The 59,657-nt window shown below is 31.1% G+C and overlaps 2 protein-coding genes across 2 annotated transcripts; both read left to right on the top strand.

Annotated features, from left to right (window-relative positions):
* The first annotated feature begins 5,796 nt into the window (after positions 1–5,796).
* LOC130827573 (FCS-Like Zinc finger 17-like) lies at positions 5,797–14,406 on the top strand. Its single transcript, XM_057693330.1, has 2 exons — positions 5,797–6,148; positions 9,139–14,406. Exons 1-2 carry the CDS (start codon positions 5,892–5,894, stop codon positions 9,374–9,376), a joined length of 495 nt encoding a protein of 164 aa, XP_057549313.1. The 5' UTR covers positions 5,797–5,891; the 3' UTR covers positions 9,377–14,406.
* Positions 14,407–14,532: 126 nt separating this feature from the next.
* LOC130827572 (AT-rich interactive domain-containing protein 4-like) lies at positions 14,533–28,685 on the top strand. The gene is made up of 15 exons (XM_057693329.1): positions 14,533–15,395; positions 15,496–15,687; positions 17,710–17,763; positions 17,892–17,980; positions 18,408–18,699; positions 18,772–18,828; positions 19,495–19,526; positions 19,724–19,859; positions 19,945–20,118; positions 20,606–21,241; positions 21,784–21,921; positions 22,058–22,156; positions 27,192–27,292; positions 27,403–27,493; positions 27,591–28,685. The coding sequence occupies exons 1-15, from the start codon at positions 15,237–15,239 to the stop codon at positions 27,714–27,716; spliced, it is 2,376 nt and encodes a 791-aa protein (XP_057549312.1). The 5' UTR covers positions 14,533–15,236; the 3' UTR covers positions 27,717–28,685.
* Positions 28,686–59,657: the final 30,972 nt, after the last annotated feature.

Here is a 59,657-nt window from a genome sequence, read left to right as displayed (position 1 = left end):
AGGTTATTGAATGATGTCAGCAACTTTTTTTTTTTGTTTATTATTGCACTTTCTTACAAAATTGAATAAGCTGACATTGTTTTAACTAATTTTGTGTCTACCAAGAATAGTTGTCATGGTCCTTATGGACCTAAAGAATTATGAATTTTTGTCAAAAGATTTGTTTTCACAACAATATAAGAATATGTCACTGTCTGCAAATAAAAATCATTAATACATAGGGGCCCAAGTTAATAATATAAGGCATATTATAAAGAATAAAAAAAATATTATATTTAAGTTGATAGATTGAAAAAAAAAGAAAAAATTTCACGTGGTAATTTTAAATTTTTGACTTTTTCACGTGACAGACAAACAGTTTTATTAATCCATATGGTAATATTGAGTTTTCAACTTTTCTTAACATGGTAGACAAAAGAAGAATTTTTTTGTTAACTTTACTCTACTTTTATCCAACGCAATGACATCTTTTTCAAAAAATAAACATTATGATCATTTTAATTGGCCACATATTTTAAAATCTATTCGAAATAACTATTTAATTTAACAAAAAATTTAACATTTTTTCTAGCACATGAAAAAGTTGAAAACTCAAGGTTAACTCATAGATTTTAAAAACCATTTATGAAAAAGCTAAAAATTCATGGTCACCATGTGGAATTTTCAAAAAAATAATATAAGGACCCAACTGCCCAAGTTAATAGGAAAGTTTGAAATAGCAAATCAATTAAATGAATCAATTAAAATGCCCTTTAAAAAAATCAATTAAATGAAGGTGATTATAGCATTACTAATAAGTGGTGCAATGCACAAAATTGTTAATATAAAACTATATATAAATATAAGTTTAAATTGAGATTCAACTACATATTATTAGTATACAATTATAATATTCTCATTGTTTAGATAGAGAATTTTAGAATACATAATGCTTTTAATGAATAAAAATCTGATTGTTAATATAAGTATTAATTAAAGTTTTCATACTTTTAAGAAAAAATGTGGGTAACTTTCCAACAACGTTATCATAAAGATTATTTGTCATTCACAAATTAATTTTTGATTACCATGTATCTTTTGTTTTTTGATGAAACATTTTAGAAATTAAAATTTTATTGAAAAAACTTTAGTGATTAGCGACTATTTCATAAAAAACAAATATATGTTCTAAGAAATTTTAATTAAAAATTTTATTTAGCTTTTTAATTTAAAAATATAATATTTCAAGAAAATTTAACAAAACATATCTAATTGTGATGTACTACTCATATATTAAAGAAATAAGTTAATGTTAACTTTAATAAGAAATATCACATATGGCAAATCACTAAAAGAATATCATGTAAACTTTTATGGTATTTTATTAGATTGTATGATTTTCCCCAAAGCAATAACTCTTTCATCAATTATTCCCAAAAACAATATATAACTCCCAAAATGCCCATGGTTGTGGCATTATTTACTCTTTCCCGTCGGTCTATGTTCTTCAATCTCCCCTTGAGTTCATCAATTTCCAAGTTTAACAATGGCATTGTAACGATAGGTTTTTCTTTAATTTAAGCTGATTTAATTTTTAAAAACAACAATCAATTTTTTCTAGATCTAAAAATTTGAAGTAATCAATTCCTTCTCCCCAAATGAAGTTCCTCATTTCCCGTTCGTCTCCTTGTTGGATGGCGATTGGTGGTTGTTTCTTGGCGGTGCAAATGAAATTTATGTGTATTACTTTTCACTTCATCTTAAAATTCAGTTTTAATTAGGTTGATTTCGATAATTAGAATTCTTGATTCTGATTTCTTAATTTCGAAATCTGAATCATTTTCAGACTGATTTTGATGAAATTTATTTGGTGGATAAACAAAATCAATCACCAGAAAAATTGTTTGGAGTTGAGTACTTTTAGTTCTTGTAGTTGTGGATATGACAATTACTTCATTGAAATGTAGGTTTAAGCAAAATATTTTGGAAGTATTTTTGGATTTTTATATGATTCAAACAAGTTTTAAGAGATTAGATGAAAAGGAACTAAGAAAATATTGTGTTACTTTTGAGTCTACTTTTCTCTTACGAAGATTCATCAAATATTAATTTAAATAATTTTTACTTGAAATTTAGAAAGTTTTACAATTTATTTTGTCAAATGTTTCAATTGCATATAGAATATTATTAAATGTTCAGGTGGCTATGGGATCAATGTGAAGAAGTTTTTTAATGTTGAAGTTGATCAAAACCTACTTGATGTCATCAATGTTCGAAGAGCGACTCAATGATCTTGCAACATTATCAATTGTAAAAGAATTTCCCGATCCCTAAATTTCGCCACTCTTTTCATTTTATCGCCACCCCCTCAAATGAAATTACGAATTTGCCCCTAATTTTTAAAAAATTACAATTTTGCCACTCATTTCAAATTTCTTATTTATAATAATAATAATTAACTTTTTTATATTCTTCAAAAAGAATATAAATAAAATTAATATTATTATTATTATTATTATTTTCGAAAAAGAAAAAAAATAAAAAAATTGAGTCGCCCAAAATTGGGCGATTGAACCGGGGTCCAGTCGCCCAGAACTGGGCGATTGAACCATGGTTCAGTCGCCCAGAACCGGGCGACTGGACCCCGGTTAAGTCGCCCAATTTTGGGCGACTCAATTTTTTTTTTTTTTTGCTTTTTGGAAAATAATAATAATAATACTAATACTAATAATAATAACTTATAGATTAATGTGGCCTATTAGCTTAGTTGGTTAGAGAGTTGTATTAATAACATAAAGGTCACAAGTTCGAGACCTGCACAAGTCATTATTTTATAATTATTAATTTTTTATAAAATTAATAATTATTAAATAATGATTTGTGCAGGTCTCGAACTTGTGATCTTTACGTTATTAGTACAACGCTCTAACCAACTGAGCTAATAGGCCACATTAATCTATAAGTTATTATTATTAGTATTAGTATTATTATTATTATTTTCCAAAAAGCAAAAAAAAAAAAAAAAAAATTGAGTCGCCCAAAATTGGGCGACTGAACCATGGTTCAATCGCCCAGTTCTGGGCGACTCAATTTTTTATTTTTTTTTAATTATTAATTTTAATTTTATTATTGTTATTATTATTATTATTATTATTATTATTATTATTATTATTAATTTTATTTATATTATTTTTTAAGAATATAAAAAGTTAATTATTATTATTATAAATAAGAAATTTGTAAGGAGTGGCAATTTTGTAATTTTTTAAACTTCAGGGGCAAATACGTAATTTCGTGGGAAGGGGGTGGCGATAAAATGAAAAAGGGTGGCGATATTTAGTAACTTACAAAACATTAATATGATAATATCATAAATGATTTTGTTTGCAAAAATCTCGTAGATTACATTTTTCAGTTTAGAAATTTCATAAGAGTGGGGCTTTTTTTTTCATTTGGCCAAGGATCCATAGAACGTTAGGATCAATCCTGAACACACATACTTCATAAATTAAGGAGATAATATTTCAAAACCATAAGACAATAAAAAAAAACTCAAACTTATAAAATTTGCATACTATTTTTAATTTATCAATACGCCTTGCATCTATCAAAAACTTAAACTTCTTAACAAATTTACAAATCCCTTCAAGATATTTTCTCAAATGACTTACTATGTCTATACCTAAAACCTAGAAATAATAGACAAATACTCTTATATAGTTATTAATACCTCAAGTCTTCAACTTTAAAAGAAAGAAAAAGACTATTTTAAAACTCGATAACTTTAAAATAATGTAGTGTGGCGAGTTACAATGACTTTTCGTTTTCTTTTGCATTAGTATTTCTATCTTATTTTCCACCATTTTGCAATTAAATTTAATTTACTGTTTTGTTTTGGCTATGGTCTCATCCTTATTTTTTGAATATCATCTATATATATATATATATATATATATATATATATTCTCTCTATTTTCATCTTAACTACTCATTTTTACTTTTTACTTATTTTTTGTCTTAAATCTAACTTACTTTCTTTTTTTTGCTAAATTTCAGGTGCAAAATCAAAATTAATAAGTACTACTCCTCAAAGATTACTATATTTCTATTTTGATTTACTCTACATTTCTTTATAATGATTGACCCTTTATTTCTATATATTTAATTTATCTTTTTATTTATTTATAATTTTTTATATTTTTACTTAAATTACATTTTTTTTACCCACTCCTCTCAAATGCTACTAAGAGATGAAATATCAATAGTGCTGGTTAACTTTTTGCCAGTCCACTTTAGGAGCAGGCAAAACGCGATAACTTCGAAAATTGCGCACATATTTCGATAAAACATTCGTCTTGTTCGATGAATCAGGTTTTTGCTTATGGGGTTCGTACTTGTTTTTCGTGGTTTTTAACTTATTTGGTTGATTCTGTTCAAATTTATTTTATATTTTGTGATTAATATATAAAAAAAATTATATTTTTTAAAAATTGTAATTTTTATAATATTAAATTTATTGATTTTTATCTATTTAAAATTCAAAACGGTATAAATTATTAAAATAACACATTACATTACATAATAAATTATAAGTTTTGATTTGAATTTTATTAAGATATAAAATCAACCTAAAGTTTTATAATATAAATTATCAAAACTCAAGATATAAAATCAATCTAAAGTTTTATACCGACTATATACTTCCTAAGTTTCATTATAATTGCTATATTTGATCTTTTACTAATTTAATTTGTTGTTTTGATCATTTATATATTAAACTATGTACATTTAAAAGTAATAAAAAGTTAATATTATAAAAATATGTGATTAGATGATTTAAATAAAAACTCACTTGATTATATTTTTTCTTACACATTAGTCGTAATATAAAAATATAAAATAAACTTTAAAAGATAAATAGTGCAAATAACTATAATATAGCAAGTATTTTGAAACGAAGGAAGTACATATAGTAGTATAAGTCCCGATTAAAATTTTATTAAGACACAATTGAGGAAAATTAAAATTTGAAAATCTCACCTCTATTATAAAATTTACGCCTTTTTATTAATGTATTAACTTTCTTTCTTTAAGTGATTTACTTATTCGGTCACTTTTCATTGTATCTTTAAGCTTCTATAGATGCCCTTAAACTTTTTCTTTGTCATAACATAATGAAGGGTAACAAGAAACCATATTATTATGTAAAGCAACTGCAAATTACTTGAAACAACAAAAATATTATTTCATTCGTTTAAAATTATTTGTAATATTTATGGTTGTTGCAAAAATTAATAAATTTTTAAAGGCCCCGTGCAATTTTAAAAATTATGATATTTTTCTAATAATTTTTTGGGGTTCTGTGTGATCGAACATGTTGAACATGTTCAGAACCTTCTATGGCAATATTAGAAATATTGCACTATTCATTTATCTCCTTTAATTTGTGATTTAATCTATAAGTTAAAATATAGTCAAGTGAAATAAAAACTTGTTTGGATCATCTCAATGCAAAAATTATTACTATCAAACTTTTATAATTTTTATTATATATAGATATTGAAATATCAAGGATCAAATTAGTACATTAAATTATATGAAAGAGCAAATATTACAAATATTTTAAAGCAAATAATGCTCTAAGTGAAATGATAACACGTGGGTCGGTTCAAAATACCAACAATTACTACCATTGAAATAAAAACAAAAATGGACATACTAATTAACAGTAAGCACATTCCTTTCCAAAAAGAATCTAATATCTTTTATTTTTTATATTATAAATATTCATCATTCATTTATTTCATTTATCCCACATTTCTAAATTCTAACCTCATCCTTTTGGCTTCCATTTTTCTCCCTTTCCACTTAAGAAAATACTTAAAAAAAAAAAAAGAAAAAAAAAGCAATAAATGGCTATAGGAAGAGAACATCTTACAGGGCTTCGAATTGTAATACTTCAAATTTCAGAAAATGATGAGTATTTAAGCAATAAAGTTGTGCTTAAATCTGGTTTAAAATCATTAACCAGAACCCCCATTACTTTAATTTCATCAATTAACATTGCTAATTATTGTAATGTTATTAATGAAGAGGTTAATTGCTTTTTAAGATCATGCCATTTATGCAATACTCCTCTTTCCCATCATAAAGATGTTTATATGTACAGGTAAATTGTCTCTCTTCTTCTAAATTTGTTGCTTTATACTCCTTCTGTATACTTGCTATGTATATTTCACTTTTTTCGCAATCTAACGTGTTACTTTAATTATTTATATTTTAAACTATATTTAATTAAAAATTATAAAAATTTAGTATTATGAAAATATTCGATTAGACGATTCAAACAAAATTTCACTTGAGTATATTTTTCTAACACATTAACCGCAATACATAGAATGTGAACTAAGAAAGTATCTTATAAAAACACTAAGAATGTGAACTAAATAGCCTTGGAATATTATGTTACATAAAATTGTATTATGCGTTCTCATATAAGAGTTTTTTGGACATATCGTTGAATATTTCAATTAAAATAAAAAAATGAGATATATAATATAAATTCGTAAAACCAACTTATAAAAATAATTTTGGATGTCTATTTTTTAGATATTTTATTTGTCGAAATTTATTGAATTTTTTAAGTGTAGTAGTGGTAGTTGATGATTTCGTTAGCTGGATGAGATGACTAATAAGAATCCAAATTAAAAAGCAACTTTTTTGAGTGGTTAAGCCCATAATACGTTAACTATCACCATTTAATAAAAAAATTTCCATAGGCCTGAGCCCACAGATTCGCTTAATTAATTTAATGAAAATGCCACAACTAAAATGCGTTTCCCATTACAAAACAAAAGCCACACATAAATCACAAAATGTTGTATAATACGGTATTGAATAACATAATTAATACAGTTAGTAGTATATAAATTTATTGTTTTGAGGTCGTCTCATCGGGAGATGGTTTATTATAAGAGTAGGTCAATAAGTCTTTGATTGGTATTGTTTCACACTATCTTATCATGAGACGAATTCATATAATTAGTCTGTTTCTCTAATTGACCACTTAAAAATTATAAGTTATAATCACTTTACGGTTACAACTTATAAATAATCACTTTACGACTATAAAATTTTTTATTTAATAAAATTATTAATAATTATTTTATAACAGTAAGTAAGTCTCACCGTGAAACCCTTGATTTGAGTATTTGTGAATGAATTAATGCAACAATTAAACTTTTCTAAAAGGAATATTTTGTACCCAAGTGAAGTTCATAAAACCTTATTCTCTCACATCATGCGCCAGTTAATTTGTAATGAAAGATAGAGAAAAAAAAGTTGAGTTGAAACATAATATAAAAAAATAGAGGATAAAATTAGGTAGTTAAAATGTTAAAAAAATATAAATGTACAGATTAAAATTAAAAAAAAAAGAATGAGACCATATTCAAAAGAAATAATTAAAGAATGTAAAATGTATATGACTGACAAAAAAAAGTGACTCTAATCAAGAGGGATAAATGGGCATTTTCCATCTCTTATAGGAATAGAATATTAGTCAAAGGGAATATACAAAGTTTGAATACATTTTGCATTACAAATTTCACAATGAAAAATAAAATAGACAATTATTACAGATTTTTTCCTTTAAATTTTTTGTGGAAGGAAAAAGAGTACGTTAACATACAACAATGAATACTTATGTCATGCGTGGTTTATTTTAAAACTATAATCTATCTATAAATATTACTAAAATAAAACACATTTGATAATATCACTTTTAAAAAGTGCTTACGTGTCACTTTCTCAATAAAAATTTTCCCTCTAAAACTCAATAATAATGTCATTATTTGACTTTCTAGTTTTTAATTATGACTATAATATTATTCATATTAATTGATTTTTTTACTTTTTAGGTCACATCATTTAATGTATTAAAAAATCATATAGAAGTATTTTTTTTAATCATTTATATAATCTTTATAATGTTATTTATTAAATGAATATAGGATATTGTTTTCAAAAAAATGAATATAGGATATTTTTAAATGGTTAAAACATAAAACCGTAAATTTTTAATTCTTTTATTTATATAGATAAGTCAAAAAAATTAATAAAGTCCTGTATCATATAGGTATTATTTAATATTTAGTAATTTAATAAATATGAAAAAAGTTCCAAAATAGGAATTAATATTCTTCAAATAAATCATTAAAATTTTAAATATACTTTAAAGTAAAGTATATGTTGTTATGCTTGTTTATCTTTAATACCTAGTCTGATCTACATCTATTAGTATTAACTTTTAAATTAATTGGTTATTTCAATATTGTTATGTATACGTTTGTTTTTATCACTATTCATCAATCACTTTTAGTTTCTATTTTATTCGTAAGTTATAAGTTAAAATATTATTAAGAGAGATTATGTTTGATTCGTCTCAATTAATATTGAAATGATGTATCGACAAGTGTGCATACACTACAACATACTCCCTCCTTTTTTTTTGCACTTCTCGTTTATCTTATGCACAGTTTTCAAAGCAAATTTTAAACCTTAATATCTCTAAATACACATAATAAAAAATTTAAAAAAATACATTATAAAAAGTATACATTAAGACGAATCTAACATAATCTCACATGGACATATTTAATTTTCTAAATATGTGTTAAAAATATTAATCAAATTTCTCTCTCCTCCTTAAGGTGAAATATTTCAAACGGGAAGAACATTAGAAAATGGAGGGAGCAATTTGCTTTTAGTGGGAAAATTTTTAGCGATATATAATTTGAATATCACTATTTAAAATATATAATGGATTTAGTGACATTTATTAGACTCTAGTAACATTATAAAAAATCATACTAAGATTTTCGCAACATAGGATCTAGTTACATTTCTCATAAATGCCGCAATAAACTACAGTAACAATTTCATATGCCACTAAAGGCTAACAAAATGTCACTAACTCACTTTATAATATAACTTAAAAATAAAAACTAACAATTATTACACTAAAATATAAATTAGTGGCATTTTTTTAATGTCAATAAAAACAATGTCGCGAAAAGTTAAATTTATTGTAGTGATAACCGATATGACCTTTCAGAACGCGGTTTAATTAAATTATTTTACATTATTTAATTTAAACAGAGGTGACCAGGGATATTGCAGCATAGAATGTAGGAGCAGGCAAATAGTGATGGATGAAACAAAAGAGTTGGAAGCAAAGATGAAGAATAAGAGGAATGAAGCAAAGAGTAAGAGCATTGATTGTGGAGGTTGTGAGACTTGTAGATTATTACATGATCTTAGACGACGTCGTAATGATAAGTTTAAGCCATTAATCTCTTCTATTAAACATCAACAACCTTTACTATCTATCTCATAAGATCATTTTTAATTATTTTTATTGATTATATGTGATGCAAAACTAAGGCTAAACAGATTCTCTAGATTGCATAAAAGTGAATTTGCACAATCACTAATCTTGAAACACAACGTGTTTTTCTTTAGACCGATCAATACAGTCACTGTTTGGCATAATCAGAACCAAGAAACTGAATCTTGGCAGATTGTATGTTTGAGGGTCGGACAAATTTGGTTTCACTCAACACGTCCCTCTTTCCCTCCTAGACAACCCAAGGTTCACTCCCTTGTCTTGTGTAGGTTCTTGGCGTCCTTGAGATTGCTTCACTCACAACCTGTAGAACCCCAATGAGATGCTTCACTCACACCCCTAAAGAAAGTTGCACACACAATACTTTCTAAAACAAGAACACTTTGTTATGAATGATCTCTGAATTTTTATTAACAAACTTAACTAACTTTTACAATGGAAGACTTAGGTATATATAGAACAAGGATCATCCTAAGCCATACACAATATCATAAGGCAAGCCCAAAACACGTGGCCTAAAACAAGAAATAAAATGGGCCTCAACAGCCTTAACAGATTTCAGTTTTGAACAACTGAATCTGTTTGACAGTGGCTCTCTTACACACGTTTTCTGGCACGTGAATTCATTCATTCTCCTTGCTTATTCTTCTTCCTTGTAGTGTGCCATGTAGTCTGATTCATTCTCCTCTTGGCTGATCAGTAGAGTTCTTGCTCCCTTTGTAGTTAGTCCATGCATTGTTGTGTAAGAAGAGTTATGCTGATCTTGTTCTGTTTTCGATATGGGATTAGTTTCCTCTTCTTCATGATAGGAGCTGGAGTCTTCACTTGGGCCTACACTTGGGCTTGCCCTTGTGTTCTTGTTTGAAACATCTGTATTTGTTTTAATATGTCAAGAGATTTTTGGTGTAAATTTTTTGTAGCTTGGATTGAGATGAATGTAGTAATTTATTCATCCTCTCTTTATTTTTTTAATGAAAATTAATTAAAATAAGTGTATAATTTGTTGGATTTTAATACGAAACTAATGTATAATTTGTTGGATTTTAATACGAAATCTAATGATAATTTTAATTAATTAAGAAGATTTTATGACTATCATTTGGGAAAATTGGAGTTTTTAATAATGGTTGAGGTTGTTCGAGTAACCTCTATTCTCTTGCCCATTGACTTTCTTCGGTTGGAATTCGTATATTATCATCTATAATAATTTGTATCCTAATTCTTTCATAATTAGGAAATCGAATGTTTATAATTCATGTTGTTTCAAGTATTTAGGAAACATTGAGTTCAAAAATCTTAATTTTTACCTATTTGCTGTTAATAATCCAACTGTTATAAGTTTGCCCAAATATACATGGTTACTTAGAACCTTATTAGTACAGGTTAACTTGGTTGAAAAAAGGGGGAAAAAACATAAAATCTAACCCCGTTTTAGTGGAATCTAAAGTTGTAAGTTAAACGGGGCCAAAATTAGTATCTAAACAAAAAAACTAGGAGATCATGATGCAAACTCTCAACCTTTTATTTAAATATTTATATCATTATGACACTGCCCAAACACAATGGATCGGTCCGTGTCGTCAATATCAAATTTTTCTTGAAAATTTCTAGCAAAAGAGGCATCTAGAAGATTCTAGAATGCTCTAGAGGCTTCTAGACTATTCTAGGGTGTTCTAGAAGATCTAGAACACTCATGAAGGTTCTAGAATGTGCTAGAGACATCTAGTACATTTAAAAAGGTATTAGAGCGTGCTAGAAAATACTAGCATCCTCAAGAAGGATCTAGAAGGTGCTAGAAGGTTCTAGCACCATCTTGTAAATACTAGAGTATACTAGAGTATTATGGAATAATGTAGTGTGTTTTAGAATGTTTTGGGCATGTCTAAAACCTTATAGGTCTTTCTACACATGTACATAATCTAGAAGAGTAGTGTAAAGCATTCTGGAGAACTCTAGGTTTGGAGCATTGTAGAATTGCCCAAAGTAATGGGGCTTGCTTATAAATAGGCAATTAGGTTCATTTTTATATTCAAGTTCTGACAAGTTTTAAAAACTCTTTTAAAGCATTTAACTCTCTTGTTAGAGTCTTTACTTAGTATTTATGGCTAAGCCCATTGGCTTGCACACATAAAGGATCGAGATTGAGACTGAGCTAGTGCAATCGTTAATTATTGACACTAATGCCACACAATTTTTACTAGGCAAATAAGGGAGCCCGTGACAATTATACTACGTATTTTAATTTGTGTTGCACAAGTTAGACAATATTTTGCTTTTATAAAATGACTCACCATTGCTCCTCTCCCTACCCCTTATTCCACCATAGCCAAGCTCTACTTTCCTTGCACCACCAGTAAATCCCTACCCACCTTCCCTCATCCTTGCACCAACAGTGTCCCCCACCTCTCATTCACGCTTAGTCTTGTTGTATCCACTAGAGACCGCCGTTGTCGCCATCTATTTCAAAAGCTCCATTTCCACCACTTATTTTTATCTCTCCTAATAACTAATTCAAATGTGAAATGGGGATGTTGGAGAAATAAAACAAGTCCACCTTCCATTCTCAAAAGAAATAATTAACAAGATTTTATCCAACAACTATTTAAATTATAGTCAAGGATGGTCATACGTGTAATACCCTAATGGACCCACTACATACATATCCCAATTTAAGGGATGAGTTTAAAAATAATAAATAGATCTGATTTGAATCTAGGGTCTCTAGATTTAGACCCGACCATATCCAATCTTTAAGTCCATTTTAGACTAAAACATGCCATATCTGTCCTAGACCTAATTCATTACACAACTCAAAATAAATTTCAAGCTCATTCTAAATAAATTTTATATTTATTTTAACTCATTTTAGACTTATATAAAACCTATAAATTCATTTTGAACCCAATTAAACTTTCAAAGTGCAAAAAGGTAAAACATCCAAGCTTATATGAACAAATTAATTGAGACTCATTTAAAACTCATTATGAACCTTAAACTTTAAAAATGTAAAAAAAATAAAGTATAAACCATTAAATGAAAGTAATGATCGATTTTTATTCAATAAATTAGGACAAAAAACTTTTACCACAAAAAATTGTGGCACCGCATGGACTACACTGCCTCAAATGATTGAAAAGAAATTGCGGCCCACATGGAGTAATTTAGAAATAAATATTTTTCTATTTACCATACTTACTTGAACTTAGCTGTTAATAATCCTCACTAATTATGCACCAAAAATATAAATCTAAAACATCTTCAACTAAGAAAGAAATCCAATAAAAAAAAAAAACCATGTATGTAGTATTTTATGAAACAAATTAATAGCAATAATCAAATAAATCTAAGAAAAACAGAAAAAAAATGAGATTATTTAAACTTACAATCGGATCATTTATAATGGATATAAACTAGTGAAGAAAAAAAAAAGAGAGGTGGAGAGTAATCAAATCACAAACCCACTTGAAGTTATGTTGTCATGAAATTTTTAGAGTTAGATGTAGTTGTGTCATCGAAAGCAAACAACTAAAGGAATAAAAGTAAGTTAAAAAGTTATGAGGTGTTAATCAATTATTGTGTAAGTTTTATTTACTGCAAGCGAAAATTGTACGTTTTGTTGGGGGTCGAACAGAAGGAAACTAGTTTAATAATTTTCCGCGCTACTGTAGATGTTAAATAGTAAAAGAAAAAAAATATGTTATTGGTTTTTATCAACTAAACTAGTAAAAATTATAATCTAACTAGATGTAAACTGTATAGTGAGAAGGTTTAGGATATTGGGAATCATCAAATTCTCATATGAACAACAATTACCATCCAACATATAAATCAAAAACATAAATAATAGTGATCTATATTAATTTCAAGCTGACCCTATATGAATCAAATGAGATTAAGTATCTATTAATTTTTACCTTAAAATCTTGTTATATGGATTAAATTAGGAAGAATTTAACTAAACTTTGTCTTGTATCTAAATTATGATGGTCTCAACTCTCATTATATTGGTAAAGTTAACAAAAAATATTTAATTCAAGACTATTATGCCCAATTTTAATTACTAATTCACATTTTATAAATACTTTATAGCAATTTTAGTCCATAAAAATGGGATCAATCCCTCTATTGTAGAAACTAATCGACATTCTAATAGACATGAAAAGTTCAAATAAAGCCCAAAGCATGCTTATAGAAATGAGAAATGAAAATAAATAACTAGTGACAATAATTTAATCAATAACAATAATTGGACATAAAAACACAATTTTATTGTAATCAAATCTAATATTATAAAGTACTTGAAATAAAAATGACTAAGAATTAAAGTTAGGAATTGAAGACTAATAGGAAGTTTAGAGTATTAAAATATAAATTTTCTAACGCTTTATGCGAAAGACTAACTTAGAAAAACAAAAAAATAATTCTAACCTAGAAAACTTATAGGTTAAATTAGAAAAACTATTTTTCCAAATCAAATTATGAAAAATCGGCCAAAATGCCATTTATAAAGACCCACGCCGAGTTGACAGTCATAAACGTGGTCGAAAAACTGACTTGACTTAAAGTGTGTGCCACAACCTCTTTTCCAGATAATAATGTCAAATTGACATTTTCTTCTTTTGCCAGAAAGTCGAATCAAACTTCAACTCGACGTTTTTGATGCTTCTTCTAGGCGATTTCTTAAAAAAAAGGTTATTCTAAGATTAAGTTTGGTCAATCAATTAATAGCTCAAACACGAAGAAGCATGGAAGCACAAGTCGAAGCTTAAACATGGTGTGAAAGAAACAAACTAAATAATTATAAATATTTTTTATAATTTTAAATTTAAAAAAGTTCTTCAATTTTTAAATCTAATTAATATAATTAATATTTTTTTTTCAAACTAAATTGTACGAATCACTTTTATAGTTGGGATAAATTTTTGTAAAAAATTTTGGTGGAAATTTAGGAGAGTGAAACAATACAATTAGTCCTATGTTCAAAAAAAACCCAAGTCAACTTCTTTTTTTTAGAAAAAAAACTACTATATGAAGTCAACTTTTTTATAGATAAAGAAATGAGAAAATAAATATTCATAAGGGTATTTGAGTCATTTAAAAAAAGTATTTTAATGGACAATTTTGTTCATTTCCAAAAAAAACATGAGCAAGAAGAAATTAACCTACAAGCTTATTGAGTTCTTATTTCTTAACATAAAAATTGAAAATGAATTTAAGGAAGCAAAACAAAGGAATGCTATTATCCAAGTCAAATCATAAGACCCAAAAAGTTGGCATTAATAACAACATTAGATTATTACTCCTATTTTTGTTGATTAATTTTTCAACTTTTTTGTATTCATCAATCAATTCTAATTCATTTTCAAGTGGGTTCTTTTTAATCGGGTTCGGGTAGTAACTATACACAAATCCCCAATTCTTTAATTTTCTCTACTTCTGAATTTCAATCCCACAATCCCTAATCTCAAATCTTTTCTCTCTCTACTCTCAATTCCCTAAAGTTTTTCCCTTCTGAAATTTTCTTCCGCCGACAACATTGAAATCTTCCGTCTTTTTCTCAAATTTTGATTTTGTTGAACTCTAATTTTACATCTCTGTGAAATTATTGATCAATTTTTATTATTAACATTAAGTTTTAGTTTCATAGTTGGGTTTTTAGTTAAATCCTTAATTTTTAGAAGGTGGGTTTAGATCAAATTGGGAGTTTTTCAAATTTTTATTGCTTGAAGGAATTGGTAGGTATAGCAGTAGAAGAGTTGAAAGGAATTAATGTAAAATAAGGGTTTTGATAAGCTTTTGTAATTGCTGGGAAATAGTTATTTTTGGTAGAGATTGTGTGCCGAAGAAGAATATGATGCAGAGTAGTAGTAGTAACGGTAATATTATAGGGAGTTTGAAACAAAATTGCAGTGTTCTTGCTGTTGTTTGTGATAGTAAGGTTAGAGGACGTCAAACCGAAGATCGATTAAGGTACCCTTTTCCTGGATTAGGATCTTCGAGCCGGTTAGAGGTATACACTGAATTTTTACTTATTGTTTTGTTGAATTTTCTTTGTTCATGTTTTTGCTTTCTTTTTGTTGAATTTTTCTGGGCAATAAAATTATTTGCAGGTTAGGACATTGAAAAATCCTAGCTTGGATGAGTTATGGAGAACCCTTGAATCATGGAAGCCCAATGTGGTGTATTTACAAGGGCTAGTATTGCCAAATGATGAAATTGGGTCTTTAGTATGGGATGGTGGTGATTTATCTAATAATGCTGAAGTGATAGCTGAAGTTTTTAGTCATGTATTGCCTGCAATGGTATGTGGATTTTCTATACTTGTCAATTGATTTGTTGAATTTTCTAGTAAATAAAATTATTGTTTTGTTGAATTTTTGTTGTTTATGTTTCTGGTAGAGTGAATAAGTGTATGCGGAAACGTAGGTAAATCGAGAAATTTATTTAAGGGTATATATGCAATATAAGGGATAGAAGAAACGAAACACACAATGTAAATAATGTAATTTTACTGAGAAAAATTACTAGAACCCAAGTAATGGGGTAATGAACAAAATATGAACTCTCACAATAACTAAATTACACAGAGATATAAAATAGTGTAAGAATAAATGTGTGAATTATACTAAGTGGGAGGTTTGTAAGAGGATATATTTTGTAAGTGATAAAGCTATGTATGGCTTCTATTGGTTTTATACATGCAAATGAAATAGCAAAGATTTCTATTTATAGAATGTCGGTGTAAATTGGGTTTGCTGACATTGAGTTGTTTATAGAGTGTTAAAGAGTTTTGATGATGTCAACTTCATGAATTCCCTAGAATATCCACTATTTGTTGGCCATAAGGACTGCATCCAACAATTTCATACTTTCATTGTTTTTTAGGGCGTGTAATGCGATCGCATTGCGATTCAGTGATGGCAATTGTATGATGGCAACTGTATATTATGATGAGGATTAAGAGAGATGTATCAATTAGTTTTGGCGTGCTTCTTGTTGACCAGAGGTTGTTTATGTTCATCTTTCCTTGAATCTTAGTTGATTAGAGAGTGTTTTTGATTGAATTTATTACTTTTGTGGTAAATAGAGGGAAGCTAGGTGTTTTTCAGTGTAAATTTGCTTATTATCTGAGAAGTAGAATGTTATTTGAAATTTACCAAATATGCTCAGGTGGACCTTTGGGTTTGGGTGTATTGCAGGAACTAGCATATAGTACTTTTAAGCCTTAATTTTTTTGAAGAGAACTTGTAAATACTTTTCATTTAGAAATTTTAATGATAAAAGATCTTGGATGATCATTGTCATCGTCATCATCTTTGATGAGATGGATGTTGTAAAGTTCTAATTGTCAAGGCTAAGATGATAGTATAATACAAGTCTTGTGCTCGTATGTCTATTTTTCCTGGTTTCCTGTATCTAGAAAATGGCATTAGGGCGACATTGTTTTGACGATATTATATGGTTTTTCTAACATCTTACCCCTATTGTAATTTGGTTTGGTTTTAGTGTTAATATTAGTATTTAGTAAGTTTAGAATGTTTGGCTGAAGGAATTCATCAACGTTACTTGGACTCTTTAATCTGCTCTAGTACTTGGATCCTTTGGCAGTTAGACAGGAGTAGGACACCTTGACACTTCGCTTTAGATAAAAGATAGGAAAGTTTCTTCGTAAATAAACGAATTATTAATTAATTACATACTTTTCGGAAATGAGTTCTCAAGTCCTATTACCTCGAGATCTATTATGAAAACTCAAATGCCATAAACTATGAGCATAACTACCACTTTAACCATATAAAATGTATGCATATTTTTGTTGCTTTGCTTTGCCAAAAATGTGCAAGAGCATTTGATATGTAGAATTAGTTGTAAAAGACTTTGAGTCATTTGCTACAAAGTTGACGAATGTGCTAATATATTAACTTATTTTCGTCGACATTCACCAATAGCGACTCCATTATTTTAACTCAACGCCATTAAAATTGTTCCTTGGGCAGCCTTACACTTGTGATTGTGAAGAGGGTGTTTTTGGTTCACTCTTGGTTCCATTTAGAACTATTACTGCAAATTTTTCATGCATTTAGTGTTCACATCCATTTTTTTGAGTGGAAAAGAGCAAGCAAGATATACTTCACTGGTGATAAAAGTGATACTGGCTTCATGCATTTAGAATTCCCCTGTCCTAGCTCACGTATGATGGTTCTGTTTGCTTTTATTTTTGTGGACTCTGTAGCATAGGAAAACATGCTTACAATTAAAGAGATAACAATCTCATAGCTAGTTTTGTCGCTTTACATCGAGATCTAATTGATTGTTTTTTGCAGGTTTATCTGGAGATTCCAAATGGTGAAATATTGGCTGATGCTATTCATTCTAAGGTGAGGGAACAAACTTAAGCTGCATACTTAATTTCCTCTTTTATGTCAATTTTCGACCACTGGGTAGGGAGCTTTTTTGTCAATAGTATTACTTTGTTGACCAACACTTGCTATTATTTTTTTGGCAGGGTGTTCCATATGTCATATTTTGGTGGAACACATTTTCGTGCTTTGCAGCTGCTCATTTTCGAAATGCTTTATTTTCAGTTGTACAAAGGTATTATATTTGTACAGTGTTATTGGTACTATATTCTTTGTTGAATATGTGGAGATATATGTTTGTATCTTTTCTTGTTAAATACACCATTTGTCCCATTGAATTTTCTGCAATCGACTTTTAGTACGAGAGCTTTTAGGGTCAAATGTAGCAATCTCAATGGGACGGATAAGTATGATGTTAGCATATCTGTGTAATCTCAATTTATGTTGTTCAATATGCCTTGTGACTGGAGTAGGCAACAGTTCTATTTGTGAACAAGTCATTTGGCTACATAGCCTTTTGTTGTTATTTCTGTACTGTTTAAAGACAAAACCAATGTGAAAAGTATTCCGTTGTTTTGTGTTTTAGCTGTTTAAATATATAATTTCTGCTTATGCATGTTCAATTACTGATGTAAGTCTGGGGAATTTTCCTTCTTTTGTAGCTCCCCATGCCATACCTGGGATGCTTTTCAACTGGCAGATGCATCTTTTAGACTTTATTGCATCAGGAACAATGCAGTGGTTCCAAGAAACAGCCAAAAGATTGTTGGTAAACTTGGTCCATCTCTTCTTGGGGAAGCTCCTATTATTGAAGTTGCTTTGCCCGAGGTTGATGTTGGCGAAGATGAAGATGGCGAAGAAGAAGATGGCTCTGGAAGTAATTTATCTGCTATCAAAATCCACGACGATGATGTGAGCACGAGATTTCTGATATGTGGGGTGGCATGCTCATTGGTGAGCTTTTGAAGCCTACTTGATGGGTTATGAAAAATGGCATTTCTCCTAATTGGATATTTCTTTTTTCAGGATGCATATTTGTTGGGATGTTTGGAGGATGGACTGAATGCTATTTTGGGAATAGAAGTAAGTCAAATTGCTCATCTTTTCAAATTCCAGATAATGTCTTGGCCCCTTGATTATGTTCTTAACTAAATCTTTTTTTTTTCTCTGGTTGTCTCATATCTTCCCTTGTATAAGCGTGAAATTCATTTTTTGTGCTAATGTAATTAAGATCAGGTCTTCTGGTACCCTACATTTTAAGATTATGTTGCATTGAGGCTTGCTTTAGCAATAAGTTGCTGCATACTTTCATGGTACTTTGCATATCATTATTTTATTGTCCCAAATAGAGGTCTTCATTCGGGTCATCGGGTTAATTTCGAGTATTGTGTTTCGGATCGGTTCGGGTCTTGTGTTCACAATGATTCTTACATTATTTTAAATTCATTTTGAAGTCCCCTTCGGTTACAAGGTCGGGTAAATATTGGATTATCAGGTCTGTTTTGAACACCTCTAGTCCCAAATTTGATTATATGTACATTAGACAATTGTCCAAAATTTTATTGTTGCTTCAGCAACACCTCAAAAAGTGGATATGCTCTGGATGCTGCAGAATGCCTAGGGTCTACTGGTGGCCTAAGGGATGGAAAACTAAATTTGCATGCGTGATTGTTAGTAATGGTGTATTGAGTTCATTATGGTGTTTAATGGGTATTAAATTTGTTGCCGTTTATCCTTGTATTCCTTCAGATGCGTGGGAGCAAGCTTCAAAGCCGCTTCAGGTACGGTTTTTCTTATTGGTGATGTTGTTTGAGAATAATTAAGTGTGATAGCTTTTTTCTGCATTTTATTTCAGAGACAGGGAATAAGGCTGATTGAAATCTTCTCTGCCTTGTGTTTTCCCCCTGAAAACAGAGTGATAATGCAGATTTTATTTATTTTTTTATGAAATATTAAGTTCTTCTATTTCAATTTCCAGTGCCCCACCACCACCACAGCAGGCAGGTGCATTCTCGCGTGGTGTTGTGACCATGAAATGTGATATTTCTACCTGTAGTGCTGCTCATATTTCTCTTCTGGTGTCTGGAAGTGCACAAACTTGTTTTGATGATCAGGTTACATTTATTCCTTGCTTGCATTGTTTTCTTGTTGATTCTTTAGGAGAAAATATATTTATATATTGTTCAAATGAATTCTCAGCAATTGGAAAATCATATAAAGAAGGAGGCCATTGAAAGAAGTCAGCTCATACAGGCAGTACCATCTTCGGAAGAAACTAAATTACCTTCATCTGAGCCTCGAACATCTGTCTCAATTGCTTGTGGAGCAGAAGTTTTTGAAGTATACTTGAAAGCACCGTCATGGGCCCAGCAGGTTCTTGATTTAGACCCTTGTATATTCATATTTGCCTGCTTTCTTCTATGTTACTTGGAGTCTTCATTTTGCTTTACGTACCCGTGTTATGACACTTAGACGCTTCATTTTAGGCGTAAAATTGAATATTAGACGTATTTGACACTTGGACACGTACCAGTATCCAACATCAGTACCTGAGTCCAAGTAACATAGGTTTTCTGTAAGGAATGATATAGCTCATTAAATAAATAAGGAGATCAGGTATCATTGGGTTCATGGCTCTTATCATGTCATTAAATTAAAGCGTTTTCTCTGATTGATGATGTTTAAATGGGTTTCAAGTGGGACATTTCTGTCTGATTCAGTAGGCTGTATGGACAGGGCATACAACCTTACTGGAGTAATATTTGGTGTCCTGGAATGTAACATTTAACATTTTTATCTGCTGGAGCATGCTTTCTTGGTTGCCTCAGTCCTTTTGTTTAATCTGTTCTGTTTTACGTAGGTATTGCGGCAGTTGGCACCAGAAAGTTCTTATAGAAGTCTAGTAGCCCTTGGAATTGCTAGCATTCAGGGATTGGCTGTTGCTTCATTTCAGAAAGATGATGCTGAACGTCTTCTGTTCTTCTGTAAAAAACAAGAGAAAGTTCAACACCCACTCAACAGTGATCTAGTTGCCCCACCAAGTTGGCTGAGACCACCTCCTCCAAGCAGAAATTTTTCGGAAAGAGGTCAAGGATCAAGCCCGTGTTCACATTACAGTTCATATTCTAAAAATCAACTTGGCATGACGAGATCTGAGCTAGAAGATAAAGAAACTAGATTCTCTAATGGGACTTACAGTCCTGTTGTTCCCATCCGGAAAAAATTAAAAGTAGCAGCAATGAGACCCATACCTTTCACCAATGTTCGGCAAATGATGCCTTTTTCGGGCATAGTGCAAACAGATAGTTATGATACTGGTCAAGGGAAGCCCAGCTTGCCTTCTGTTCCACCAACCAAGCATAGTATCTTGGCTTCACATCCTGCTCCAAACAGAAGGGCATCAAACGCATATCAGGCTAAGCAGATCATATCTTTAAATCCAATGCCTCTGAAAAAACATGGATGTGGTAGACCACCTATCCAGTTGTGCTCTGAGGTAAAAGTACCCGTCAATCTGCAATTAATTTTGGTTTATTCATTACTTTTTTGAAATATAGATGGCTGAATACCTTTTATTGGTTGCGAGTCTAAATATTTTTGGTGTGAATGTAACAGTTTTTGATGTCAGCTTAAACACTTCCAATCTGAAGATGTCTATATCTGCATTGATTTTTAAATTTGACAAGATCTCATTTGACTATGTTTTAATTATAAAAACTAGATATTAATAAACCTTATGTTAAAACGAATCAAACAAGATCTCATTTGACTTTGTTTTAATGCATGAATTAAGAATTAAATACAAATTAAGAGTGATTAATGAATAGTAATCCAAAAGCAAATGGGACATTTAAAAAGAGACGGAGGGAGTAGTTTACTCTAGGAGCGCAAAGTGTTTGTGATAACATTATAGTGGATTCATCAAAGATTGTTCGAAATTACATTTTTAAGCTATATGATAAAACTGATTCCCCTAGACCCTAGTCTTACTAATTGCGGAAAATTTTGGTCCGATTAAGCTAATGGTTTTCTTTTCAGGAGGATTTTTTGAAGGACGTTATGCAGTTTCTTATTCTCCGTGGACACACTCGACTTGTTCCGCACGGTGGGTTTGAAGAGTTCCCTGATGCCATCCTCAACTCTAAGAGGCTTGATCTATACAACTTGTATAGAGAGGTATTCGTGGTTTCTTTTTTCACCGTGTAATTTGATCCTATATTGTAGTATTTAATGTGGATTAAAGACTTTTAAAAAGGAATTATTTTTTAAATAATGTTTCTAATAAATAAGAATTTTAACTTTCTTCTTATAGGTTGTTTCAAGAGGAGGCTTTCATGTTGGTAATGGCATCAATTGGAAAGGGCAAGTTTTCTCTAAGATGCGGAATTACACTGCTACCAATAAAATGACTGTACGTACTCTTAATATACTAAGCTGCTAATTGTAGTATCCTAGATTATTTTTTGGAGCATATAAACATTTCAGGTTCGATTACGCTCCTATGAAAAGTAGTTGAACACCAAAAATATAATAAGAGAATAAAAAATTGTTACAAGCTGTGCATGCAGCATAGGGTACGGACTGAGTTTTTTTTGTCCCTTGTGTGCATCCCTCCCGTAACGTAACCTTCAGTGGAGTGTTCTTTTTCGGTCTTTTTAAAAAAAAATGTGGGTGGTGGAAATTTTTGCCGCTCTTTTGGTCTATGGAATAAAAACTCTCCCGTTATGTCATATAAGGCCGTAATGCAAATTGTTTGAGAGTTGTTGCGGCGTTAAAGCCCATTATGCAATTGTGTATAAAAAGTCACAATAAAAACGTTTCGTTGACTATTACAACGATATTTCACGGTTACGTTGTTTGTTGCGAAGAGGTTATAGAACGCTTGGCCTTTACTACGAAAAGCCATGGCATTAGAAAGGAAACTACACACGTATCTAATTATTTATCAATAAGTAACGACAGTTGCTATTGATTGTAGCTTAAACTATTAAGTCCCTGACTAAACCTATCCATGTCATCAATTGACCCCGAGGAACTGTGTTTGCTCATAGGCTCACCAAGGTGAGTATGTCCTGTTCTAAGGTACTAGCCTTTGGGACTTACTCGGTCTAATTGTTGGACAGACACGATAACATCCCTCCCATGTGTGTCGCCTATGTTAACTATGCTATCCACCTTCACTTTCAATCTCAAATCTAAGCTCAACCCATCCTTAGGAATTAAGCGTGAACAACAGCCTAGAACTACTCCTAGACAATAAACCTCTAAAGAATCCTTTCATTCTATCATGATTACCAACCATATTAATTACAAAATATAAAATAAAAATTATTTAATTAAACTTATAGTATTTATTAAACAAGTCAAACATATAATGATAACAAATAATTAGCAATAAATATTTATAAATTAAGCTAATGATTAAACAAATAATTAATTAAGAAATAAATAACACTAAAATAATAATCAAACAAATAACTTAATAAAAAATAACTAACAATAATGAAAAATAGTAAACTAATAATTGTTAATTAATAATTAACAATTATAAAAATTTTAAAAAAGTTAGGAAAGTAAGCCAAGTCACACATGTTTCTTTCTCCTATTTTTTTTATAAAATCGAAAAACTGATAGATTAGGTTAGATAATACCTTTAGATGTAATTTGCATAGTCAATAGATGTATTAATTTTAAATAAGTGATTTTAAGAGAGAGAGAGAAGAGAGTTGAGGGGGTTTTATGGAGGGAGGGATAAAGTTGAGACATTTATTTTAAAAAGGTGGTGACACAATGAAAGGGTGGCGACAAATAAGAAGTGGGAAACTTTTTAAAAAAATCAAGGAAAATTTAAAATAATTAGTTACCTCGAGATATGCGGGGTTGTATTCACCTTTTATATTGCTTTGATATTTAGATTGAGTTGAGAGTTTGTTTCAGAGATGAAGAGATTATAACCAAGGGCAAAAAAGTAAAAGGGTGGCGACGTAATAAAAAGATTAGCGATATTTATGCTCTATTTTTATGATAAAGTTTTGGAAATTTTTTGCTGTTTCTATTATTTGTTTATTTATGGATTAAAATTTTAATTTTAATAATAAGTTTCAAATTTTTGTATTATAATCAAGTTTTTATATCTTATATGAAGTTACAGTTTTTATAATTTATTTCTTTTTATTTCTTGTTTAAATTTTGATTTTTTTGAAATAAATTAGCCTATAAATCTAAACAACCTAAAATTAGTCAATGTTATTAATCTAATCGGCTTCCCAAATATAGCCTCGTATTCATCAACCCTGCCTCCCTTTAGAACACCAGCTAACCTCTGTCACAAAACCATCTAGCTTTAATTGTCTTCACTACCGAGCAGTCGAGCACATTCTTTCATGTCTTCCTTCTACATCCTTTGTCTATTTTTTCTTCCCTTTTTGGAAATGATTATCTTTTTTTATGTTTTGTGCGCATTCAATAGTATAAAATAAAAACTGATTATTAGCCTGCTTTTGAATTGGAAGCTGTTCTAATTTTAGCATGAAGCCATTTGTGAATTCAGTTGTCACTCAATTATGTTGATCAGCGAGGGACATATATCATGCTCATAATTGTTGAAGATGTTTCAAAAAATAAAATAATAAGAAAAAAGAAATTTTCAATAATTATTGTTTGTTCCAGTTCATCTTTGTAGAAATCAGTTTGGTGATGGATTTAATGGGTAGTGAGATACTAGTCATGGTTAGGGGTGTTCAATGGGCTGGATATGGGTTGTGCAATCTTAAGCAAAAATGGGCTGGGTTGGATAAGGGCCTTTTAAACTCAATATGGGCTTTAAGTTCGGCTCGACCCGTTTTTATTTAAAAAATTGTATTTGCAATGAACATTATGTAGTTACAAAAATAACGTGCTAATATAATTAACATTATGTCCGATAACAAAGGAAAGTCACTTTTTCTATTCATAAAGCGCAATCAAACATTTAACTAAAATGATATAATAATTCACGAATGTGTGTTATGATCATCTCACTATAGAAAATAACTAATTAGTGTGCCATTTTCCATTGGTAGTTTTGCTTGAGACAAGTAATAAATCAGAAAGATAAATGTCACTAATTGAGTTGAAAATTGTAATGTGCATCTAATAACCATGAACGGCAGGACCCTTTTATATTCACAAAGGCCCGTTTCCATCCTTATTAAGACTTTTTATAGCCCGCTCCATTTTAACTATAGTAGAGTTTGTTTCAGCCCGACCCATTTTCAACCTGGCCCGTATAAAACCCTTATAAAAACTGGCCGAATAAGGGCTCAAAATGGGAGTCTGGCCCATTGAACACCCCCTAGTCATGGGTTTAGTTTCTCTATTTTGGATAGTGTTGGTTATATCTTACTAATAATTTATATAAACTCAATTTTTGTATCTTTTCAAGTATCAGTAAATGAAACATATATTTCTGCAATTTTCCCAGTTCCCTTCATTTTATTATCAATTTTCCCATCAATCTATCTATTAAGAAATAAAGAAGAAAAAAAGACTTGAGTTTTTAAGCTGCGTTTGCTTTGTCAAAAAAAAATTTCAAAAATTATGGTAGCATGTGTTTGTTTAACCATGGCAAGTAATGATTATCTATGAGGTGTTCATGTGCTCTCAAAATTAACATTTTCAAGTCTTGTGAAAAAAGAATGAGAAATTAGTTTTGGTGAGAAGACATAATTAGCATGAAAATGGAATCTATAGTCGTAAGCGTGAACATAATTAACTATGTAGTTCTTTATTCTCTTTTTCTCTCTTCTCTCATAATCTTAACAATAATTGACTCACCATTAAACTTTCATTAACGGGCTTCATTCTTGATTTTGCTGATCATCTTTAAAAATTACAGTTAAATGACTTTATTATTGATTCCACAAATTGATCATCCATGTTTTTGATGGCCGCTGTCTCTCTACAAACTTAATTCGTCGCATTATTCGCAATCCAAGATTAGTCTCAAATCTGAATTGCAGTCTAACCCACAAACTATTCCTTGAATCTTGACGAAATTAGTTGCAGAACATGAAATCTATCATAAATCAGTCCTTAAGATTTCCCACCTTCATTAACTCATTGGTGATGGCAATTGGTGCTTTAATTACAATAGTCGCCCTTTCAAGTAAGATCTAAAACATCAAAGACTTTTAGGGTGGTGCTTGAGGTGGTGGGAGTTGAATATGGACTTTTATCTTGAACAATAGATGTATTGATGTAAATATTGACAGAATTTGAGTGGTGTCGGTGATGACTTGGAGGTGCTGGGGGTAGTTGTTTTTGACTTTTCATTAATTTTTAAAATTTTAATTACTAGTTACAGATTAAACCTAGAATGTATGATGGTCAAAAATTTGAAAAATAAAAAAAATGGAGATTTTTTACAATTGGACTTGGATCGTCCAATATCTTTGCTGTCTCATGAGAATTGAGAAAAGATCAATGAAAATTTGAACTAAAACTATAGTCATCTCAGATCTTCGGTAGAAGAGTTTAAGAATTTGAATCGAGGATGGGATTCTTTATGTAGTCATGGCCTTGTGTGTACCTGCTAACCTGATAGCCTACACAGTTAAATTAAAATTGTCAACGACTTGCGCATAGTGAAGTCTTTTTAGAGGAGTTCTCCTTTCATTTTTGAAGGGGAATTGTCCTTGGGTTAGTAGGAATCCGTAAAGCACATTGGCGGGCTTTGCAATTTCCCATGGTCAGCCACATTGTTCTCATAAAAACACTTGATCTTTGATCTATATAATTTGCCTTTTGTGGTGACCATAAGTGTTCCATTGGGTTTTTTTATTCAGTTATCAACTTTCGGTCTATAATTTGTCATATTATCCTATTCCTTCCTATCGGTCTATAATTTGTCATATTATCCTATTCCTTCCTATCTTTTTGTTACACCTCATGTTACTCGACTCTTAATTTTACTGCATGTACCCGTGTCCGATCCTTGATGCTCGGACATTGGTATGTCACTTAGACACTTCATTTTAGGCGTAAAATTGAATATTTGGATGTATTCTTCATTTTAGGCGTAAAATTGAATATTTTAGATGTATTCAACACTTGAACACGTACCAGTATTCGACATCAGTACCCGAGTCCAAGTAACGTAGGTTACACCATAGAATGAAATCATTTCTGCTTTGGGTTATGCACCTCTTTTTCTATTGGGCTATCAATATCATAATGTTTTTGTGCGGTTGTACTTTTTATGAATCATTTGTGGTATAATTCTTCTTCATCATGCATACTTTCTAATTTGATCATCATCCCGACTTCCATTTCAACTTAGCTTCTAGGCAATTGGTAGTTGGTAGTTGGTAGTTGGTAGTTCGTACAGCTTCTGCAGTATGCATAATCTATTGCTTATAACAGTTAAGAGTATATTAATGGTTGGTTGTGAATTGTGATTTTGACAGGGTGTTGGAAACACGCTCAAACGACATTACGAAACTTACCTGCTGGAATATGAATTGGCTCATGACGATGTGGATGGAGAATGTTGCTTATTATGTCGCAGGTATGTGCTATATCATAACCGCCTCTTTATGGCTATTACCTTTGTCATTTCCAAATTTAACATAAGCTTCTGCTGCTGGACATGTTCTACTTTGCTTGAACATTTAACAGTAGTGCAGCCGGTGACTGGGTGAACTGTGGTATATGCGGGGAGTGGGCCCACTTTGGTTGTGATACACGGCAAGGTCTAGGCGCGTTCAAGGTAAATAAATTTGTGCCAAATTATGTTTTACACCGTGGTGAAGATGTAATCAATGTTCAACTCAAAATCTACATGTTTCACGGTATTGTTATCGCAGGATTATGCGAAGACAGACGGATTAGAGTACATTTGTCCGCATTGCAGTGTCGCAAATTTCAGGAAGAAGGTGCAAAAGACTACAAACGGGTATTCAGACGGTTCAACATATTCACGACATGTATGATTGTGTATTATTTTGCAATTTCTATTCTTCGTTTCATTTACTGAGGCTATTTTTGCTGCCATCGTCGAGAATTTATTATTAGTAGTATTTTAAGGTGGGATTAAATTGTATTTTTGGGGTGGTGGCTGCTGGTATTTTCTGAAATGGATATACCATCTAGAGGACACAATCAATACACACAGCGGATGGAGAATCACAGTCGGGGAAGAGATGAAGAACGATAACTTAATTTCGACATAACTTTTAAGGGAGATGGCAGAGTTTATAGGAAATGGATCCAAGAGAAAAGGTCTAGGAGCAAATGATTATATTTAGGTAGATTATTTAGCATTTTGGATCCTTCAATCCTTAATAGGAGTTGATATTGTACCTAACAACAGTGTAAAGTAGTCCTTTATTGTTATATTTACCATTTTTGCTACATATTCTGCCATGGTTTAAAGCAATGCATATTATTCGCATCCGATCCATTGAGGGGCTTTGCTTGAGGGATTTTTTTCTTCCCTTCAAGTAGAAGTATATTACAACTTTGTATTGTTCGAGAATTTTCATTCTTCCTAATTCTGTCTCGGTGTTTCGATCATGGAGGGTAAGTTTTATTTATTTATTTTTTTTTTTTGTGAATACCGTCTCTAGCAATATCCATGGAGGACGACAAAGGATCACATTTACGACTGGCATTCTGGTCGAGAAAAGATCTATTTAAGGCCTAGGAAAGGTTACTTGTGGGGTTTATTTGCATTGTGATTTTGAGCGTTTAAAGGTAGAAAATTGATGACTGCTAGAGCCGTTATGAACCTACTGGTTTTATGGTTGTATTGAGGGTAAATATAAGAAAAAATGAAATTCGAATTATGTAAATGAAGGTAAGTAAAGTGACTTTAAAAGGGGAGATGAAGAACAAAGAATATAATGGTATGATGAAGAAAAAGAAAGATTATCAATCTTATTTATTTAGCGTAATAGATGAGAAATATTTTTTTCTCCATCCTACCAGGGTAAATATTTCCCTCAAAATGAGGGGATTAATTCTTTTATTTTTTGCATTTACAAAAATTAATATTATCTTAATTTTCTACTTGAATAATCTTATTTTTTAAATTTGACTTTTATTTTCCTCATAACATTTACTTTTAATACGAGCATTTCTTTTCTTTTCTGTTCCTAAATTCTCAAGATTTTTTCATATAATAATAATAATAATAATAATAATAATAATAATAATAATGATGATAAATTATACTTCATATTATTCAAAATCCTTTACCTCTTATGTCAACCCGAATAGACAAGACTTGCCTGAAACAAATCATGGCTTTTGATACTAATTTAAGGAACCAACTCAATCAATAGCTTAAGGTGATAGGGCTTCAAGATATGCTATATATTCTAATAGAGAATAATTCAATTTCAAAGAAGAAGTGATTGAGATTCTAATTTATAATCAAAATTTACCGTGTCAAAAAATTTAATTCAACTATAAATTTAAATTTATGGTTGAGGTTAACTTTTGAAGCTATAGCCCTAAATATCTACAACGGCTTAAATTAATTTGATAAATTGACATTAGGCAAATATTAGGTATGGATGTTGAAATGTACGATTTATCAAGTTGCAATGTTTCCATTAACCTTCTAAATTATTAAGATGCCTCTTGATGCTCATGTTCAATGATTTGGCTTATGTAGCTTCAAGTATTATACTTTGTTTTATCATAACTCGTTGATTAACTTTCTATAAAAATTTTGTTTCTTAGTCTATGACGTTTTTTTTAGGCGAGATGTATTTCACTTATTAGTTTTGTTATAGGATTCATGGGATTAAATATTTAAGTGCGCATTTTTATTTATCCTTTTCATAAAGAGGGTACATATATGATATGTTTGCTATCCTTTTTTTTCCAAATTTCAACTTGTACGGAATATTGAGTTGGATATAATTATAACTATAATCTTGAAGATTAATGTAAATTATGTTAATAGACAACAAGCAACGTAATGATTTTGTGATGTGATGAATGTTAAGAATCAGACAATAATTACTTACCCTTTTTAATGGACCCCACACCATCCTTAATAACCGTGCCCAAGTAAATGAGACATCTAAATTGGTTCGGAGGGAGTAATAAATAAATAGATAAAATCAATTAGTGAAATAAAATTCTCATATTCCTTAAAATAGAGTAGCTAATTATATTTTATAGGTCTTAATAATTAAATTGGAATATTATCTTCAATTTATAGTTCCAAGATAATTACATTTCAATCAAATAATTAAGCTAGTAGTTTTAAAAATAAACAACAAAAAAATGAAGCTAGTAAATTTTAGATTTATTAAATGAAAAATACTAAACTGCTAATGCGCCTACACTATTTTATGAAAATGATTCATGCTAAATCATTAAGAATATTATGATCAAAGAACTAAAAGTTAGCACTTTTCATATATTTTTCCTAAATTATGAATAATATCAATCAAATAAAGATATTTTAACAACTTTTTCAAGTGACGCGACAAGCTATTATCAATATTTGTCATTCATTAATGCAAATTGCAACCAATAAAAGGTAATTATTTGACAGGTTTTTTGGAATTTGTCGTTAGTCATTTTCTAATAAAAATTTTCCTAAATTATTTTCCTGAATTAATAATCTAAGAAAACTATTTGAAAGTTTAATCAACTTTTAATTAGCTACGTTTTTATTGGTTTTCGTAGGGAATTTGCCAACCGAATTTTTAAAGCCATATAATATAAGATTGCGTGTAACATCATCAAATTTGGCTAAGCTTTGAAGAACTGTCATTTCTCAATCTCATATTACATTTCTGTCAATACTTCCTCCTATTTTATCAAATGTTCCTTTTGGTTTTCGAACACTTATAAATGTGTTATTTCAATCTTAAATATTTTTAAGTGTGCTTTATTAAAAAATAAAAAGTTGATATTAATAATTTACATTGAAACGACTCAAACAAAATCTCATTTGACTATAAAATATAAATTTAAATATATGAATATTCTTTTTATCAAAAATTAATGAATTATATGAATATAGTGAGTCATATTATATTTTATCATATGTTTCAATAGTATGTTTATTTTGTGACATAAAAAACACTCCCTATTTAATTTTATTTTCTTAAAATAATTAAATGGATATGTACTAATTAAGTATATAGTTAAAAAAAAATTAAAAATGTAGTAAAAAGGGCCTGCTTGATAAGTCGGTATGGTAAGAATACTTTAAATTATAATTCGACTGTTTACCAACAATCAAGATTTTAATCATAGTCCATCTATTTAGTAATATTTTTTGAGTCGATCTATTGAGAGACCGTCTCTTTGAAAAACGTCTCACAGGTCTAACCCATTAAGCCTTAATGTCCACTTATTGTATTCTTAATGCCAATTTACATTATCTTTAATGGCTACTTATAATATACTTATTGCCCATTGAAAAAGTACTTAAAATGCCTACTTAGAATATTCTTAATGCCTACCGAAAAATTTAGCCTACTAGCCTACTTGCCATATCCTTAATACCTACTTACAATATCTTTAATGCCTATTTACAATATACTTAAACCCACCGAGTAAGTACTTTAAGTACTTACAATATTCTTAATGCCTACTTATAATATTCTTAATGTCTACCGAAAAACTTACTTAATATTTTCTTTTTCGACTAGCCTAATTAGAGATGGTTTTTTTAAGAGACAGTCTCTTTTTAGGCAGGATCAGCATGCCCGTTGGTAAGTATATCGCTGCTTACATTTTATGTTTTGGTAATGGCTTAATGGCATATTGCGGTTACAAATGAACACAAAAAAACATTGAAGATAAAACTGGTCCTCATCAGTATCAGCCAGAAAAAAGGGAAAATTAGATGTGTTGTAACAGTTTTGTTTGTTCATTGGCTAATTGCATTTGCAACTTCGTGGTAACTTCTTGATCAAAATAGACCATTGACCTTATATTATATTCCCAATAAAACCAATTTGTAAGTTACTCATAATGCCATAAAATAAGGGATCAAAGGCCTCACAACGTTATCAGAATTGCCCACATATTATTTTATATAACTTCTTTTATAGCTATATGATTTTGGAAATGATCCTAATCAAGTTTGCATAGGTGAATTCTTCTCTTATATGGACTTGTCACAAGTCCATGGCGATTTATTATCGTATCAGGGCTAAGTTTTTCGGAATCCTTGAATTTTAACATCTAAAATCATATTATTACCGCCCATTCCTTATCGAAACACTTGAAGACTCGATGTTCTATTCTGATCTTTATAAGTACACAATAACTTGTTACACAAAAACTTGGACGAGACCGTCGTAAGTTAAGATGAAATGTGGGTCGGCCCATTTCACGCGCGTGTAACAACATTTCAATTTTTCTGGGCATTTATCAATTTTGACCTTAAAGGTATCAATTATAAAAATTAATACCTTTAAGGTCAAAATTAATATCTTTAAGATTAAAATTGAAAAATGCCAAAAAATGAAAATAAAATACCAGATTGTTACACGCACGAATTGGGCCGGCCCAAATTGACGGTCTCATTATGAAGCTGTCTCGTCCAAGACTAGCTGAAGTTATTATACACAATATACACAATACTTTTCAGGATAAAAAATTTAAGAAATTCATTCAATAATTTATTCTAGGTTTCCTTATAATTACACAAATAATATTTCAATATCTATTCAATATTGTTAAGTGGTTGTTATTTATTTAGTTTTTTATTTTTATATTTTTTATTTTATTAAAATAACGTTTAAAAGGTTAGATAGCCGCAATATTACCATAGTGATAAAGATGCAATTGTTTTATCAACACTCAATCATAAACACTATCTTCAACCTCACATAGATAAAATGAGCTATTTACCATAATTAACAAGCCTTTTATAAGATATTTTTTTTACTATATCAAGACCAACCTTTAAACTTTGAATTAATTTTTCATGAGCCTTGGTAAATAAAAGTACGTATGAAAATACTTTAGATGTCAAGTCGTTGGATCATAATATAATTACTATATGAACATTAAGTATTATAATTTTTAAGATATAATTATATTTTGTGTCAAATGCCCAAATATTAATTGAGCCTCATAACAAAGTTGAAGACAATCATTGATAAACGTTATTAATGAGCAAAACAAACTCTCTTCCTCTTTTTTTCCTAAAAAAAATGGTTAACTTTGGACTACTATCAACCTTATGTTTGATGATTAACCCAAAATCTTTTTAAATATATATATATATATATTTTTGTTAAAAGTAAAATTTATTATCTGTATCCATTTATTAGATTCGATATAGCTACCCATATATTGGGTTATAAAAGTATGTTATGGTGAGAGTTTGGAGTCTTGTTATCCATTTAATAGTAAATGGTACATGAGGTCATCATGGGTGTCAATTCTGCTTATCTCTATTTCATAGTCACACTAGATCAAAACACCTCCTTAGAGAAGGTTCTATCAAACAACGATGTGATAGATGAAATAATTCAGTGTTAAATCTCCTTCATCAAAATCTTGACTTTTTCTATATTAAATTTTGTTTGATTAAAATTATTATGTATTTGATTGTTTATAACTCTATTTTAAATGTCGCATGTCATTTTATCAATAAATTATTAGGTCCCTTTAAAAAATAGACAATGTATAATATACTTAGTTTAGCCCAATTTCCAATCTGATATTAGTTCATAAAATAGTTTCAATTTGTTTGAATATTAGTGTAGAGCAAATTGCTATAAATACTCGCAAACAACCTATAAAGGAAGTTCTTTTTACAAAATTCTCTCTACAAAATTCGTATTTCGTATTTATATATAACCGTGGGGTTTTTTTAGGTGTCAGCTCTGATTTAATAATTTTTGTTTGTTTTGTAGGGTTATTTAAAGACCTTGAACCATCTTCAATTATAATCAACCTCCAGAAATTAGATTAGGTAGACCTTTTACATAGATATAGAGTAAAAATTGCCAAATTTTTTAAACATCTTGTGCAATATTAAAATTATGATATTTATGATGAATAGAGTCCATCAAAATGAGCGGAAAAATTTACTAATATGGATAGCCTTTCCAAGCTTAAGTCAGAAATCAAATGGTTGACAATAAATTACAGAGAGAAACCGAAGGTGGAGAGAGATTGAAGATTAAATGATTGATTGCTTACCTTCGTTTGGTGATTACGAGGATATTTAAATTTGTATTATAAAAAAGTGGTATAAAATTATGATGTCAGCATCTATAAAGGGATTTTTGGGTCTAAATAGCTGATTTTTAAAAATTATTTTTTTAAGATTTTTTTATTTTGAGTTATTTTAAAGTTGTCTACTAAGTTAAGAGTCTTTTGAACCAAACCAAAGACATATAAAGATATTTAAGATGCTAACTTTACAGGTTCTATCTATTACATCTATATGAAGAAAATCTTTCAGAAGATTGTATTTTATTTCAATGGAAGTAAATATCACTTTTTCAATAAAATCAACGAATTAATTTTCACCTAATTCTCTTATTGGCATATTATGTTTTTAGGAAAATTTACCTAGAATAATCCAACTTAATCATGATTTTCCTATAATAATCTCACCTATTGATTAATCATGAATAATCCCAATTTTATGGAGCATTTGCCTAGAGTAAATTTGGGTAACCCGATGACCTACTATAGTAGGTAATTCACCAGAAAAGTAAACTGAAAATTAATTTAAAATTAGAGAAGAATTTTGAAATTTTACATAAAAAATTCTAAATAATAAAAAAATCATAATTTAAAAAAAAAAAAATGGAAAATCACAAATAAGTTAAATTATTTTAGGTAATTATTCCTTCTCTTTATTACATCCATATAAAGTTTCATAATAGAAACTACTAACTCAAGGTCTCTTTGGTATCATTCTTGTTTTTTAATTTATTCTATTTCTAAAATCACAAAATTGGTTTCGATTTGCTTTTGTCAAAATATATTTTCTAAAGCAGTTGTATACAGGCCTGAAACTTATATTTTTTAGATTATTTATATTACAACATTAGGGATAGATTATTTGAGATCGATTTAGAATTTCGACAAATTGATAGAGTTTGAGTATCAAACCGACCCTTACTCATAGGACTTACAATTTTGTACTCAGAAGTTAAATTCACAATACATGATGGGTTAAGGGTTAAAAAAATACTCCTTTCTATTCTAATTAAATGTTTTATTTAATTTTGCACATTTAATCTTGCATATATGTAATAATGTTTGGTTAAAAATCATATAAAAGTTAATATTAATAAAATTTACATTGTGATGAATTAAATAGAATCTCACTTGACTATGTTTTAAGTTATAAATTGGAAATAAATACAAATTAAGAATGATTAATAAATAGTGTCAAAAAATAAATGAGACATTTAATTAAAATACGAAGGAGTAGATTGTAGACTTATGTTTATGCTCAACTACTTTTATTATTATTTGAAACTCCAAAAAAGAATAAGATATCTAGAATACTGCATGAATGAGTTAGCTTGAATCTACATATATTTTATCAAAGTTTTGAGTGAGAGTCTAAGTTAGTCTAGAGTGTATAGATCATCTGGTTTAATTTGAAAAGATAGACTCATATGGAATTAATTGTTGAAAGAATTGGTAGAATGATTGGTTTCCATTTCATTTCAAAATGAGAGAATAAGTATGAGTAATCTTGAAGAGTAAGGAAACCAGTTACAAGAGTTACTTAGAGAGTACGGAAATTAGCTAATTACAAAATAATTACCAAAATATAAAGATTAACGAGATATGCACAATATTCTATTCTATTACACCCCCGCAGTTAAATCGGGAGGTTTATGAACGCTGATGAGGCAGATTGGTAAAGATAACGACAATTTGATATCAAGATGGAACATGAAGACTCGAACATCACCACGCTGAACCTTTTCATGAACAAAACGAACGCCCATTTTGATATGCTTAGTGCGTTGATGATGAACAGGATTGCCCGACAAATATGCAGTACTAACATTGTCAAAATAAACAAGAGTGGCCGTAGGAATAGAACAATGAAGCTCAAGAAGCAATTTACGAATCCAACAAGTTTTAGAAACAACATTAGCAACACCACGATACTCAGCTTCGGCACCAGACTTAGAGACCTTAGGTTGGCGCTTTGTAACGGCCCGATTTAAGTGACCCGAAAATCCATATGAAAATACAAATTTCGGTTCACTCTTTGGACTCTAGAGAAGACTTTTCCCTAGGATCGTCAACGTTCCATCGATAAAGAAATATAGCTAAAACAGAAAACAGTACCAGCGTGAAAGAAAAATAAGTCAGCGGAAGCTCTTACGTACAACTCGAGAGCCTAAAGGCCTCTAGACAAACTAATTGAAATAAGCGGAAGCGAAAAAAAAACTACACTATCTCCTGTTACATAAGTACAGAGTTTCTTTCTACTCATAATCCAATACAAAAAGGTAAAAGCATAGTCTTGATGATTACGGTTTCTAAGTCGAGACCTCACTCCAGACCCCACCTGCAATCAACCTACTAGTCGTCGTATGACAACACACAGTAGGTTCCAAATAAAACAAACCAATACACATCAGAGACTTCATTCAAATATCAATCATGTTGAATACAAGCAATATGTTTATCCTAGCATGCATAGGCTCTAATACATTCATTATTAGTTAATCCCAACTTGTAACGTTGCCCGTCCTGTTCGGGTCGTTCAAGTATAAATCATGCATTATTAGATAATTCCAACTTGTAACGTTGCCCGTCCTGTTCGGGTCGTTTAAGTATAAACCAATCCTTTTGGTGGAATATACTTGGGAGAGCTAATCCCAAGGCAACCACCGACCTAAGATGTTGCCCGTCCTATTCGAGTCGTCAAAGGCTAAACTATGCATACCCCCATGGTGATCGTAATGATCCAAAATTGTCATGGGAACAATAATTGTAATAATCCAAACCAATACGTTAACCCCTTTTGGTAACATAATACAACCAAACGTCAACCCCTTTGGGTGACAAACACATAAATTCTCAATTTCCAATTAATTTCTTTCAAATTATTTGAAGTGTCTAATCCTTAGGTGATTTACAATGCCTCGATTAGAATTGAAATAACACTACTTGCACAACCACATAAACAGTATGGTCTAAGCGTCTACCTTTAAGCGCTGCAACCAAGTGATATTTAATCACGATAGAAATTTCGTCCTCTTATGGATTGAGGTCCTAAATAACACACACACAAAATGACCACGTATTAGAACTTTTTTACACCTTTAATCCACTCCATACTACTCAAATGTTACTAAGACTTGATAATTTCAAATGTTTACATCCAATACCCATTAGTTCTAAACTTTACATATTAACCAGAAACTTAAACGAACAGTTCGGACAGTTTAGAAAATTCAAATAAAAAATCCGACTTCGCCACTGCGTCCGGAACGCGTCAATTACCTTGGGTACCAATTTTCATAATTTCTAACATCCAATTACTATTTTTAATTATTTTAAGCGTTTAACGAGTTTTTAACGCATTGGTACATAAAGCAACGGAACACGACTAACGTATCCGGATCGGCACCTTTACCGAGACAGAACTGCTGCTGCCCAGAAAAGTATTATTTTTTTTATCATTATTATTTTTATTATTATTTTTATATATACATTATTCAAATGATTAACCCTTTAAATCTCATGACCCAAAAACACTAGCAAGGTCACAATCACCAAATCTTTCAAGAGACTTACAATTTCATAAATTATGATAACTAAATTTAATACTTAATTCTCTTAATAAATTAAAATTTTGTAGAGAATTACAAAATTAATTCACCCTTTTAAATCAAGACATATATATAAATATAACACTATCCTTCAAACAAATCAAATTTTGCTAAAGGATATATAAATTCTTGGACGACTACATTACTTGATCCATACCATTTAAATTTCATCTAACAAATTGAAATTTTGTTAGAGAAAATAGACCATAAGAAATTTATTTAAATATCAATATAACTTTAAATTCTTAATTCTTATAACAAATTTTAATTTTGTTAAAGAATATTGATCATGAAGTTCTTTTCTTAATCCTTTTAACAAATTATAGTTTATTAAAGGATAATTAGAGAAAATTTTTATATATAAAAGAAAAATATCCACTCCTCCTACAAGTCATAGGATATCATCATACATAAAATATAATTCATTTTAGAAATCTTGTATATAAAATCTATAATTAATAATTCAATTAAACTTACCCTTTGATCAAAAGATTGGATGGAACACAAGAAATTTTTTTTTTCTTTTGAAAGCCGAAACAAGGAACAAAGGGAAAAGGATCTTTTCAGAATTTTTTTGTGGCTCTTGAGACAATTGGGAAAAGTTATGAAAATCAAGAAGGCTTATGAATTAATAGGCCATTTACAACAAGACCATAATTGTGCTATAATAATTATGAGAGGAGTTACACTCCTCCCATGCACACAACCGGCCACCCCTCCATTTTTCCTATTTATTATTATTATTATTTTTTTATTTTTAATTAATTAATTAAGTAATTATTATATTATTGTTAAAACAGAAAAGAAACGTCACGTGATAACATCGTACGCGATAAAACTCGTTGCCATTAAAATTTAACTCACTTTATTTCTTATAATTAACTATGTAAAATAGTATAATTTAATATTACTTATTTATTTTACTTTATTTTATTAAATTTTATTTATTTTAAACCCGATAAATTACGGGGTGTTACACGCTTAGTAGACAAAAAGATCAAATTGTCATCGAGAAAAGCACAGTAACCGGAAGTGGAACGGCGAGTGTCAGGATAACCACCCCAATCAGCATCAGTATAGGATAAGAGAGAAGAAACAGGGGACTTATATAGTTGTAGTCCATGGACTAAGAGTCCCTTGAATGTGCCGAAGAATTCTATGAAGAGCAGCTATATGTTCAACTCGAGGATCATACATAAATAAGCACACTTGTTGAACGAGATAAGAAATATCGGGACAGGTGAAAGTAAAATATTGTAAAACCCCAGCTAAGTTGCGATATAAGGTAGGATTATCATATGGAGACCCAGCTTCAGCACAAAATTTGCTGGATGTAGTAACGGGATTAGGAGCAAGTTTGCATTGAGACATACCAGCTTTATCCAGAATTTCAGTAGTACATTTGCTTTGAGAGAGAAATAGACCTGCAGGAGTACAAGAAACAGTAATACCCAAGAAGTAACTGAGAGGACCCAAGTCCTTCATAGCAAATTCCGAACTTAATTTAGACATATTAGACTGACGGAGAAGATCAAAAGAAGCAGTGAATATAATATCATCCACCTACAAAAGAAGATAAGCAATATCGGACCCATGAAAATAAACAAACAAAGAGTTATCAGAACTGCTATTACGAAAACCAATGGTAGTCACAAAATCAGCAAACCGTTGATACCAAGCTCGAGTGGCCTGCTTTAGACCATAAAGAGACTTTCAGAGAAGACACACATGATCGGGTCGAGTGGGATCACGAAAACCCAAAGGTTGATGCATGTACACAGTTTCATTCAAGTGACCATGGAGAAAAGCATTTTAAACATCCAACTGATGAATGGACCAAGATTTAGACAGAGCAATACTCAAAACAATGCGAATAGAAGCAGGTTTGACCACAGGGCTAAAAGTCTCATCACAGTCAATGCCCTCTCTTTGAGACTTGCCATCACCAACATGACGCACCTTATAGCGCTCAAAATAACCATCAGACTTATCTTTCACTCGAAAAATCCATAAGAAACGAATAACATTAGCATTCAGAGGTTGCAACACAAGATCCCAAATATTATTCTCAATTAAAGCAAAATTCATCCTTCATAGCTTGTTTCCAGTTATGGTCATGGAGGGAATGGATAGGATTTTTGAGAATAGGAGAGAAGGAGACGGAAAGGGCGTAAGAAGTGTATTTGGGATTGGGTTTGAAATTGTCATGCTTACTACGTGTAGTCATGTCGGGCGAAGAAGGAGGATGTGGTGATGAGGGGTGATTTAAGGAAGAAAGAGGGCTAGAGGATGGGGTCTGTAATGGGCTGTGTGAGGCAGACCCATGAGGAAGGAAAATAGGAGCTAGAGGGTGGCTAAATGGGTTGGGCCCAGTGTTCTGAGTTAGTGGGGGAGAGTTTGTATTCTGAAAAGTTGTTGTTGGACCACTATGGAGACGAGACCCAGTAGACGAGGGGAGGAGGTTAGAAGATGGGTTGCTCCTGTTGAGATGAACTTTGTGGAGGAAAAAATAAGGATTGGGATCATCGAAAAAATCATATTCTCTAGGAGAGGATTGTGAGGAACGAGAAAAAGGAAAGGAGGCTTCATCAAAAAGGACATGGCGGGAGAGAATAATCTTATGAGAGGAGAGATCATAGCACTTGTAACCACGATGCGAAGATGGATATCCCAAAAAGACACATGGAGATGAACGAGGTTGTGATTTATGAATTTTTGTGGAAGAGATGAGAGGAAAACATAAACACCCAAAAATACGAAGATGCGTCCAGGTGGGAGATTTATGATAAAGCAAGTGAGTAGGTGTTAAATGACCAAGTAACTTGGAGGGGAGAATGTTTAGGAGATAAGTAGCGGTATTCAAGGCGTGAGGCCAAAAATAAGAAGGAAGGGATGCATGACACAATAATGTACGAATGATATTATTTATTGTGCAAATTTTTCTTTTGGATTTTCCATTTTGGGATGAAGTTTGGGGGCAAGAGAAACAAAAAGAGATACCCCGAGTAGCACATAAATGGTGAAAATTTTTATTATCAAATTCACCCCATGATCACATTGAAAAAATTTGATGTTAAGCTCTAATTGAGTATTGACAAAGGTGTCAAATTGCACAAAAATATCATACACTTGAGATTTGCGAAATAACGGAAAAGTCCATAAAAAATCTGTATAATGATCAAGAAAGAGGACATAGTATTTGTAGCCCGAAGAGCTTGAAACGGGAGAAGACCATAGATCACTATGAATAATATCAAAAGGTTTAGTACTCACATATTGAGAATTAACAAAAGGTAATCTAATATGTTTATCCAAAGGACAAGAATGACACACAAAAGATGGAGTTTTATTACGTTGTATAGAATTAGAAGAATATAAGGAATGCAAAATGTCATTTCCCGGGTGACCTAAACGAGAATACCAAATACTAGAAGATAAAAAGCCGAATGTGGAGAGGACGGGATGGTAGCTCCATGTGTCGAATGGAAAGGATAAAGATCACCAGTGCTATTAGACTGTAAGAGGATATTCCCCATGCCCAATTCTTTCATAGAAAAACCAAAAGGATCAAATCAATAGAAACTTTATTATCACGAGTAAACTTACGAACAAAGATAAGATTTTTAATGAGTTTAGGGGCATGTAAGACCTTTTTGAGAGTAAGGGAAGGATTAGAGGGAGAAATGGGTAAATCACCACCTTAAACCGGAATTATATTACCATTACCAACAATTATGTGAATATTATGATGATGCTTCAATGGAAAACACTTAAGAAAATTACCTTGAGAGTTATTCATGTGGGAAGTAGCACCGGTATCCATGTAGAGCTTGATTGATATTCATCGAAAAGTAATTCAGCGAGGAAGATGACCCGGTAAAGAAATTATGGGCTAGACAAGGCCCAAGGATACTCGGAGAGGAGTTGGTGGTGGGATGAATTTTAGGAGAAGCCATGGAAGAAGCAAGAGAGGGGGCGGCGATAAGGGTGGGGAATGGTTGTCTTGGGAGCAAGGAAGAAAGTAACAAGGGTTAAAGAGTGGAAAAAGAACCTAAACTCTTGATACCATGATAGAATTGGTAGAATGATTGATTGTCATTTCATTTCAAAATGAGAGAATAAATACAAGAGTAATCTTGGAGAGTAAGGAAACTAGCTACAAAAGTAATCTTAGAGGGTAAGGAAATTAGCTAATTAGAAAATAATTACCAAAATAGAAAGATTTACAAGATATGCACAATATTCTATTCTATTAATTGTCACAAAGCTAAGACTCTTGACAAAAAAAAAAATTAGTTATTAAAAAAGTTAGAATAAAATCTCTAATTTAGGGTCAATATGGGTCAAAACAAAATTTTAAATAGGTCACAAACTTATGGTAATGGGTTAGGATTGAAGACAGACTTAGGTTAGGACCGACTTTATTTGTTGCGTTTAAGTTTTAAGTCGGGTAAAAATTAGTCATGGATTGTTAGACATGATTAGATGATTGGGTTGGAGTTAAGGGTCGAATATGATTTGAATAAATTAGACCTATTCCAATTACTCCATGTTTTTATTGGACCAATAGCAATAAATGATCCATCGAGTCTCAAAAATTAGAATTTAGACCATTAATTTTAATCTAAAATGGCTCCCAGGTTGTGTCAGATTTAGTCTTTAACTCTTTATAGGATTTGAGTATACAAAATCAAGTATGGGAAATTGTCGTTTTAACAATTTTTCTAAAAATAAAGTGAATGCTGCATAACTAAAATTTTAATATCTTGACCTATGTATAATTAAAATTTTTAAAAAGTTAATATTATAGAAATTATATTATTATACAAGATCTTCTTTAATTGTGTTTTTTTTATATTTCAGCCACTATATTAATATTTATTTTATCCATTTTAAATTACTTGTATTATTAGACATATTGCACTATTTATTCATTACTTTTATTTTTAATTAGTTTTTAATCTATAAGTTGAAAAACAGTTTGGTGGCATCATATTTGATTAGTCTCAATGCAAAAACTATTAATATCAAATTTTTATAAATTTTATTATACATAATTAGAGATATTAAGGATTAAATTAGTAAGTTAGACTACATAAAAAGTCAAACATTAAAAGTATTTTGGAATGGAGGAAGTACAAAATAAATTAAATTGAAAAACAATAATTAAAATCCTTACGCATTAAGTATTCAGCTCGTTTTATATGTGACCGTCTAGCCATAAGACAAACTTATATAATTAGTCTATTTCTCGGGTTGATCACTTTAAAATTGTAAGTGAACACTTTAAGATGTTAAATGTATATAAATAAGTCCAATAAAGATAATCTCACCATAAAACTATGTCATTTAAAAATTTGTGTTAAAGCATTTAACAGATGAAATACATAGCAATCTCTATCATGGTTATATCGTGCGCACATAAAGCACGGCTTTTACTTGTTACATTACGATTATTGACAATATCATCATTCAAGCTTATTTAATTTATTGCGGCTAATGTGTAAGAAAAAATCTAGTCTTGTAGGATCTTGTTTGAATCGTCAAATCGCACTTTAATAACATTAACTTTTTGTAACTTTTAGATGTACATAATTCAATATATAAAATAACTAAAATAACACATTAAATTGCGTAAAAAGAGAAATATAACAAGTATATATTTTTTAATAATTAGCAAGTATATACTTCTTCCGTTCCAAATTACTTGCACCATTATAAGAAAACGCACTATTCATTCATCATCCTTAATTTGTGATTAGTTATTGATATATAAGTTAAAACATAGTCAAGTTAATCTTATTTGATTCGTCTCACATCAAATATTATTAATATCAAATTTTTATAATTTTTTATTTTACATAATTAAAACTATTAGGAATAGATTTAATGCATTGAATCGCATAACAAGCTAAATAATAGAAGTGTTTTTTTGGAACGGGCTAAAAACGGTGGAAATAGGATTTGGCTTTATTGGAGCATTAATCTCAAGAGGACTCTAAGTTGTTAGCATTCCCTTAAATGTTGACCATGATTTGACTTTTATGTTACATGTTGACAGCTGACTAAGTGTGGGTCCTACTTATTCTTTTTCTCGTATAACTTGGTTACCAAATGTTGTCATTTTGCCTTTCTTTGTCTTCCCTTCCCAGATTTTGGTGCATGCACCTTTGCCCTAGCTTTTCAACTTTCATGGCCCATACGTATTTCATAGTTTGTGTTTTGTCTATTTTTTACCATTCCTACTTTTCACCCCCAAGTAGGGAATATTTAAAACAACTTATTTATTACTCTACTTTTTTAAATTGCTAATGATAATGTCATTTTCGCTTATATTTCATCAGTTTTGAAATACTCGCTACATAAAACATAATAGTATTATTTATTTTCAAACTAATTTTATATATTGCGGCTAATGTATAAGAAGAATTATAGTCAAATGGAATCTTGTTTGAATCGTCTAATCGCCTTTCATTATATCAATTTTTATAATTTTTAGTTTATAATAGTTTGAGATATACGTGATCAAAATCACGCATTACATTGCGTAAAAAGTAAAATGTAACAATTATAATGGAACAGAGCAAGTAATATATTACTATCATAGACCATCTCATTGAAACATTTATCAAATTTATTTGCAATTGCCTACTTGGTTCAATTTTTCAATAAAAATATTAATTTTTTTTTTTTGTAAAAGAGAGTTTTAAATACATGTTATAATGATATAATTAAGATCAAAGGATTTAAAAGGTTATCATAAGTACAAGTTTCGTAAAAATATACTCCATAGATAGTCCATACAAATGCATGATGATAAGATTTTTATAAATAAAATAAAAAAAATTTTGTAATTATTTATTAATTTATTAATTAAAATGAATATAAAATTTTTTATGACTTTTGACAAATATCCATTGTTAATTATATACAATATATTGTTATAATTTTTGCATCAGAATAAAAGTAATTTTAGACTATTAAATACTTATATGTGTGACTTTATTAGACTCGATTATAATTAGAAGTAAACTAATGTTCATTAGTTTACCAATCAAAATTGTATTCTAGTAAATTTTATGATCACCTAAAATAATTAAATATATTTTATTTTTATAATTTGTTTTATTCATTAGTTTACCAATCAAATTTGTATTCTAGTAAATTTATGATCACCTAAAATAATTAAATATATTTTATTTTTATAATTTGTTTTATTTATATTCGTTGTTCGCACATGATAGAATGACATTAATACTTTCAGGTATAGTCTTAGATTCTATTAAAAACTGATCTATTATATGTATTTCAACAAGGAAGAATTAAAAATAAAAATCCTAAATTTGCATGTTTCAATTCTAAAAATTTTAATTTTGAGATACTATTTAAAAGTCCTAATTTTTGAAGACATCTTATTATAAATATCTCAACTTTGAAATATTATTTACAAAATTTTAATTCTTTAAACTTGTTAAAATAAAAATATACACGGAACAGTGCAACTGCTTATTTATGAATCAAAATGTGTCTTCTCATTTTTGGACTGAAGCCATTACAACTGCTAACTACCTCTATAACACCCTGGCCACATCAGACTGCTGGTGGCTATCCATGGAGACTGTAGATTGGCCTTACAAACTAACACAAGTCTTTTCAGAGCACTTTGACCTCACAAGTGCGCTCCCTGGTAAACTTGTCAAGAGGTAACCCAACCTAAAATTGCTCCCCACTAGGCACGCTTAATTGTGATGTTCTTAGCAAATAAGCTCCTTTAAAAAAAAATACACCTTGTTGATATGGGTTATCCATCAATATTTTTTAAAGCTCAACATGAAATATCACAACCTCACCAATCATCTCCCTACAAAAAAGCTGATCAAACACAAAACCCTATAGAAATTCTTGAATCCTTTGATGTTATCCCTGCTTATCATGCTTTACCATCTCAAGTTTTTGGACGTACTATATATGTTCATATTCCAACAAAAGTTGACATAAATTTAAGCTATCGGTTGTCAAATGTGTCTTTGTTGGATATAAAACAAACTAAAAGGAATATAAGTATTTTGACAGCCAATTCATAATCGCATGTATACCTCCATGAACTATGACTTATTTGAAATTAGTTACTATTATAACCATTTTCAAAGTCTAGGAGGAGAGTTCTAATGACTAGATAAGTTGGTTGTCGTATTCACGTGAGTTGGATTAGACTTCACAGGGCAAGTAGGCAACACCACTATAGTTGCTCCAAAAAAAGATAGTTACTCTATCTCCACCTCTTGCAGCCCCATCCTCTTAGAAATAAGACAATTGTTGCCGATAACAATGATATTTCTATTATATATCAACTACCTCCCAAAAGCACGCGAGGACTGCATCCAAGAAGATATGATATCCAGAGTTTAACATTCCAAAAAAAATTTAGAAATCCCTCAAATGAGAAAAGTGAAAAAAGGTAATGTTATGAAAGTTCTCTACTCTCCAAAAAAATACAACTTGGAAAAAATGCTCTCTTCCAAAGGGAAAGAGAACTGTGGGATGTAGGCAGGTACTCTCATTGAAGTATTAGGCTGATAGAACAATTGAAAGATATAAAGCTTGTCTTGTGGTGAAAGGCTATACCTAAACTTATGGGGTTCACTACTTAAAAAGCTTTTCCTTAGTAGCCACGATTGATACAATTTGAATATTGTTCTTTGTTGCTACTATTAGAGATCGACTTAAGAATGCATTTCTTCATGGAGAAGTTAAGGAAGAAGAGTATATGGATACATCGTTAGGTTTTTCTTAGGACTTCATAACAAGAGAAGGGTGTTGACTGAAAAAGGTGTTATATGATTCGAAATATTCTTTAAGGGCCTGGATTAGTAAATTCACCTTAGCTATGAAAAAGGTTTAGATAACGACATAACGACTTAGATCATACTTTTTCCTGAAACAAAGTAGTGATAGTGCTTCATCAGTATTGAGGTACCACGATCAAAACATAGAATCTTTATAGATTAGAAGTACATTCTTGATCTATAGGCAGATACTAGGATGGTTTACTACAAATCAGCTGATAGTGATACTTCTATAGTAGCTAATCATGGACTTTATCCTTGAGGAGGCACCAATTTAATGAGCATCTAGAAATCCATGCATGTACAGATTTAGATTTAGTAGGGGATCGAGTTAGAAGAAAATCTACTTCTGGGTACCTAGGAGGAAATCTAGTTACATGGAGAAGCAAGAAACAAAAGATACGTAGTTGCCCTATCCAGTGTAGAAGCGAAATTCAAAGGAATTGCAAAGGGAATAACAAAAGTCCCATAGATCTGAAAATTAATGTACAAGCTTGGTTTTCCTCATAGGGAGGCCTGTAAATTAAACTTCATTGTGATAATAAGGTTGCTTTTAGCATCTCTGCAAATCATATTTAACATGATCGAACAAAGCATGTAGAATTGGATAATCATTTTATAAAAGAGAATCTTGAAGGCAATATCATTAGCGTTTCCTTTGTACGATCCAAAGACAAACCTGCAAAATATCCTCACCAAGTCAGTAGGATCTGAACCCTTTGAACAAGCATCACACAAGTTAAATGTTAGAGATCCTACGATCCAACTTGAGAGGAGAGTGTAAGAAAGTATAAGATTATTTATTAGTATCTAAATACTGTGTAACATTTAATTTAAGACTTAGGATATATTTCCATATTTAGCGGTTGTACTTTTTGTATGCAATCGCATGTAACCCTAAGGTTATGCTTGTATTTGAAGTAAATATTTATAAGGGTCATAAAAGTTAAACTAAGAAAACAAGACTAAAACTGAAGTAGAAAATTATGAGAATATTATTATTATCAAATGTAAGAAATAATTGTAAAGTGATGGAGAAAAAAAATTAGAAGAATTAGTTTTCTCATTTTAGAAAAATATATGTTTACGCAAATGGAATAGAAGGGAAACATTTTCCTATTACTCTTTTAAAATAAGGTTAATCATTTTCATTTTCCTCCATCTTCTTCATACCATTATTTTTTTTATCCTTTATCTCTTCTTTAATTATACAATTTGACTATTATTTTTCCATTAAATATTTACCCTCAATACAAAAAGACATTAATAAAATATTAATATAAACAGTCACAAAACCCTAAAGTCATCTTTATAAAATGTTCTTCATAAAATCTTCTTCATAATGTTGTAAAATAAATTTAATTTTGAACATACTTTCATTTCCATTAAACAATAAAGAATAGTGTAATTGAAACAGTCGTATTATTAGGAGATTTCATTAGTCGTTTTTAGCGCCTAACTTTTCTTATATATTTGTTTGTTACTAATTATAACTTAATTAGTGATGGTAGTAATTTGAAAAATCTCTACGATGATTAGAAACTTGTTAATTCGTAACATGATTATGAATTGTGACAAGTAACGTGAACTTTGGAGGTTAAACTTAAAGTTGAGCAACTACCCATAACAGTTCGAAAAAAAAAATTTTTAATTTATTACCCAAGCATATTATGTAACCATGATGGGAGTAAATTAAATATTTCACTCATATACAAGTGATTTTTAAACATGAAGTACAAGTTACATAACTTGTTACATGTACAACAATTTTTACCCAAACCTTAAACTATCTTAGATAAACCTTTCTTACACCATATTAGACCAAATTGGGGACATAAATCACCTCAAACCAGCCCCAAAACAGCAGCCCCTAGCTGTCATACTAGCCCTCTTTTAGCCCCAAAACTCACTTGCACACTCCACCAAACTCTCTACCCAAAGCCCCTATTGTTCTTACCCAAAAACACCATCATAACAAGCATGCAAACATAATAAATCAATACATATTTGCTGTCCATATTTTCAGCTCCATCAACCTTCTTTCACTCTTCATTTTACTCCTTATTTCATTCATAAGCAAAGTTGAAGTTCAATCTTACAATTCCTAGCAAAAACACCTTATTTTCTCATCAAATCTTCTTCAAAAACCCATCTAAAACTTCTGAAAATTTATGTTTATAAACTCAAATCTCCCATAAAAATAATCTTCATCTTAAGAGCTTTCCATAGACACCAAACTTGAAGAAATCCACCAAGTATAGAGTAAGTTATGTTCATTTCTTTATTCCACTAGTTTTGTTAAAACTTGTTCATGTAAAACATTTTTTTTACATGAATCTTTCTATAAACTAAGATCATTATAAAATGAGTATTTTATCTCTAAACTAAGAAAATCATCACTTATAAATCTATAAAAATCGGCCACAATAGAAAGTAAGATGTTTTTCCACAAACATATAAATTTTGTTACTTAAAGGATACAAGTAAAATTATGGGACTTAATTAAGTATGTTGCTCAACATAATAAGTATACTCCAAATATGTTAAAATCATCACAAGTATTAGTTTGACAACTCTAACTAGGGAAGTCAAGTGCATGTTAGAAATCTAAAATTATTATTGATTTTTGGATGAATGCAATAGGTTTAGTTGAAGAGTTGGAGTTGAGACTTGAAGGGCAAGGACCTGAAGTTAGAACCACATCTAAGAACGCATAGGAGCTTACGTGGGAGCTTACGGAATAATTATATAGGCTTGGAGTCGAGGTATGTCACATGGGGTGATTTTTAAAGGATTTAAGAACAAGTTGGGAAAGTTTGTGTATAAACTTTTTTTTTTTTTTAAAAATAAAATTCCCAAAGAGAAGTTCTTAAATCTTGAAAAATGATGTCAAAATGATAAATTTGAGTATGGAATAATTTATTACATGTATTATTATTGTGGGCATCATGCATGTTGATTTTATAAATTATTGTATGTTTAAAGGCATGTTTAACACTACTTTGTGAAAGTTATTGTGAAGGAAATGATTATATGAATTTGAAAATATTTAAAATTCATTTTAAAAGAAATTTTCAGTAGCTATATGTTAAGAAAATTTGTTGGATACTTTTTGTTGAGATTATTCGTTAGATTGATATTTTAATGGATTTTAAAGTGTTAAATACTCTTATTATAAAACATGGTATTAGATGAACTCTTCATCATCAAAAATAATTAATAAAAACATATTATAATGTGTCCAACAAGATTTGCCCAGAATATATTTAGTTTGGAATTTTTTTTTATTATTTTTGAATAATCGTTAAATTGTTTAACGGTAAATTGTAAAATGGTAAAATATAAAATAATTACCAAACAAAGACATATGGACTTGAAATTTTTATCACATACTCATATGGAAAGTAGGTAAAATTGGTAAAAGTTTGGGAAGGTTTCGTTGACATTTAAGGACCTTAATAATTTTTACTCGGTTATTAATAATCGGTAAGTTTGAAAACGGTAAAATATAAAATAAATGCTAAATGACGTCTTTTGGACATGAAAATTTTATGAGACACTTATATAAACAGTAGATACATGTTCAAAAATTTATATGGATTTTCATGACCATATATGGACTTAAATAAATTTTATTCGGTTTATCGGTAAAATAACGATATTAATTATTAAAAATACCCCACATGATTTTTAATGGTTATTTAAAATTTTATACCCCTTAAAATAGCTTCTGGAATATCATATAATTTTTTATAATATTTTATTTGGACTCAAATAATTTTAAACATATTTTATCCTATTTATCGATAAAATGTCTATACAAAATAATAAAACATCATACATGAGTTTTATAAGTTCAAATAGCCTAATAAACATATTATATGACTTTTGGAACTTTGGTATAATTTTATATAATAAATTATTAATTATTTACTAATTTATCAAATTAATAGACAATGTTTATTTATTAAAAAGTGTAATATTGTTAATTAAATTTGGGTAAAAATAGACCTATATAAAAAATTTATAATTATATTAATAACCTACTGCCTCATAGTATAAATTAAGTTTAAATTAGATGGTTTATAAATTTTACGGATTTAAGATACCATTTAAATAACGGTAAATACCCAAATTGTCGAAAGTAATTGTAAGATCGTTATAAATTCGCATAACCAATTATAATCTGATGGGACAACCTTAAATTCATTTTAAATAAGGTATTATAATGACTTGATTAATTTGGGCCTTGTTGGAGAATTAATATTTACTTTGTAAATCAATTATCGATTTTATTACCGGCAAAACTATCTCGTATTTAAGAAAATAGTGTTTTATGAAATCTTCTGTTGTAATGTTTTTATAGATTTATGAATCATATTCTAGTTGTTTTGAATGAATTTCAAAACCCTTTAAAGTTATATTTACTTTAAGAAGGATTGAAACGAAACATTTTAGTGGTTTCCTTAAAAAAAAACATTGTATTGAACTTTAATTACTTTTTGTTACGATGCATTTCCATACATGCTAGTGATGCCCCAATATAATACAAAGGTTATGTTTAATGATATGATTATGCTAAGCATGTTTTACCCATGTGGGAAATATTATGATTTGATTTTGCTAAGTCGCAAATAAAGTATGTTTTGCTATGTGCAAATAAAAGATGTTTATCATATTGAAAAAGTTGATACTTTTGACTTTCAAATGCTATTAAAATTACAAGATATATATTATGTACAAAAAAATGTTTAGCCTAAATGGCGGGTACATATGCCACAGCAAATGTTGTGTGCATGATTAAACGGCTCACCAATGCTGAGCGCGTATTGTTCACAATACCATTGTGTTACACTTGTCGGACATGTCGCGGACGGTAGACCGACTACCAAACGAGTCACAGGATGACTCACAGAGTACCCATGTAAACTTATGATATGAGTTTGAAATTGATTTGGATCCATTGAAATCTTATGATTTATGATGAAAAATGAGAATTTGAAATGACTATAGAGCCATTGAACTGGATTTGAATCATAATATGATTTATCAAATGAAAAAGCATATTCCAAAATGAATTTACTCAAAAAAAAAGGGTTTCAATAACTTGTTTGACGGACACCAGTGTGTTTATATTCAGCCTTTTTGCTGATACTATGCTTTGTATGTTTTTCCAATGGTTTTGTTTTTAGAGTAAAACCCTATGGCACCTCGACGGAGAATGGATATGCGAGCGGAAGATGAACCTGAGTTGGAGTATGACTCCCCTTTTGTTTAGATCTCGTTATTTTATTTGAGAGACTATTAGTTTAGATTTAGACTAATTTAAGGATGTAATTTGAACTTTGGACTTATTTCGATTTGGTTGTAATTTTCCTATATTTTGGACAGTTAAGACTTCCGTTATATTGGTTGGATATTGGTTTGACCTTTAAGTAACCCCTTAATTGTGTTGGCAAAAGTAAGCTTCCGCTTGATTAATACTAAATTCCAGTTAGTGTTTGCCTTCATAATTCAAGGCGGTTACAGTTGGTATCAAAGCCAAGGCTTTGGAAGCTTGTCTAAAATATCAGGAAAATTAGAGAACGAGTTTAACTTAGAGAAGTTGAAGTTTGGAGTAACTCATGGAAGTAATTAGGAAATGAACTTAAAATTTAGGGATTATTGGTAAAGAAAGGATTTAAGTAGTAAGTCTAACTTAAATCAGGATACTAACTAAGTACCATTAGTAAACTAGAAGTCTTAAAAGTTTCTTGTAAGCAAGTGATGATCCAATTATGTGGCTAAGTTGTCTATGCATGATGGTAAAATAAGTTGAGGAATCATCATTAGAAGTGTTGAAACTGCTAAACAAGTGATCCAATGGGATGGAAATTGATGAAGTTATTAAGCCATTAAATCAATAAAGTTAAGAAAGTGTGTTATGCAAGTGCATATCTATTTGTCTTAAAGGCATAATTATTAATTAGTTATTACCTCTTGGCAGGAACCTAGAGGAAATTGGGGAAAGAATGGATCCTCAAGCCCAATTGAATCTCCTAACCGAGCAACTCAGAGTCATCCAAGAGACCAATGCTCAATTAGTCCAGTTCATAGCCAACCAACATGCTAGTGTGGATGACGAGACTAAGTTTTACAAAAGGCTTGCTACCCACAGGCCTAAGACCTACAATGGTGCTACAGATCCAGTTGTCCTTGAAGATTGGATCAATGAAACCGAGAAAATTCTTGAGGTGGTAAATTGTCCAGAAAATCTTAAGGTTAAACTTGCAGCATTCTATCTAGTGGGACCTGCAGAGCTTTGGTGGAGAGCCCTAAAAGGTGTCTCAGCTGCCTCCACATCTGCTGGTGGAGCAACACAACCCACCAGTTGGAGATGGGAAGATTTCTTGAAGAAATTAAGGGAGAGGTTCTACCCAGCAGCTCTACAGAGACAAAAAGAATCAGAATTTCTTTACCTGAGGCAGCATTCTCTTAGCGTTACCGAATATGCTAACAAGTTCTTGGAGTTGGCTCGATTTGCCCCAGATTATGTGCTTGATGAAAAGAAAAAGATGGATCGCTTCTACAATGGTCTCAACTTTAGCTACCAAAAGTTGATGGGTCAATATGAGTCTTTTCAAGCTATGTATGAACATGCTGTGGAGAAAGAAATGGTCTGCAAGAGAGAGGAAGATGTGAGGAAAAAGAGATCTGGAGGAGACCAGGGAGGTCAAAGCAAGAAGCCCAGAGCTGAGGGAAACTTCAAGGGGAATCAAAACCAAAACCTCAGAAACTATCAAAACCAAAACTGCTTCAACAGCAGTAGAAACCCACAAAACTCCAACCCGCTAAAAAGTCAACTGTGTGATAGATGCAAGAAATGACACTCTAAGGGAGTCAACTGTGAAGGTAAGGTTGTGTGTTTGAATTGTGGAAAACCAGGTCATTTGGCTCGAGATTGTTGGGGCAAGAACCGGGGAAACCCCGGGAATAGTGGAGCACGATACTCAGAAAATCAAGGGAACCAGCGTAACAATAACTCTCAGCTTCGCCTTGAATATAAAGGAGGCAATAAAGCCTCATCTTCTGGAGGCCAAGGCAACCAGCGCCTGGGAGGCCTGGGAGGAGGAAAATTCTTTGCCATTACTACAGCAGAGGAACCTAGCACTTTGAGTCCTAAGACAGAAGGTAAAGTCATTTCCGGATTACTGTTATTGCTTGGTAAGTCCGCCCGTGTCTTATTTGATTCTGGGGCCGACAAGTCTTATGTTTCTAAGTCATTTGTGAGATCCTTGGACTGTTCTGTTAATGTATGCCCTATAATGAATAGAGTTTACTTACCTGATGGATCAACGGTATCATGTAATACAAAGTTGATTGATTGCCCATTAGTGATCCAGGGTAAGGAGTTCCATGTAGACCTGATTGTATTTGACTTAGGAGGGTTTGATAACATTCTAGGAATGGACTGGCTAGGTAAACACAGGGCAGTGATTGAGTGCTATGAGAGGAATGTAAAGGTTGGGAACAATCCAGAGGATCAAGTAGCTTTTAGTGATGGAACCATACCTAATATTGAGCCAGAGATGATTGAGACGCTTACAACCTTTCCAAAGAGAAGTGGGGAAGCCCAGGTCTACCACATGAGCGAGTCAACATACAAGGAGGTCGACTTAAGCCAGATCTTGATAGTGCGAGAATTTTCTGATGTATTCCCTAATGATCTACCTGGGTTACCTCCAAAGAGAGAGATTGATTTTCACATTGACCTAGTTCCAGGGTCAAGCCCGATTTCAAAGGCACCATATAGAATGGCACCATTTGAGTTGACTGAACTAACCCAACTTGAGGAGTTACAAGATAAAGGGTTTATCAGACCAAGTGTATCACCATGGGGAGCTCCAGTGTTGTTTGTAAAGAAGAAAGATGGGTCTTTGAGGCTATGCATTGACTACCGGGAGTTGAACAAAATCACCATCAAGAACAAGTACCCACTTCCCAGAATTGATGATTTATTTGACCAGTTGAAAGGAGCCGGAGTTTTCTCTAAAATTGACCTGAGATCTGGTTACCATCAGTTGAGGATAGCGGAGGAAGACATTCCTAAAACTGCTTTCCGCACCAGGTATGGGCACTATGAGTTTAGAGTGATGCCGTTTGGGTTAACCAATGTCCCTGCAGCATTCATGGACTTGATGAATCGAACATTCCACGACTATCTTGATAAATTTTTAGTGGTTTTCATTGATGATATCTTTGTGTACTCTAAGACAGAGAAAGATCATGAGGAGCACTTAAGATTGGTATTAACACGATTGAGGGAAAGATCTTGTTACCTTAAAAAAAATAACAAATCACACTTGAATCTTACGATGTTAATATAGTGCTAATATGATGACAATGAAAAATCTTAAAGTTACCACATCGTAATATCATTTATTACATTCTCCAAAGCTAGAAAAACTACAATCAAACATCACAACAAGTAACTTTAGCAACTCTCAACAATAAGTTAGACACTATGCTCATGACTTAATAAAATTATGTATTTACAACATCAACAACAACCTAATAAGGTAGTAGCAATTCTCAACAATTAAATCACTAACAATTAACAACTATTACTCCCAAATAACAACTAAAACCACTTTTGTAGTCTATTACGATCGCAACCATTACCAACTAAATCTATCATAATCATAACTAACACAACTAAGCCTTAAAATAATTTGTGAAATTATCCAACCAATCATATCACCAATATATAAAATAAGAGCACACACATTAAAATTTCATCCCTAAATAAAACCCTAATTAATTCATTGTTTAAAGTTACCACCTTTTATCATTACCCATAATAAAATTTAATGAAAAAAAATAATACACGAGCAACACAACTCATAAACTTAATAAAATTTTAATTAGAAGCAAGGAAATCAATGAGAAAGAAGAGATGACTTACAAAGGTGAAACAAGAGAAAAAGGGGTGAAAAGAAAAGTGATTGTTGTGATGGTGGTGCCACACGGTGATGGGGGACCGAGTCCACTGTGTAGGCGGCACAAGGCAGCCGTTGCTGTTGGTTTTTGGGCCGAAAACGCAGCACGTTGCTACTGCTGGTGGAGGAGAACTGCAACCCGCTGCTGTTGGTTGTTGTCGTGGGGGAAGGAAAGGGACCGGCATGCTATGGAGGCCGTGGCAGCAGACTGGCCGATTGCTGGTGGTGGCACAGCTGCTCACTGACAGCGCAAGGGAAAGGGAGAGAAAGAAGGAGGAGAAGGAGGGAAGAGAGAGTGAGGAGTGATTTTTTTGTGAGTGAAGGAAGGAGTAGTACCCATTTAAATCCTAACTCATATTTTTTGAATTAGTATTAATAAATTTCTTTCATATACGAATTTAAATGTTAACATATATTTACATTAAAAATATAATTACGATTTCTAAAATAAAGAGGTTCGAATCAAAATTATTATTTTATTAAAATATATGACCACAGAAAGGTGAGTTTTTTAGTTGGGCCTCGCAAGAAGATGAATTTAGGTAAATAAATAAATAAGTAAATAAATAAAAGGCAAAATTATAAGAAATTACCTAATGTATACCCCTCTTTTTAAAAAACTACCTTATGTAAAATTTTTTTGCAAAAAATACCTTATATGATACAATTCTTTGCAAATCACTACCTTTTAACGAATAACGTTAGTTGGCCGTTAAAATCAGCCGTTGACCATCACGTGAGTTATTAAATGCTTTCCTTCTTCTTCTTCAATTACTCGACCCTGCCTTCCCTATTCCCCTTTCTCAAATTTCCCTAATGTACATTCTCCAAAGAACCCTAATTTTTCTAACAATCAGTGCGCAATTGATTAGTAATGTATTCTTCCTCTTCAACAACAAATTCGAAGCTTGAAAAATGTGGGTGTGGAGTTCCCTTTGCAAGAAGAGTTCATGGACCAAGGAAAATCCTGGAAGAAGGTTTAAGACTTGCGTTTTTTATGATCCTGATACAAATAGAAGGGGATGCAAAAAGCTTAAATGGATTGATGAACCTGAAATGGCTGATTGGCAAAGAGAAGTGACTAACACACTTGTGGAGGATAAGCGACAATTAGTAACCGAAATCAAGATTTTAACTTCAAGGGTTTGTTGCTTGGAACATGAAAAGAACAAGCAATTTCAGAAATTAAAAGGATTAAGAAGAAATGGATGACTGAGAAGAAGCATGGAAATCAGTTCTCAAGCTTTGTATTAGGGTTTTTATTTTGTTTTGTGTTGGGGTTGGTTGTACTAATCAATGCTATTAAATAAAGTGTATGACCTATTTAAGAATTTGTATTAGTGATTTGGACATGCAATGGAAGGTTGATTTCTTATGTAAAATGATTATGATGAATGAAATGGGTTTTGATTTTGTGTATTTGATTTTTTCTTTTGGTATTCCTGTTTGCTTTGATTGCTTTGTTGGTATTGTTGTGTGATGTTTGGTTCCCTTTTGCTGCTTCCAATAACATTAGTAGACAACTCATTGTGTTTGCTCTTTGCTATTTGAAGAACTGATTTTGAGCACTTATTCAATGTGTATGTATTTGCTGTTTGAAGCACTGATTCTGAGCACTGATTTTGAAGCAATACCTTTGTGTTTGCTATTTGCTGTTTGGTTCTCAGTGTATGCAATGTGTATGCAATGCTGCACTAATGAACTTACTCATTCAGATCACATGTGTATGCAATGCTGCACTGATAAACTACAAAATTGATGTGCAGCACCCAAAGTAATCACTAATCAACTTCAGAATAATTCATTTATTTCAGCACGGATTTGCAGCATTGAAAACTTATTTGCAGCACCCAAACTTAAAACAGATTTTCAAAACACAATTCTCAGTTATCAAGAATGCTCTTCAGCTTTCCTTTTCAACAAATGCAGCACTCATTTCTCAGTTCTCAGTTCTCAAAACAGACACTCATTCAATAAAACTTAAACACAGTACTCAGTTCTCAAGATAAACTTACACTAATTAATACAATAAGCAGTAAATGCAGCACTAATAAACTTACATAGATCTATTTCTTACATTAATTGTTGTGTGATACAAAGTGCACTGAAGCAGCAATTGCTGTGTGATGTTTCTAATATGATACAAAGTGCACTAAAGCAACAATTTCTGTATGATGTTTGGTTCTTGCAAAAGAAAACTTACACAGATCTATTTCTTACATTAATTCAACAAAGTACATTCAACACTTAATTTCTTACTTTCAATAGCTAAAGTTTGCTCTATATTTGACTAATTTGATCCATTACACATGAAGCAGATGCACTTGTTGCAGCTTGCGTTTGTTGTTGACTACTGGAGCTAGGCACATCATTTGTTGTATACTGTTGAGTAGAAGAAGATCCCTTTTTAGGCCTTCCACCCTTTGACTTGTTCTTTGTTAGTGGTGGTTTGGGTGTATTCTTGCAGCCTTTTTTGTAGTGACCTAAGTTACCACAGTTACCACATCTCCTTGGTTTGAATTCTCTGACAGCACATGTAGGCTTCTTACCTCTTTTTTCTTCATCTGCTTCCTTCTTTCTCTTCCTCCTGTTAGGCCTTCCAGGCATCTTTCGGAATGGTGGAGGAAGTGGTCTGGCTAAAGTTTTTGTGGGCCACATTTGTGTCCTGGCATACCATGAAACTTTGGACCATACGTCTTTGCATACGTTTCTACATGATACGCCTCGTGGACAAATTGGTTGGCATCTAATTTTCTTAGAACAATACAAGCCATTGCATGTTTACAAGGAATCCCAATAAGTTTCCAGCTTCCACAATGGCAAGTCTTATTGGTCAAGTCAACAACGTAAGACTCGTCATCATCATCCACCTCAAAGTCAAGCACATCAATTGGGATTACCCTTAAACCGTATATATCCTTTGCATTTTTTTCAATCATTTTGCTAATAGATGGCATTAATTATAGGCCTCCCCCTTGCTTTTACTAACACATTATTGAATGCCTCACAACAGTTGTTTAACAACATCCCAGATTTACTCCTACTAAAAAAAGCATGCCTAGACCAGTGTTTTGTAGGAATAGCAGTTAAATATTCATATGCTTCAACATAAATCTTCTTTATATCATTCATTTCTCTATCAAAATGAAAAAGTGATTGTTACTAATTAGTTGGACATGATCTCAAATATTTACATGTATAGTTGATTTCATACCTTGTTGTAAGCTCTTGCTGCTCTCCAAAAGTATTGTTTGTACAACTCCCCAGCGAACTTTATCTTGAAGTTTGCCCATATATGCCTGCAGCAAAACCTAATTTCAGCTTCAGGATTCACTGAGTTGAAAGCTTCAACCAAACCCTACATTATCCACAAATTAGTATTGGAGTTATAGCATTAGTTACAATTATCCACAAGTGTTTACATTCATACCTTTTGCCTGTCGCTCATGAAGGTGAAAGCTTCACCTCCTGCTTGTACCCAACTGCTCGATGCAGTAACCGACCTAAGATCTTCTACGAGGAGATTTAGAAACCAAGTCCAAGTTTCTACATTTTCTGTTTTGGCCACAGCCCATGCAACGGGGAAGATGTTATTGTTCCCATCTTTACCTAAAGCAGTCAACAAAACCCCAGGGAATTGTCCCTTTAAATGTGCCCCATCAACACCTATAATAGGCCTACAGCCAGCAACAAAACCCTCCTTACATGCTGGCAAGCATATATACATTCTTTGGAACAATGGTGGGGGTGCGTTTATTCCAATGCATTTGACGATTGCAGTGCTTCCTGGATTAAACCTCCTTATTGCTCCCGCATAATCCCACACCCTACAATACTCTTCACTAGCATCACCAAATATCATTTTCATTGCAATTCTTTTAGCCATATAACACTTAGAATACATCACTTCACAACCTAACTCCCTATTAACCCGTTTCTCAAATGCCTTTAATCCCCAAGTTAGATTTTCCCTCCAATCCTCTATGTATTTCTCAGCTAAATACAAAGCAGTGACTTTATTATTTTGGTATTGGTGACCACAAGTGTGCTTGGGAAAATAATTCCTTATTTGAAGTGTCTCCTCATCTTTCAACTTCACAGCATGAACCTTAAAATAACACTTCTTCTCCTTCCCACAAACACAGTTCACAATTCTTGCTTTCCATTTACTACAATTGCATCTATTGTAGCAATACACACTGATCCTACTACTACCATAATGCAGGTAATAATAATTGTAACCACATTCAATAGCATGGTACCTTAGTGCTTTTCTAAACACATATGTTGAAGGA

The sequence above is a fragment of the Amaranthus tricolor genome, chromosome 11, assembly GCF_026212465.1.
Source record: "Amaranthus tricolor cultivar Red isolate AtriRed21 chromosome 11, ASM2621246v1, whole genome shotgun sequence".
Taxonomy (NCBI): Eukaryota; Viridiplantae; Streptophyta; class Magnoliopsida; order Caryophyllales; family Amaranthaceae; genus Amaranthus; species Amaranthus tricolor.
This window is presented reverse-complemented; position numbering and strand designations above follow the sequence as displayed.

What these genes read in the sequence shown, in the direction of transcription:
- LOC130827573 (XM_057693330.1), top strand. Translation starts at nt 5,892, where the DNA reads ATGGCTATAGGAAGAGAACATCTTACAGGGCTTCGAATTGTAATACTT. An exon ending in AAAGATGTTTATATGTACAG is followed by an intron (nt 6,149 to 9,138) that starts GTAAATTGTCTC and finishes TAATTTAAACAG; the next exon opens with AGGTGACCAGGGATATTGCA.
- LOC130827572 (XM_057693329.1), top strand. Translation starts at nt 15,237, where the DNA reads ATGATGCAGAGTAGTAGTAGTAACGGTAATATTATAGGGAGTTTGAAA. An exon ending in TGTTGCTTATTATGTCGCAG is followed by an intron (nt 27,293 to 27,402) that starts GTATGTGCTATA and finishes AACATTTAACAG; the next exon opens with TAGTGCAGCCGGTGACTGGG. An exon ending in AAGGTCTAGGCGCGTTCAAG is followed by an intron (nt 27,494 to 27,590) that starts GTAAATAAATTT and finishes TTGTTATCGCAG; the next exon opens with GATTATGCGAAGACAGACGG.